General features: G+C 39.9%; 2 non-coding genes across 2 annotated transcripts; both read left to right on the forward strand.

Annotated features, from left to right (window-relative positions):
* Window positions 1-27,360: 27,360 nt before the first annotated feature.
* Window positions 27,361-27,467, forward strand: LOC138888904 (small nucleolar RNA R71). The gene has a single exon (XR_011406471.1). It is a non-coding gene; the product is annotated as a small nucleolar RNA R71 (small nucleolar RNA).
* A 9,143-nt stretch (window positions 27,468-36,610) lies between these two features.
* Window positions 36,611-36,717, forward strand: LOC138888892 (small nucleolar RNA R71). The gene has a single exon (XR_011406459.1). It is a non-coding gene; the product is annotated as a small nucleolar RNA R71 (small nucleolar RNA).
* The last annotated feature ends 35,372 nt before the right edge of the window (window positions 36,718-72,089 follow it).

The following is a 72,089-nucleotide window of genomic DNA, read 5'->3' on the forward strand; positions in this document are numbered from 1 at the left end:
CTTACTACCACTGAAGCTGAAGAAAGAGTGGAGATGCAGCTCATGGCACTCTACAAGCAACAGAACAAGAGTGTGGGGAAATCAAAATTAACCTCCCAACTTCCCCTACCAATCAAACCTCAGTCCCAAATTGAAAACACAAAAACTCCCATCTATGTAACAATTCAATCATTCTCTTGTATTCTAGAGTTAGATAAGAATTTAAAAACTCAAAAAAAAATTCCTTATGTATCCCCACTCCAGAATAGAATCTAAAGTCAAGTCCTTAAGAATCCTACTTGAAGGCTGCCCAAAGAAATTTGAGATACCTTAAGGGAACTCAGGATCTGGTCATGTGTTACCCTTCAGGTGACAGTTTTTAATCCTGTTGGGTATGATGATATTAACTCTGCAGGTTGTCTTTTGAAAAGAAAGAGCACTTCTGGAATGGTCCACTTGCCATGTTTGACGAGACCAATGTGCATAGGATTTTTCTACTCGTACTCAGTCAAATTCTAGTATAGTTTATAATATTGTCCCATAAAGATTGGTTAATCTAGGCTACAAACTTTTAATATTTTTACTACTATTTGAGAGAACCAAATTGATTAAAGGTGAGTTTTAAAACTTGTTAATTAATTAATTAAAGCAAAGCAAACAATTTCTGAAAGATTTATAATTTAAAAGGGTTGGGAATCGTTGAATTCACTTGATAATATTATTACAATAAAATCTCAATTTCTACATGTATTTCTCTAAAGAATAATTGCTTATTGCTAATACAATTACATTTGTTCACTAAGAAAAAGTCAATTAGTAGCACTCCGTGAGATTATGTAATTAATTGAGTTAAAACTAGTGACGATCAAACCGAAATATTTTTTTGCTTGAATTGTGCTAAAAGGTAGTAAAAACTTCGTGAGAATACTTTTACTAAAAATCAGTAATCTTGCCTACAACAATTCCTCCGTGAGAATTAAAACTGAGACAAACAAGATTACAGATTTGAAATAAGAGATTTACTAAAATTTATTCTCACTCTACTATTTTATTCATTGGTTATTATATATTAATTTTGCTCCGTGAGAATTAAAAAATTAATATAAGAATAACTGAAATAAAATATATAGAAGTGATAATAATGATTAGTTAGAAACCATTATTTCAGCACAGTATGAATTATACAATGAAAATTTCAAGCCAAGGATGTATTAAAACTGAAATAATATTATAAAAATATATATCAAGCTTCATCAACTATCCCAACAGAAGAGATTACTCCATTATGGAGTATTTAAATCTCACAACAAAAAGGAATTCTAGAATATTTCCAATTCTCTTAGAAAATCCAAAAACTAATAAGAATAAAATAAAATAGTTAAAGAAAGAAGTTAAGACCAAAGTTTAGATAAAAGTAGTTCTCCTCCTTCTCCCCTCTTCCGATGCCAAATTGCATTCTATTTATAGATAAATCTTGCAAGCATTAAATGATTAGACGTGTCCAAGGAATAAGCTTGGACACGTCTGAAGAGTGAGCTTGGATGTGTCCGAGGAGTGAGCTTGGATGTATCTGAAGACATGAGCTTGGACGTGTCTAAAGACATGAGCTTGGATACGTCTGAAGACATGAGCTTGGACACGTCCAAGATAGGATCTTGGATGTATCTGAACTTCAATTATAGGCTTCCGTTTCCCATCTCAATTCTTGTGCTTGCCATAGCAGACTTTCATCGAGTATTTTGTCTTTTCCTTCTGTTATTTTTAATCTTTTTTTTCTGCAAAAATAGTTAGAAACAGGCAAAATACTAAATATAAATTTAAGTATATTATTTAAAGCAGAATGTTAATAATATATAATAAGTAAATATTTTATATTCATCAAATTCCCCTATGCTTGAACCATTGCTCGTCCTCGAGGAGAATAACTTTATTAGTAATTATTGTTTCTTGTAAAGTAGAAAATTGAAAACATAAAAATTTACATAAAGTTCAACGCCAATAACATTTTCAAGTTCACCAAATCTTTACCTTGAATCTGCTTCTGCTTTTATTTAGCAAAAGAAATTTTGCATCTCGTATTCATGATGAACCTTTTGAGATTGATAACTTTATGATCACAACTTTTGAGTTTCTCAAATGTTTCCATAAGCTTGCCCTTCATGTCAGTCTCCACTAATATACGATCAACATTGATTTCTAAAATCTTCTTAGGACTTTTTTGGTTTTGTAATATTTGGCTTAATGCTAGTAAGGGTAAAGGATATATTTATAGTGACTTGATCTTTCCAGCTTTATCATAAGAGTTAATTTTTTTGTCAACCACGAATTTATTTCGCAAGCATTTATACATTTTTTTTTGTTTTTTGTATGGGACATTCATATATACATGAAGCACAGTTTTTCAGAATGCCTATTTTTTCATTTTTTTTCATAATTCTCCATCCCTTGCTTTGATAACCATTTCTACTCAACTATAGATAGCATGGAAAGAGTAAGAATATTACTTTTGTATTTTTCCTTACTATTCTTTTCATGACGGTGTAGCAAAAATATTGAAGGCTCAAATTTGGGTGCTAAAAGGATATATATGTACATTTTTTTTTCTTTTCGGAACAAAGAGGCTAAAAAAAAGTTAAGCAAAGAAAGCCTAAATTTTAAAAATTAATGTTGTCTGAAATTTCGCCTCGATAGACATTTGGGGCAAGTTCTAACTAAATTATATTGATTCTACCTGTTTGTGGTCATAATGCTTCTCAATTTCAACAATTTCTCATATTTGGAGATACTCATCCTTTGCCTTCATAAAAACAAAAATCACAAACTTGGAAGTTAGATGGCATAAATGAAGAAAATTATGTTCAACGGTATGTAAAATTTTATCTTAACACTTTAAAACCGTACAAGAGCAATACTTACGAATAAAGGATGATTATAAACTAAAGAAAATTAGTTATGCATAGATAAATATATTAGAAAATCCTTATATATATATATATATATATATATATATATATATATATATAGAGAGAGAGAGAGAGAGAGAGAGAGAGATTAAAAATAAGAATAAATAAAAAAAATAAAATCTTTTTGACTTTCAAATTTACAATTATAGGAGAAAGTTTGAAAGAAACTGTGACCATACATGTTCTAAGTGTAATAGACTGAACTAATTTAACACTTTAACAGTCATAAAGTGCTGGTTATGAATATAAACCAGAAAATTTACCTGTGCCAACATTCAAATTGATTTATTAAATGGCTAACCAACCAGTTACTTAGGCATACCGATCACCATGGAGTTACTCCTATGTAGGTGATATTGTTTTTTGTAGAGGCCTTCATGAGATGGTCCGGTTGTACAATAACCTGAATTTTGACCAGATTAATTGGTTAAGCATTTAATTACCCAAATTTGTATCGGAATTATGAGGCTCCATTGCTTCACCCTCAATGGCTACGGGTAAGGTATCATAGTTCTGAGTTTAACGTCGTCAGCTCGACTTATTAATTTTGAAATTCATCAGTCTATCAAAGTGACCGACTGATTTTGCTCAAAATGTCCTCCAAAGTACATTTTTTAGCATGTGTCCATTCACCTTAAACTTGTCTCCTCCATTATTTTGCTGAATTTCAATTGTACCATATGGAGTTACATCTGTAACATCGTAAGGACCTGTCCACCTGGATTTCAACTTTCCTGGGAATAGCCTGAGTCGACTATTGTAAAGAAGTACCTGATTTCCCACTTGAAAACTTTTCTGTCGGATCAAATTGTCATGCCAGATTTTTGTTTTTTCTTTGAAAATTCTTCCATTTTCATAAGGTACTAATCTTAGTTCTTCCAACTCATTAATCTGAAAAAATCTATTTTTACCAGCAGAGGCTAATTCAAAGTTTAGTGCTTTTAGTGCCCAAAAAGCTTTGTGTTCTAATTCAACTGGCAAATGAAAAGCTTTCCCAAAGGCTAATCTATATGGGGATGTTCCAATTGATGTTTTAAACGTCGTTTGGTATGCTTATAATGCATCATCTAATTTTAAAGCCCAGTCTTTTCTTGAGATTCCAACTGTTTTTTCGAGAATTCATTTTAACTCACGGCTGAAAACTTCAACTTCCCCTTGAGTTTGAGCATGATATGGTGTTCATTTTTTATAAGTCACACCATATTTTGTCAGCAAAACAGAAAATTGTCTATTCATAAAATGAGTCCCTTGGTCACTAATGATGACTCATGGTGTGCCAAATCTAGTAAAAATATTTTTCTTGAGAATATTGCAGACAGTTCGAGCATCATTTTTCCTAGTGGGAATGGCTTCAACCCATCTTGACACATAATCCACGTCCACAAGGATATATTCAAAAGAATGAGAAGAAGGAAAAAGACTCATGAAATCTATTCCCCAAACATAAAATATTTCACATACATGTATTGATTGTAATGGCATCTCATCTCTCTTAGTGATGTTACCTGTTCTCTGACACTTGTCACATTGTGTAGCATATGCTCAGGCATCTTTAAAGAGAGTCGGCCAGAAAAATCCGGCTTTCAAAACTTTAAAGGTTGTTCGATTTGATGCATAATGTCCTCCAATTGCTCCATCATGACAGTGATATAAAAACTTTACTCATCTCATCTTCAGGTACACATCTTTTAATGATATTATCTACGCAATTTTTAAACAAGTAAGGTTCATTCCACAAATAATACTTTGCATCAGATATAAGCTTTTTTCTTTGCTGGTAAGAGAGATCTCGGGGTGTCCACTTTCCAACCAAGTAGTTTGCAATATCTGCAAACCAGGGTGGTTGAGTCACAATTGAGTTAACTGAAAAAATGTGTTCATCAGGAAATTCTTCCTTTATTTAGCTAAACTCAAGGGGTGGGGGGGATTTTCCAATCTAGACAAATGGTCAGCTACTTGATTTTCTATTCCCTTTTTGTCTTTTATCTCAAGGTCAAATTCTTGTAGAAGTAAAATCAATCTTAACAATCTAGGTCGAGCATCTTTCTTTACTAAGAGTATTTAAAAGTTGCATGATCAGTAAAAACAATGACCTTGGTTCCTATCAAATAAGATCGAAACTTATCAAAAGCAAATACTACTACTAGTAGCTCTTTTTTTGTTGTGGCATAATTTAGTTGAGCCTCATCCGTTGTTCTACTAGCATAGTAAATGGGACGAAAGATCTCATCCTCTCTATGGCCTAAAACAGCTCCAATTGCTATATCACTAGCATCACACATGACCTCAAAAGGTTTATTCCAGTATGGGGACAAACCTATAGGGGCGGTTGATAACTTTTCCTTAAGGGTCTCTAATGCTTTCAAACAATCACTTGAAAAATCAAACTTAATATCTTTCATCAAAAGGTTAGTCAACGACTTTAAAATCTTTGAAAACTCTTTTATGAACCGTCTGTAAAATCCTGCATGACCTAGAAAGCTTCTGATGCCTTTAACAGTTATGGGAAGGGGTACTCCTGCTATAAGATTAATTTTAGCCTTATCAACTTCTATCCCTTTAGCAGTGATTTTATGTCCCAAAATAATTCCCTCAGCAAACATAAAATGATATTTTCCCAATTAAGAATCAAGTTTGTCTCTTCACATCTCTTAAGAACTAAGGTCAAGTGTTGAAGACAATCCTCAAATGTTTTGCCAAAGAGTGTAAAATCATCCATAAAAAATTCAAGAAAATTTTCAATTATGTCAGAAAAAATTGCTGACATGCAACGCTGAAATGTAGCAGGGGCGTTGCATAGACCAAATGGCATTCTCCTATAGGCATATGTTCCATGAGGACATGTGAAAGTTGTTTTGTCCTGATCTTCAGGTGCAATTGGTATTTGGTTATACCCTTAATAGCCATCAAGAAAATAGTAAAAACCATATCCTACAATTCTTTCTAACATTTGATCAATAAATGGTAAAGGAAAATGATCTTTCTAGTAGCATCATTGAGACGTCTGTAATCAAGACAAACTCTCCATCCTGTGATGGTCCTGGTAGGTATGAGTTCATTACATTCATTTTTTATAACAGTCATACCTCTTTTCTTTGGTACTACCTGAACTGGGCTTACCCAAGGGCTGTCTGAAATGGGATAGATAATACCTTCTGCCAAAAGCTTTACGATCTCCTTTTTTACTACTTCCTGCATTGCTGGATTCAATCTCCTTTGGGGATGGACTATTGTCATGTAGCTATCCTACATAAGGATTTTGTTCGTACAAACAGCTGGATTAATCCCTTTGATATCTTTTATAGTCCATCCCAAGGCTCCCTTGTGTGCCTTCAACATTTCAATCAGTTTTTCTTCTTGTCATGCATTAAGAGAAGATGAAATAATTACTGGAAATAATTCTTTCTCAAGGTAAACATATTTTAAATGAGATGGGAGAACTTTGAGTTCATTTTTTTTATTGGACTGTTCTGGTTGGATCTCCTCGTCTTCAGATATTGGAGGATAAGTTGCGTGCCTGCGTGATTGATTTTGGAGGTTCTTGGGTTGAATTTTTACCACTTACAGAGTTTTCCTACAACAACAACTATCGGTCCAGTATTCAGATGGCACCGTATGAGGCCTTATATGGGAGACGGTGTAGAACTCCAGTGGGTTGGTTTGAGCCCGGTGAGGCTAGGTTGTTGGGGACAGATTTGGTCCAGGAGGCCTTAGAAAAGGTGAAGGTAATTCAGGAAAGACTTCGCACAGCTCAGTCGCGTCAAAAGAGTTATGCGGACCGGAAGGTCCGAGATGTGTCATTTATGGAGGGCAAGAAGGTTTTGCTGAAGGTTTCGCCGATGAAGGGTGTTATGAGGTTCGGAAAGAAAGGGAAGTTGAGTCCGCGGTTTATTGGACCATTTGAGATACTTAGGAGGATTGGAGAGGTGGCTTACGAGCTTGCTTTGCCGCCTAGATTGTCGGGTGTTCATCCGGTATTCCATGTGTCCATGCTCCGGAAGTACATTGGGAACCCGTCTCATATTTTAGATTTCAGTACAGTACAATAAGATGAAAATTTGACTTATAATGTGGAGCCAGTGGCTATTTTGAGTCGACAGGTTTAAAAATTGAGATCAAAAGATATAGCATCAGTGAAATTACAGTGGAGAGGTCGACCCGTGGAGGAGGCTACTTGGGAGACCGAGTAGGAGATGCGGAGCAGGTACCCGCACCTATTTGAAACTCCAGGTATGTTTCTTAACTTGCTCGAGGACGAGCGTTTGTTTTAGTTAGGGAGAATGTAACGACCCGAACTGTGTTTCCTGTATTTTTGTCCCGTATTCCCCGTTAAATGCTTATTCATGTTTCAATTTGAGTGAATTCGGATCGAGTTTGGTATGAAATGGGACAATTAGTCTCTTTAAGAAAGAATTAGTTTGGAAAAGTCAATCGGACGTTGACTAGTGAGTTAGAGGGCTCGGAATTGAGTTCCGATGATTCGGTTAGTTTCGGGGGATGATTTAAGGCCTAGGAGCGCAATCAGAAATAATTTTGGAGGTCCGGTGAAGAAATTAGCTCATTTTGGCGATTTTCGGTTGATAGGTGAAATTTTGATTCGACGGTTGGAATATAATTCCGAGAATTTCTGTAACTTCATTATGCCATTTTGGATATGTGTGCAAAATTTCAAGTCATTCGGACATATTTTGGTCGAGTTTTTGATCGAATGCTCGTTTTGGAAGTTTTAAAGGAACTTAGACTTGAATTCGATGTAATTCGATAATTTTGGTGTTAGTCGAGGTGTTTTGATAATTGGAACAAGTTTGAATAATATTATAAGATGTATTGGTATTTTTGGTTGAGGTCCCGAGGACCTCGGGGTGATTTCGGATGGCTAATGGGAACTTTTGAAGTTGGGAAATTTCATAATAGACGAAATTGTAAATGAGTGTGCACAAGACCTCACTTTAAACGACTATATCTCCAGTTATATAAGGAGTTGTGTGAGGATCTACCTATCAAAGTAAATCCCTTTGTGTTTAGTTTCCAAATCAATAAACCGTTCGTAATTTGGAGTTGTATACAGAAAGTTATGATCATATTGCTGGGAATGTGTCAGTAGCGCGGCCTTAGCGCGGGAGCACGTAGCCAGCGCTAATTGAGTTTTCTTCTGCCTCACTAGCACGGGATTAGCGCGGGATTAGCGCGGGCGCACTAGTGTCAGGCCTCTAAATACACCTAAGGACGGGAAATGACGGACTTTGAGTCATTTCTCAAGCCTAGGGCTTCCCCAACACCCCCAATTCGACCAAGGCACCCAATTGCACTCCTAAGGTAAGATATTTGGAGTATTTTGAGTTGATTACTACTCCCAAACACTTATATTAACATGGATTGATCTTAAAAATCCTTAGATTTTCAAGAAATTCCTTCAAGAACTCAAAGGAGGGTTTTGCAAGATTTCTTCCAAAAGGTAATCCTACACCCTTAGACTCACATATATGAATATATTATGGGAATATGAGTATGAATCAAGTATTACAACTTATTGTATGGTGGTTGGAAGCCATAAATTCCCAATTTAAATACATGAACATGGTAGGGATTTAAAGGTGTTTATTTGATGAAATTTTTGTTGGTTTGGGTGTGAATGGTTGATCACACATGTGATGTTAGGAATATAAATTGTTAAAGAATAATAGTGGGATGAATTATTGGTTAATGGTGATAGTTGGAGGAACCAATGCTATAGTTAAGAGGTGTAAATATTTATGCCTACAAGATGTTTGATAATATGCCTAAACGGCATAATTTATGGGATCTAGTACTAATATTGGCCCTATTGAGTGTTGTATTGTAGATTGAAGTTACATAACTGTATGGGATCATTATAGTATCATTAAGGGGCGAATTTCAGATATATATAGTTAAAACCCCGTCTTTCAGAAATCGAACTTCATCGATGTTTGTGTGATTTTTGGCAGATTCGTCACACGAGGAGGCCAATTTGAGAGGCAAGGGCATAGCGATCTAGAGGTGAGTAATGATTTTAAATGATGCACTGAGGGTTTGAAACCCCGGATTGCACAACATACTGCTATGTTGAGAAGAGACACGCATTGTATGACGAGCGCGGGGTCATTTACTATTAGGGATTGTGACTTGGTCCATCCCAGTTGATATTTTTACCGCGTAATTGATAAAGATTTATTGTTTTCACTATGATTGGGGCTTATTGCCATATTTGGGCTTCGTGCCAATTATCTAAAATCTTTTGTGAATTTACATCACTATTTTCCTCACGAATTGAAATATTATTTGAACTCAGTCCAATTGAATTGTATTATTTTGTGAACTCACCTACATTTATACTCAACTCGAGATTTAATGATATTTATAATGCTGTTGAGCTGAGCACTATTGTTTTACTGATGCCCAAGAGGCTTATGATTATTTTCTGGACTGATTGAGGCCGAGGGCCATACGTGAGGATATGTTGAGTGATGTGAGGAGGCTTTCAGGCCTCGAGTGTTATATGAGGAGGCTTTCAGGCCTCGAGTGTTATATGAGGAGGCTTTTAGGCCTCGTGTGTGATGTGTGAAGGCTTTCAGGCCAATTGATATTGCGCTTGGGCTGTAGGAGCCCCTCTGGAGTCTGTACACACCCCTAGTGAGCGCAGGGTACCCAGGTGAGTTGGGAGTGGGCCCGAGAGGCCGTTGCTTGTGTGTGGTGAGTTGGGAGTGAGCCCGAGGGGCTGATGTTGTGTGTTGGTGAGTTGGGAGTGAGCTCGATGGGCTGATGTTGTTTGCTGGTGAGTTGGGAGTGAGCCCGAGGGGATGATACTATACTGAGATTTACATATTGAGCCCGAGGGGCAAGCTTTTGATTTATCCTTACTGTGGAAATTATTTGTCTTTACTGTTTTAAAAGAAGAATTATCTGATACCCACTGTTTTACTGTATAACTGATTTTACTGCTTGGGATAGCGCTATATTGTGCCGTTATGAGATTTCATGTTTTCAGTCGTTATTTATTTTTAATACTCACTGGGTCGGAGTACTCACATTACTCACTACACCATGTGTGCAGATACAGGCAGAGCTGAGTTTGCTCCTGAGCGCTGATTCTTTCCAGGACAGGCGATGACTAGGAGTAACGAGGTAGCTATTGACGTTCGCAACCCCGTTTTCTCCCTTATCTTTGTTATTTATGATAATTCCAGACTTTGTAAAATATTAGTAAACTCTGTAGTAGCTCATGACTTGTGACACCCCGATTTCGGGCTGAGTTGGGATGGTTTTCCTTGTTCTATCACGTTTATTTCGCATTTAAGATTATATTGCCCATGATTTAGACTTATTCCTGCTAAGTAATTATAAAGAGATGTACTGTTTTGTTGATTGGCTGGCCTTGTCCTCACGAGAGGCGCCATCACGACCGGGTTGGGATTTTGGGTCGTGACAAGTTGGTATCAGAGCCTAGGTTACTAGGTCTCGCGAGTCATGAGCTGGTTTAGTAGAGTCTCGCGGATCGGTACGGAGACGTCTGTATTTATCCTCGAGAGGCTGCAGAACCTTTAGGAAAAACTTCATATTCTTGAATTCTTATCGTGCGTCCTTGATTCAGCTTGAAAAAGTAACTTTTACAATTCCTTCCACGTATTCGTATACGCGAACGAATGCTCAGTATTAGATGTGTCTTGATGGCTTGTAATTCCCTGATCGAAGGGCGAGACGTGGTTGTTTTGAGTTTGATGTTAGGCCAGTCTGAAGGACTTGAGGCCGGATCTGTGCCAATGGCTTTAGCACCGAGGTGCTTATTGTGTGAGCAAGTATTTTTAACTTATATGTTCGGTATTGCCTCTATTAGTGGGAATCATGGTTGGATAGCTACGTGAGGAGTATGATAGTACTGCGATATGTATCTATATGACTTGGAAGTAACGAGGAAGGTCTACCTGATGATAGATGAACTATTGAGTGTATGATTTCCATTGTGATAGGATGTGTAGTCCCAAGTTATGGGTGCGCGAATGATCTTTTTATGTCTCCTATTTGAAGTGAAGTAAATTTCATGTTACGGTATGAGTTTAGACTCAGGAAGATTAAGTGATGGTGTAATGTGTATGGCAGTGGAAGGTATACAAAAATATTAACTAAAGGTAAAGCTAGTGGGTAATTGGCTTATGAGGGGAAGCTATTTGTCATACTAGTTAGATAAGTCAGGGAGCTGAGATCGCTTCTGTAAATGTATTATGACGAAATAGTTAAGTCAAGGAGACCACCTTGAAGGTCTAAAAAAACATTAAAGAAAGAATATGTTCTTACTCGGTTGAATAGCCCAATAATGGAGGATTGAAAGGTATTTTCTATGTGTTATGATTCATATAGGTGCAACACATGTCCATGTATCAATTTTGATAGTACAATACGTGTAATATTGATATTAATGTAATGATATACGTTGTGATGCTTTGTCAAGTTGTGGATGTGTTGTTAGCATGGTTTTGGTGATTCTCTGGCAGGTGGATAGGCCTAATTACAAAGGAGACTCTGCCAAAATTTTTGAAAAATTTGGTCCCATAGAGAGTAGGCTTAACTATTATGTGAGTGAATGCAAGAAAATGCGGAAGAGTTAAAATTTTAGATGAATTGTGTTTCCACAAGCTTATGAAGGAGTGAGTTTAATCTCACTATGGTATTATCTTAGTCTGCCACATAGATGCCTTTGTCCTTTTTGATCCAGGATCCACCTATTCTTTTGTGTCTTCATATTTTGCCCGTCATTTGAGTATGCCCCGGGAGTCTCTTAGTTTACCTGTTCATGTGTCTACCGCGGTGGGCGATACTATTGTTGTGGACCGTGTGTATCGGTCATGTGCTGTGATTATTGGGGGTCTGGAGACCCGAGTTGATCTACTTCTGTTGAGCATGGTAGATTTTGATACTATTCTGGGCATGGATTGGTTATCTCCATATCATGCTATTCTAGACTGTCATGCTAAGACAGTTACTTTGGCTATTACGGGTGTTCCGAGGATCGAGTTGCGTGGCATGACTGATTATGTCTCTAGCAGAGTAATTTCTTTCTTGAAAGCCCAACGTATGGTTGGGAAGGGTTATCTATCATATATGGCTTTTGTGCGGGATGTTGGAGCTGAGACTCCTAGTATTGATTTTGTCCCAGTTGTGAGGGACTTTCCTGATGTTTTTCCTGCAGACCTGCCGGGCATGCCGCCGAACAGGGATATTCATTTTGGCATTGACTTAGTGCCGGGCACTCAGCCCATTTCTATTCCGCCATATCGTATGGCACCAGCAGAGTTAAAAGAATTGAAGGAGCAGCTTCAGGAACTCCTAGATAAGGGGTTCATTCGGCCTAGCGTGTCCCCGTGGGGTGCACCTGTTTTATTTGTGAAGAAGAAAGGTGGCACAATGAGAATGTGCATTGATTATAGGCAGTTGAATAAGGTAACAGTGAAGAACAAGTATCCTTTGCCTCGCATTGATGACTTATTTGATCAGCTTCAGGGAGCGAGGGTATTTTCTAAGATTGATCTCCGTTCGGGCTATCACCAGTTGAAAATCAGGGGGTCGGATATTCCCAAGACTGCTTTCAGGACTAGATATGGTCATTATGAATTTTTGGTTATGTCTTTCGGGCTGACCAATGTCCCAGCAGCGTTCATGCATTTGATGAACAGTGTATTTCAGCCTTATCTGGATGCATTTGTTATTGTATTCATTGATGATATCCTGGTGTATTCGCGTAGCCAGGAGGAGCATGCCCAGCATTTGCGTGTAGTGTTGCAGAGATTGAGAGAGAAGAAGCTTTATGCAAAATTCTCCAAATGTGAATTTTGGCTAAGTTTTGTGGCATTTTTGGGACACATAGTGTCCAGCGAGGGTATACAGGTTGATCCAAGGAAGATAGAAGCAGTGCAGAGTTGGTCTAGACCGTCCTCAGTCACAGAGATTCGAAATTTACTTGGGCTAGCAGGCTATTATCGCCGATTTGTTCAGGGGTTTTCTTCTATTGCATCGCTTTTGACCAAGTTGACTCAGAAAGGTTCCCCATTTGTATGGTCCGGCGAGTGTGAGGAGAGCTTCCAGAAGCTCAAAGCACTTCTCACCACAACTCCAGTGTTGGTGTTACCATCAGCTACAGGTTCATACACGGTATATTGTGATGCTTCCAGAGTTGGGATTGGTTGTGTGCTAATGCAGGAGGGTATAGTTATTGCTTATGCTTCTCGTTAGTTGAAGCCCCATGAGAAGAACTACCCTGTTCATGATTTGGAGTTGGCTGCTATAGTTCATTCCTTAAAAATTTGGAGGCACTATTTATATGGCGTATCTTGCGAGGTATTCACTGATCATCGCAGTCTTCAACATTTATTTAAACAAAAAGATCTTAAATTGAGGCAGCGGAGATGGCTTGAGTTACTTAAAGACTATGATATTACCATTCTATGTCATCCGGGAAAGACCAATGTAGTGGTCGATGCGTTGAGCCGAAAGGCAGTCAATATGGGTAGTTTGGCTTACATCCCAGTTGGGGAGAGGCCTCTTATAGTTGATGTTCAGACGTTGGCCAATCAGTTGGTGCGGTTATATATTTCTGAGCCTAGCCAGGTATTGTCTAGTGTGGTTTCTCGATCTTCCTTATATGATCGCATCAGAGAGCACCAGTATGATGATCCGCATTTGCTTGTCCTTAAGGTGATGATGGCATATTAAGGATGCAAGGCCGTATTTGTGTGCCCGACGTTGATGGGCTTAGAGATTTGATTCTTGAGGAGGCCCACAGTTCGATGTATTTCATCCATCCGGGTGCTGCGAAGATGTATCAGGAATTGAGACAGCATTACTGGTGGAGGATAATGAGGAAAGACATTGTGGGATATGTGGCTCGGTGTCTCAACTATCAGCAGGTGAAATATGAGCATCAGAGACCGGGGGGTTTGCTTCAGCAGATGATTATTCCTGAGTGGAAATAAGAGAGAGTTACTGTGGATTTCGTGAGTGGCCTTCCTCGGACTTTGAAGAATTTTGATTCGATTTGGGTCGTTGTGGATAGGCTGACCAAGTCAGCGCATTTCATTCCGGTGTGTACCACATATTCTGTGGAGCAGCTGGCTAGGATCTTTATTTAGGAGATTGTGCGGTTTCATGGTGTTCCAGTTACTATTATTTCGGATAGAGGTACTCAGTTCACTTCTCAGTTTCGGAGGACTTTTCAGCACGAGTTGGGCACTCAGGTGGAGTTGAGTTCAGCATTTCATCCTCAGACGGACGGACAGTCCGAGCATACTATTCAGATATTGGAGGACATGTTGCGTGCCTGCGTGAATGATTTTGGAGGTTCTTGGGTTGAATTTTTACGACTTACAGAGTTTGCCTACAACAATAGCTATCAGTCCAGTATTCAGATGGCACCGTATGAGGCCTTATATGGGAGGCGGTGTAGAACTCCAGTGGGTTGGTTTGAGTCCGGTGAGGCTAGGTTGTTGGGGACAGATTTGGTCCAGGATGCCTTTGAAAAGGTGAAGGTAATTCAGGAAAGACTTTGCACAGCTCAGTCGCGTTAGAAGAGTTATGCGGACCGGAAGGTCCAAGATGTGTCATTTATGGAGGGCGAGAAGGTTTTGCTGAAGGTTTCGCCGATGAAGGGTGTTATGAGGTTCGGAAAGAAAGGGAAGTTGAGTCCGCGGTTTATTGGACCATTTGAGATACTTAGGAGGATTGGAGAGGTGGCTTACGAGCATGCTTTGCCGCCTACATTGTCGGGTGTTCATCCGGTATTCCATGTGTCCATGCTCCGGAAGTACATTGGGAACCCGTCTCATATTTTAGATTTTAGTACAGTACAGTTAGATGAAAATTTGCTTATAATGTGGAGCCAGTGGCTATTTTGAGTCGACAGGTTCAAAAATTGAGATCAAAAGATATAGCATCAGTGAAAGTACAGTGGAGAGGTCGGCCCGTGGAGGAGGCTACTTGGGAGACCGAGCAGGAGATGCGGAGCAGGTACCCGCACCTATTTGAAACTCCAGGTATGTTTCTTAACTCGCTCGAGGACGAGCGTTTGTTTTAGTTGGGGAGAATGTAACGACCCGAACCGTTGTTTCCTATATTTTCGTCCCGTATTCCCCGTTAAATGCTTATTCATGTTTCAATATGTGTACTTGGTGAATTTGAGTCAATTCGGATCGAGTTTGGTATGAAATGGGACAATTAGTCTCTTTAAGGAAGAATTAGTTTGGAAAAGTCAACCGGACGTTGACTTGTGAGTTAGAGGGCTCGGAATTGAATTCCGATGATTCGGTTAGTTTCGGGGGATGATTTAAGGCCTAGGAGCGCAATCGGAATTAATTTTGGAGGTCCGGTGAAGAAATTAGCTCATTTTGGCGAAGTTAGTATTTTGGCGATTTCCGGTTGATAGGTGAAATTTTGCTCCGACGGTCCGAATGGAATTCCGAGTATTTATGTAGCTTCGTTATGCCATTTTGGATATGTGTGCAAAATTTCAAGTCATTCGGACATATTTTGGTCGAGTTTTTGATCGAATGCTTGTTTTGGAAGTTTTAAAGGAACTTAGACTTGAATTCGATGTAATTCGATAATTTTGGTGTTAGTCGAGGTATTTTGATAATTGGAACAAGTTTGAATAATATTATAAGATGTATTGGTATTTTTGGTTGAGGTCCCGAGGACCTTGGGGTGATTTCGGATGGCTAATGGGAACTTTTGAAGTTGGGAAATTTCATAATAGACGAAATTGTAAATTAGTGTACACAAGACCTCACTTTAAACGACCATATCTCCAGTTATATAAGGAGTTGTGTGAGTATATACCTATCAAATTAAAGCCCTTTGAGTCTAGTTTCTGACGCAATAAACCGTTTATAATTTGGAGTTGTATACAGAAAGTTAAGATCATTTTACTGGGAACGTGTCAGTAGCGCGGCCTTAGCGCGGGAGAGCGTAGCCAGCGCTAATTGAGTTTTCTTCTGCCTCACTAGCGCGGGATTAGCGCGGGATTCGCGCGTGCGTGCTAGTGTCAGGCCTCTAAATACACTTAAGGACGGGAAATGACGGACTTTGAGTCATTTCTCAAGCCTAGGGCTTCCCCAACACCCCCAATTCGACCAAGGCACCCAATTGCACTCCTAAGGTAAGATTTTTGGAGTATTTTGAGTTGATTACTACTCCCAAACACTTATATTAACATGGATTGATCTTAAAAATCCTTAGATTTTCAAGAAATTCCTTCAAGAACTCAAAGGAGGGTTTTGCAAGATTTCTTCCAAAAGGTAATCCTACACCCTTAGACTCACATATATGAATATATTATGGGAATATGAGTATGAATCAAGTATTACAACTTATTGTATGGTGGTTGGAAGCCATAAATTCCCAATTTAAATACATGAACATGGTAGGGATTTAAAGGTGTTTATTTGATGGAATTTTTGTTGGTTTGGGTGTGAATGGTTGATCACACATGTGATGTTAGGAGTATAAATTGTTAAAGAATAATAGTGGGATGAATTGTTGGTTAATGGTGATAGTTGGAGGAACCAATGCTATAGTTAAGAGGTGTAAATATTTATGCCTATGTTGGTTAATGGTGATAGTTTGAAACCCCGGATTGTTGGTTAATGGTGATAGTTTGAAACCCCGGATTGCACAACATACTGCTATGTTGAGATGAGACACGCGTTGTATGACGAGCGCAGGGTCATTTACTATTGGGGATTGTGACTTGGTCCATCCCAGTTGATATTTTTACCGCGTAATTGATAAAGATTTATTGTTTTTCACTATGATTGGGGCTTATTGCCATATTTGGGCTTCGTGCCAATTATCTAAAATCTTTTGTGAATTTACATCACTATTTTCCTCACGAATTGAAATATTATTTGAACTCAGTCCAATTGAATTATATTATAATGTTGTTGAGCTGAGCACTATTGTTTTACTGATGCCCAAGAGGCTTATGATTATTTTCTGGACTGATTGAGGCCGAGGGCCATACGTGAGGATATTTTGAGTGATGTGAGGAGGCTTTCAGTCCTCGAGTGTTATATGAGGAGGCTTTCAGGCCTGAAGTGTTATATGAGGAGGCTTTCAGGCCTCGTGTGTGATGTGTGAAGGCTTTCAGACCTATTGATATTGCGCTTGGGCTGTAGGAGCCCCTCCGGAGTCTGTACACACCCCCAGTGAGCGCAGGGTACCCAGTTGAGTTAGGAGTGGGACCGAGAGGCCGTTGCTTGTGTGCGGTGAGTTGGGAGTGGGCCCGAGAGGCCGTTGCTTGTGTGTGGTGAGTTGGGAGTGAGCCCGAGGGGCTGATGTTGTGTGCTGGTGAGTTGGGAGTGAGCCCGAGGGGCTGATACTATACTGAGATTTACATATTGAGCCCGAGGGGCAAGCTTTTGATTTATCCTTACTGTGGAAATTATTTGTCTTTACTGTTTTAAAAGAAGAATTATCTGATACTCACTATTTTACTGTATAACTGATTTTACTGCTTGGGATAGCGCTATATTGTGCCGTTATGAGATTTCATGTTTTCAGTCGTTATTTATTTTTATTACTCACTGGGTCGGAGTACTCACATTACTCCCTGCACCATGTGTGCAGATACAGGCAGAGCTGAGTTCGCTCCTGAGCGCTGATTCTTTCCAGGCCAGGCGGTGACTAGGAGTAACGAGGTAGCTGTTGACGTCCGCAGCCCCATTTTCTCCCTTATCTTTGTTATTTATGATAATTCCAGACTTTGTAAAATATTAGTAAACTCTGTAGTAGCTCATGACTTGTGACACCCCGATTTCGGGCTGAGTTGGGATGGTTTTCCTTGTTCTATCACGTTTATTTCGCATTTAAGATTATATTGCCCATGATTTAGACTTATTCCTACTAAGTAATTATAAAGAGATATACTGTTTTGTTGATTGGTTGGCCTTGTCCTCACGAGAGGCGCCATCACGACCGGGTTGGGATTTTGGGTCGTGACAAGTTGGTATCAGAGCCTAGGTTACTAGGTCTCGCGAGTCATGAGCTGGTTTAGTAGAGTCTCACGGATCGGTACGGAGACGTCTGTATTTATCCTCGAGAGGCTGCAGAACCTTTAGGAAAAACTTCATATTCTTGAATTCTTATTGTGCGTCCTTGATTCAGCTTGAAAAAGTAACTTTTACAATTCCTTCCACGTATTCGTATGCGCGAACGAATGCTCAGTATAAGATATGTCTTGATGGCTTGTAATTCCCCGATCGAAGGGCGAGATGTGGTCGTTTTGAGTTTGATGTTAGGCCAGTCTGGAGGACTTGAGGCCGGATTTGTGCCAATGGCTTTAGCACCGAGGTGCTATTGTGTGAGCAAGTATTTTTAACTTATATGTTCGGTATTGCCTCTATTCGTGGGAATCACGGCTGGATAGCTACGTGAGGAGTATGATAGTACTGCGATATGTATCTATATGACTTGGAAGTGACGAGGAAGGTCTACTGGATGATAGATGAACTATTGAGTGTATGATTTCCATTGTGATGGGATGTGTAGTCCCAAGTTATAGGTGCGTGAAGGATCTTTTTATGTATCCTATTTGAAGTGAAGTAAATTTTATGTTACGGTATGAGTTTAGACTCAGGAAGATTAAGTGATGGTGTAATGTGTATGGCAGTGGAAGGTATAAAAAAATATTAACTAAAGGTAAAGCTAGTGGGTAAATGGCTTATGAGGGGAAGCTATTTGTCATACTAGTTAGATATGTCTGGGAGCTGAGATCGCTTCTGTTAAGTCAAGGAGACCACCTTGAAGGTCTAAAAAAACATTAAAGAAAGAATATGTTCTTACTCGATTGAATAGCCCAATAATGGAGGATTGAAAGGTATTTTCTATGTGTTATGATTCAAATAGGTGCAACACATGTCCATGTATCAAGTTTGATAGTATAATACATGTAATATTGATATTAATGTAATTGATATATGTTGTGATGCTTTGTCAAGTTGTGGATGTGTTGTTAGGATGATTTTGGTGATTCTCTGGCAGGTGGATAGGCCTAATTACAAAGGAGACTCTGCCGAAATTTTTGAAAAATTTGGGACTTAGTAAAAATTTGGTCCCCTAGAGAGTAGGCTTAACTATTATGTGAGTGAATGTAAGAAAATACGGAAGAGTTAAAATTTCAGATGAATTGTGTTTCCACAAGCTTATGAAGGAGTGAGTTTAATCTCACTATGGTATTATCTCAGTCTGCCACACAGATGCCTCTGTCTTATTTGATCCGGGATCCACCTATTCTTATGTGTCTTCATATTTTGCCCGTCATTTGAGTTTGCCCCGGGAGTCTCTTACTTTACCTGTTCATGTGTCTACCCCGGTGGGCGATACTATTATTGTGGACCGTGTGTATCAGTCATGTGCTGTGATTACTGGGGGTCTGGTGACCCGAGTTGATCTACTGCTGTTGAGCATGGTAGATTTTGATACTATTCTGGGCATGGATTGGTTATCTCCATATCATGCTATTCTAGACTGTCATGCTAAGACAGTTACTTTGGCTAATCTGGGTGTTCCGAGGATCGAGTGGCGTGGCATGACTGATTATGTCTCTAGCAGAGTAATTTCTTTCTTGAAAGCCCAGCGTATGGTTGGGAAGGGTTATCTATCATATCTGGCTTTTGTGCGGGATGTTGGAGCTGAGACTCCTAGTATTGATTCTGTCCCAGTTGTGAGGGACTTTCCTGATGTATTTCCTGCAGACCTGCCGGGCATGCCGCCGGACACGGATATTGATTTTGGCATTGACTTAGTGCCGGGCACTCAGCCCATTTCTATTCCGCCATATCGTATGGCACCAGCAGAGCTGAAAGAATTGAAGGAGCAGCTTCAGGAACTCCTAGATAAGGGGTTCATTCGGCCTAGCGTGTCCCCGTGGGGTGCACCTGTTTTATTTGTGAAGAAGAAAGATGGCACAATGAGAATGTGCATTGATTATAGGCAGTTGAATAAGGTAACAGTGAAGAACAAGTATCCTTTGCCTCGCATTGATGACTTATTTGATCAGCTTCAGGGAGCGAGGGTATTTTCTAAGATTGATCTCCGTTCGGGCTATCACCAGTTGAAAATCAGGGAGTCGGATATTCCCAAGACTGCTTTCTGGACTAGATATGGTCACTATGAATTTTTGGTTATGTCTTTCGGGCTGACCAATGCCCCAGCAACGTTCATGCATTTGATGAACAGTGTATTTCAGCCTTATCTAGATGCATTTATTATTGTATTCATTGATGATATCTTGGTGTATTCGCGTAGCCAGGAGGAGCATGCCCAACATTTGCGTGTAGTGTTGCAGAGATTGAGAGAGAAGAAGCTTTATGCAAAATTCTCCAAATGTGAATTTTGGCTAAGTTCTGTGGCATTTTTGGGACACATAGTGTCCAGCGAGGGTATACAGGTTGATCCAAGGAAGATAGAAGCAGTGCAGAGTTGGTCTAGACCGTCCTCAGTCATAGAGATTCGGCATTTTCTTGGGCTAGCAGGCTATTATCGCCGATTTGTTTAGGGGTTTTCTTCTATTGCATCGCTTTTGACCAAGTTGACTCAGAAAGGTGCCCCATTTATATGGTCCAGAGAGTGTGAGGAGAGCTTCCAGAAGCTCAAAGCACTTCTGACCATAGCTCCAGTGTTGGTGTTACCATCAGCTACAAGTTCATACACGGTATATTGTGATGCTTCCAGAGTTGGGATTGGTTGGTGCTAATGCAGGAGGGTAGAGTTATTGCTTATGCTTCTCATCAGTTGAAGCCCCATGAGAAGAACTACCCTGTTCATGATTTGGAGTTGGCTGCTATAGTTCATTCCTTAAAAATTTGGAGGCACTATTTATATGGCGTATCTTGCGAGGTATTCACTGATCATCGCAGTCTTCAACATTTATTTAAACCAAAAGATCTTAAATTGAGGCAGTGGAGATGGCTTGAGATACTTAAAGACTATGATATTACCATTCTATATCATCTGGGAAAGACCAATGTAGTGGTCGATGCGTTGAGCCGAAAGGCAGTCAATATGGGTAGTTTGGATTACATCCCAGTTGGGGAGAGGCCTCTTATAGTTGATGTTCAGACGTTGGCCAATCAGTTGGTGCGGTTATATATTTCTGAGCCTAGCCAGGTGTTGGCTAGTGTGGTTTCTCGATCTTCCTTATATGATCGCATCAGAAAGCACCAATATGATGATCCGCATTTGCTTGTCTTTAAGGATAGAGTTCATCATGATAATGCCAAAGATGTGACTATAGGTGATGATGGCGTATTGATGATGCAGGGCCGTATTTGTGTGCTCGACGTTGATGGGCTTAGAGATTTGATTCTTGAGGTGGCCCACAGTTCGCGGTATTCCATCCATCCGGGTGCTGCGAAGATGTATCAGTACTTGAAACAACATTACTGGTGGAGGAGAATGAGGAAAGACATTGTCGGATATTATGAGCATCAGAGACCGGGCGATTTGCTTCAGCAGATGATTATTCCTGAGTGGAAATGGGAGAGAGTTACTATGGATTTCGTGAGTGGCCTTCCTCGGACTTTGAAGAATTTTGATTCGATTTGGGTCGTTGTGGATAGGCTGACCAAGTCAGCGCATTTCATTCCGGTGTGTACCACATATTCTGCGGAGCGGCTGGCTAGGATCTTTATTCAGGAGATTGTGCGGTTGCATGGTGTTCCAGTTACTATTATTTCGGATAGAGGTACTCAGTTCACTTCTCAGTTTTGGAGGACTTTTCAGCACGAGTTGGGCACTCAGGTGGAGTTGAGTTCAGCATTTCATCCTCAGACGGACGGACAGTCCGAGCGTACTATTCAGATATTGGAGGATATGTTGCGTGCCTGCGTGATTGATTTTGGAGGTTCTTGGGTTGAATTTTTACCACTTACAGAGTTTGCCTACAACAATAGCTATCAGTCCAGTATTCAGATGGCACCGTATGAGGCCTTATATGGGAGGCGGTGTAGAACTCCAGTGGGTTGGTTTGAGCCCGGTGAGGCTAGGTTGTTGGGGACAGATTTGGTCCAGGATGCCTTAGAAAAGGTGAAGGTGATTCAGGAAAGACTTCGCACAGCTCAGTCGCGTTAGAAGAGTTATGCGGACCGGAAGGTCCGAGATGTGTCATTTATGGAGGGCGAGAAGGTTTTGCTGAAGGTTTCGCCGATGAAGGGTGTTATGAGGTTCGGAAAGAAAGGGAAGTTGAGTCTGCGGTTTATTGGACCATTTGAGATACTTAGGAGGATTGGAGAGGTGGCTTACGAGCTTGCTTTGCCGCCCAGATTGTCGGGTGTTCATCCGGTATTCCATGTGTCCATGCTCTGGAAGTACATTGGGAACCCGTCTCATATTTTAGATTTCAGCACAGTACAGTTAGATGAAAATTTGACTTATAATGTGGAGCCAGTGGCTATTTTGAGTCGACAGGTTCAAAAACTGAGATCAAAAGATATAGCAACAGTGAAAGTACAGTGGAGAGGTCGGCCCATGGAGGAGGCTACTTGGGAGACCGAGCAGGAGATGCGGAGCAGGTACCCGCACCTACTTGAAACTCCAGGTATGTTTCTTAACTCGCTCGAGGACGAGTGTTTGTTTTAGTTGGGGAGAATGTAACGACCCGAATTGTTGTTTCCTGTATTTTCGTCCCGTATTCTCCGTTAAATGCTTATTCATGTTTCAATATGTGTACTTGGTGAATTTGAGTCAATTCGGATCGAGTTTTGTATGACATGGGACAATTAGTCTCTTTAAGGAAGAATTAGTTTGGAAAAGTCAACCGGACGTTGACTTGTGAGTTAGAGGGCTCGGAATTGAATTCCGATGATTCAGTTAGTTTTGGGGGATGATTTAAGGCATAGGAGCGCAATCGAAATTAATTTGGGAGGTCCGGTGAAGAAATTAGCTCATTTTGTCGAAGTTAGTATTTTGGCGATTTCCGGTTGATAGGTGAAATTTTGATCCGATGGTCGGAATGGAATTCCGAGAATTTCTGTAGCTTCGTTATGCCATTTTGGATATTTGTGCAAAATTTCAAGTCATTCGGACATATTTTGGTCGAGTTTTTGATCGAATGCTCGTTTTGGAAGTTTTGAAAGAACTTAGACTTGAATTCGATGTAATTCGATAATTTTGGTGTTAGTCAAGGTGTTTTGATAATTGGAACAAGTTTGAATAATATTATAAGATGTATTGGTATTTTTGGTTGAGGTCCCGAGGACCTCGGGGTGATTTCGGATGGCTAATGGGAACTTTTGAAGTTGGGAAATTTCATAATAGACGAAATTGTAAATGAGTGTGCCCAAGACCTCACTTTAAACGACCATATCTCCAGTTATGTAAGGATTTGTGTGATTATCTACCTATCAAATTAAGGCCCTTTGAGTCTAGTTTCCAACGCAATAATCCGTTCACAATTTGGAGTTGTATACAGAAAGTTATGTTCATTTTACTGGGCACGTGTCAGTAGCGCGGCCTTAGTGCGGGAGTGCGTAGCCAGCGCTAATTGAGTTTTCTTCTGCCTCACTAGCGCGGGATTAGCGCGGGATTCGCGCGTGCGTGCTAGTGTCAGGCCTCTAAATACACCTAAGGACGGGAAATGACGGACTTTGAGTCATTTCTCAAGCCTAGGGCTTCCCCAACACCCCCAATTCGACCAAGGCACCCAATTGCACTCCTAAGGTAAGATTTTTGGAGTATTTTGAGTTGATTACTACTCCCAAACACTTATATTAACATGGATTGATCTTAAAAATCCTTAGATTTTCAAGAAATTCCTTCAAGAACTCAAAGGAGGGTTTTGCAAGATTTCTTCCAAAAGGTAATCCTACACCCTTAGACTCACATATATGAATATATTATGGGAATATGAGTATGAATCAAGTATTACAACTTATTGTATGGTGGTTGGAAGCCATAAATTCCCAATTTAAATACATGAACATGGTAGGGATTTAAAGGTGTTTATTTGATGGAATTTTTGTTGGTTTGGGTGTGAATGGTTGATCACACATGTGATGTTAGGAGTATAAATTGTTAAAGAATAATAGTGGGATGAATTGTTGGTTAATGGTGATAGTTGGAGGAACCAATGCTATAGTTAAGAGGTGTAAATATTTATGCCTACAAGATGTTTGATAATATGCCTAAATGGCATAATTTATGGGATCTAGTACTAATATTGGCCCTATTGAGTGTTGTATTGTAGATTGAAGTTACATAACTGTATGGGATCATTATAGTATCATTAAGGGGCGAATTTCAGATATGTATGGTTAAAACCCCGTCTTTTAGAAATCGAACTTCATCGATGTTTGTGTGATTTTTGGCAGATTCGTCACATGAGGAGGCCAATTTGAGAGTCAAGGGCATAGCGAGCTAGAGGTGAGTAATGATTTTAAATGATGCACTGAGGGTTTGAAACCCCGGATTGCACAACATACTACTATGTTGAGATGAGACACGCGTTGTATGACGAGCGCAGAGTCATTTACTATTAGGGATTGTGACTTGGTCCATCCCAGTTGATATTTTTACCGCGTAATTGATAAAGATTTATTGTTTTTCACTATGATTGGGGCTTATTGCCATATTTGGGCTTCGTGCCAATTATCTGAAATCTTTTGTGAATTTACATCACTATTTTCCTCACAAATTGAAATATTATTTGAACTCAGTCCAATTGAATTGTATTATTTTGTGAACTCAGCTACATTTATACTCAACTCGAGATCTAATGATATTTATAATGCTGTTGAGCTTAGCACTATTGTTTTACTGATGCCCAAGAGGCTTATGATTATTTTCTGGACTGATTGAGGCCGAGGGCCATACGTGAGGATATGTTGAGTGATGTGAGGAGGCTTTCAGGCCTCGAGTGTTATATGAGGAGGCTTTCAGGCCTCGTGTGTGATGTGTGAAGGCTTTCAGGCCTATTGATATTGCGCTTGGGCTGTAGGAGCCCCTCCGGAGTCTGTACACACCCCCAGTGAGCGCAGGGTACCCAGGTGAGTTGGGAGTGGGCCCGAGAGGCCGTTGCTTGTGTGTGGTGAGTTGGGAGTGAGCCCGAGGGGCTGATGTTGTGTGCTGGTGAGTTGGGAGTGAGCCCGAGGGGCTGATACTATACTGAGATTTACATATTGAGCCCGAGGGGCAAGCTTTTGATTTATCCTTACTGTGGAAATTATTTGTCTTTACTGTTTTAAAAGAAGAATTATCTGATACTCACTGTTTTACTGTATAACTGATTTTACTGCTTGGGATAGCGCTATATTGTGCCGTTATGAGATTTCATATTTTCAGTCGTTATTTATTTTTATTACTCACTGGGTCGGAGTACTCACATTACTCCCTGCACCATGTGTGCAGATACAGGCAGAGCTGAGTTTGCTCCTGAGCGCTGATTCTTTCCAGGCCAGGCGGTGAATAGGAGTAATGAGGTAGCTGTTGACGTCCGCAGCCCCGTTTTCTCCCTTATCTTTGTTATTTATGATAATTCCATACTTTGTAAAATATTAGTAAACTCTGTAGTAGCTCATGACTTGTGACACCCCGATTTCGGGCTGAGTTGGGATGGTTTTCCTTGTTCTATCACGTTTATTTCGCATTTAAGATTATATTGCCCATGATTTAGACTTATTCCTGCTAAGTAATTATAAAGAGATGTACTGTTTTGTTGATTGGCTGGCCTTGTCCTCACGAGAGGCGCCATCACGACCGGGTTAGGATTTTGGGTCGTGACAATATGTAAGATAATTAAGCATGTCAATCGAAAAATACGACGATGACATCTCATCTCCTGAAAATCTTAATATCTTTTGCATATCAAAAATGACTCTTTCTTCATCAACTCTCAAAATTAGTTGTCCTTGATGGACATCTATGATTACTCTACCTGTGGAAAGAAATGGTCTACCCAAAATGATTGGTTCATCGGGTCATTCCTTCATTTCAAGTACTATAAAATCTACTGGGAAAACAAACTTATCTACTCTTACGAGCACATTTTCAATTATTCCCTTAGGTTTCTTAGTACTTTGATCTGCAAACTGAAGAGAAACACATATGTCTTTCATTTCACCAAGATTCAATTTTCTAAAGATAGAAAATGGCATCAAATTTATTGAAGCTCCAAAATCACAGAGTGCTTTTTCAAAATAAACTCATCCCAAAGTGCATGAAATTGTAAAACTGTCTGGGTCACCAAGTTTTTAGGGTAGCTTATTTTGAAGTATAACATTGTATTTTTCAATAAGCATTACCACATAAACTTCTTCCAATTTTCTTTTGCTTGACAAAAGTTCTTTTAAAAATTTGGCATATGAAGGCATTTTCAATAAAGCATCAGTGAACGGAATATTGATGAGAACATGTTTTAAAATATCCAAAATTTTTGCAAATTGACTATCAAGCTTTTCTCTTTTCATTTTTTGTGGAAAAGGAATTGTCACAGGGAGAGGAGTTAATTTTTTAATATTTTTTTCTTCTTTTTTCTTGAATTCTTTCTTTTCAGATGGTTCAGTGGTATTTCAACATTCTTACCGTTGTTTACCTATTGTTCTGATTGGTCTGCATAGGGTTCATCAAGCTCCTTACCTACTGACCAGAAGGTGATGGCCTTAAGATGCTCTTTTGGATTTTTCTCTGTATTGCTTGGTAAGAGACCCTGAATCTTTTTAGAAACAAGAGCTGCCAATTGGCTCAATTATAATTTTAGATTTTTGAGGGATGAATTTTGGCTCTCCATCTTTTCATCAGTGACTTTAATGTACTTATACAAAAGATCATCAAGACTTGAATGAGCTTGTTGAGGCCTTTGCTGATATGGAGTTGCTTGCTGATAATGTCTGGAGTTTAATTGACCATGGTTTGGATTATGGTATCCGGGTGGACCCTTTATTTGTTGTTTCTGGAAGCTTTGAGAGTTCTCTGCACCATTTGGATTGCTCCATTGAAATTCTGGACGCTTTTGTGCCATTAGACTCCCAAAAGGGTACAGTTTATAACTGATAGAATGGACATGTTTGTCATTATGATTGTTTTCTTGACATTCATGGTTCAGATGGTTTCCTCCACACATGTCACAAGCCTCAGATTGACTTGGTTGTTGTGTATTTACCTGAAAAGTTTCAAACTTTTGTGCCAAAAAAATAATTTGTTGCGTTAGTGTATTTAAAGCATCAACCTGATTTACCGTAACGGCCTTCTTGATGATTACACGCTCAGATGGCCTTTGGATGGCATTCTCAAAAATCTCGTTCAACAATTGCAATGCTTTCTCCGTGGTTTTTCCCATTACAGAACCTCCTGCAGCTGCATCAATCACATTCTAGAAGAGGATTTTAACCCATGATAAAAAATATACAACTGCATATGTTCAGGAATGTCATGGTGTGGGCATTTTCTTAACATTGCTTTTAATGTTTCCCAAGCTTGATAAACTTACTCAGTGTCAGTCTGCAAGAAATTAGAGATGTCTTGTCTTAACTTTGTCGTTTTAGCAAGGGAAAAATATTTGTTTAAAAATTTCTGAGTCATTTGATCCCATGTGGTAATGGAACATTGTGGCAAACTTCGCAACCAAGTCTTGGTATCTCCTTTTAAAGAGAAAGGAAATAGCCTTAACTTGATAGCTTGAGGAGGTACTCCATTATACTTAGCTGTTTCAACAAGTAACAAAAAGTCAATTAAATGACTGTGTTGATCTTCACATGCATTTCCATTGAAGATGCAAGACTGTTGAATCGTTTGAATCAGGCCTGTCCTAATTTCAAAGTTGTTGGCTGCCACTGGAGGTTTTCTGACACTAGATTCACAATTGAAGCAGTCAGGTCTAGCATAATCCCTTGGGATTCTGTTAGCTGGCCTTGGTGCTACTTCTTCAAACTGATCCTCCACATGGACTGGTAGTTGAATGTCTTCTACTTCTTGATTCTACATACCTTCACAAGCTATGCTTTGGAAAAATAATGTTTGTCCTTTCCTGCGCAATCGAAGAGATCTTTCAATTTCAGGATCGTAATTGACCAACTCTTTTATAGAAAAACGGGTCATAAACTACTCAAAATTCTAAAAAAAACTGAACTTAACTCCTAAAGTGGTAGTAGTAGTACTTAGAAGAAAGTAATTAAAAGAAAGTGATGAATAACAAGGATAACAAAGATGATAAAAATAATAAGCGATTAAATAAAAATAGTAGTATGATAATGTTATTGTTATTATTATTATTATTATTATTATTATTAGTATATGATAATAGTAATTATATTAGTACTAATTAGCAATAGATGTTATGTAAAAACAAAATGGTAAATGAAATCAGTAAGTAGTAACAATAACTAATGATAGAAAATAATAATATAATACTAATATAGAATATAGTTACATGCAATACTAGTATTAATAATAGTAATTGCTATGCTATAATGATGATAAGAAGGATACATGATAATAACACTTCTATAAGATGTTAGTACTTGTAATAGTAGTAATATTTAGTAAATATTAATAGCAAAGATAATAATACTAATAGTAAGTTCCCAAATTAGTAACAAAATATTTAGTTTGAAGTAGACTTGTGCCAATCCCCGGCAGCGGCGCCACATATTTGACGAGACCAATGTGCATAGGATTTTTCTGCTCGTACTCAGTCAAATTCTAGTATAGTTTATGATATCGTCCCACAGAGATTGGTTAATCTAGGCTACAGACTTTTAATATTTTTACTACTATTTGAGAGAACCAAATTGATTAAAGGTGAGTTTTAAAACTTGTTAATTAATTAAAGCAAAGCAAACAATTTTTGAAAGATTTATAATTTAAAAGAGTTGGGAATCGTTGAATTCACTTGATAATATTATTACAATAAAATCTCAATTTCTACATGTATTTCTCTAAAGAACAAATGCTTATTGCTAATACAATTATATTTGTTCACTAAGAAAAAGTCAATTAATAGCACTACGTGGGGTTATGTAATTAATTGAGTTAAAACTAGTGACGATCAATCCGAAATATTTTCTTGCTTGAATTGTGCTAAAAGGTAGTAAAAACTTCGTGAGAATATGTTTACTAAAAATCAGTAATCTTGCCTACAACAATTCCTCCGTGAGAATTAAAACTGATACAAACAAGATTACATATTTGAAATAAGAGTTTTACGAAAAATTATTCTCACTCTACTATTTTATTCATTGGTTATTATATATTAATTTTGCTCCGTGAGAATTACAAAATTAATATAAGAATAACTTAAATAAAATATATAGAAGTGATAATAATGATTAGTTAGAAACCATTATTTCAGCACAGTATGAATTATACAAAGAAAATTTCAAGCCAAGGATGTATTAAAACTGAAATAATATTATAAAAATATATATCAAGCTTCATCAACTATCCCAACAAAAAAGATTACTCCATTAAGGAGTATTTAAATCTCATAACAAAAGGAATTCTAGAATATTTTCAATACTCTTAGAAAATCCAAAAACTAATAAGAATAAAATAAAATAGTTAAAGAAAGAAGTTAAGACCAAATGTGAATTTTGGCTAAGTTATGTGGCATTTTTGGGACACATAGTGTCCAGCGAGGGTATACAGGTTGATCCAAGGAAGATAGAAGCAGTGCAGAGTTGGTCTAGACCGTCCTCAGTCACAGAGATTCGGCATTTTCTTGGGCTAGCAGGCTATTATCGCCGATTTGTTCAGGGGTTTTTTCTATTGCATCGCTTTTGACCAAGTTGACTCAGAAAGGTTCCCCATTTGTATGGTCCGGAGAGTGTGAGGAGAGCTTCCAGAAGCTCAAAGCACTTTTGACCACAGCTCCAGTGTTGGTGTTACCATCAGCTACAAGTTCATACACGGTATATTGTGATGCTTCCAGAGTTGGGATTGGTTGTGTGCTAATGCAGAGGGGTAGAGTTATTGCTTATGCTTCTCATCAGTTGAAGCCCCATGAGAAGAACTACCCTGTTCATGATTTGGAGTTGGCTGCTATAGTTCATTCCTTAAAAATTTGGAGGCACTATTTATATGGCGTATCTTGCGAGGTATTCACTGATCATCGCAGTCTTCAACATTTATTTAAACAAAAAGATCTTAAATTGAGGCAGCGGAGATGGCTTGAGTTACTTAAAGACTATGATATTACCATTCTATATCATCTGGGAAAGACCAATGTAGTGGTCGATGCGTTGAGCCGAAAGGCAGTCAATATGGGTAGTTTGGCTTACATCCCAGTTGGGGAGAGGCCTCTTATAGTTCATGTTCAGACGTTGGCCAATCAGTTGGTGCGGTTATATATTTCTGAGCCTAGCCAGGTGTTGGCTAGTGTGGTTTCTTGATCTTCCTTATATGATCGCATCAGAAGCACCAATATGATGATCCGCATTTGCTTGTCTTTAAGGATAGAGTTCATCATGATAATGCCAAAGAAGTGACTATAGGTGATGATGGCGTATTGATGATGCAGGGCCGTATTTGTGTGCTCGACGTTGATGGGCTTAGAGATTTGATTCTTGAGGTGGCCCACAGTTCGCGGTATTCCATCCATCCGGGTGCTGCGAAGATGTATCAGTACTTGAGACAGCATTACTGGTGGAGGAGAATGAGGAAAGACATTGTCGGATATGTGGCTCGGTGTCTCAACCGTCAGCAGGTGAAATATGAGCATCAGAGACCGGGCGATTTGCTTCAGCAGATGATTATTCCTGAGTAGAAATGGGAGAGAGTTACTATGGATTTCGCGAGTGGCCTTCCTCGGACTTTGAAGAATTTTGATTCGATTTGGGTCGTTGTGGATAGGCTGACCAAGTCAGCGCATTTCATTACGGTGTGTACCACATATTCTGTGGAGCGGCTGGCTAGGATCTTTATTTAGGAGATTGTGCGGTTGCATGGTGTTCCAGTTACTATTATTTCGGATAGAGGTACTCAGTTCACTTCTCAGTTTCGGAGTACTTTTCAGCACGAGTTGGGCACTCAGGTGGAGTTGAGTTCAGCATTTCATCCTCAGACGGACGGACAGTCCGAGCGTACTATTCAGTTATTGGAGGATATGTTGCGTGCCTGCGTCATTGATTTTGGAGGTTCTTGGGTTGAATTTTTACCACTTACAGAGTTTGCCTACAACAATAGCTATCAGTCCAGTATTCAGATGGCACCGTATGAGGCCTTATATGGGAGGCGGTGTAGAACTCCAGTGGGTTGGTTTGAGCCAGGTGAGGCTAGGTTGTTGGGGACAGATTTGGTCCAGGATGCCTTAGAAAAGGTGAAGGTAATTCTGGAAAGACTTCGCACAGCTCAGTCGCGTTAGAAGAGTTATGCTGACCGGAAGGTCCGAGATGTGTCATTTATGGAGGGCGAGAAGGTTTTGCTGAAGGTTTCGCCGATGAAGGGTGTTATGAGGTTCGGAATGAAAGGGAAGTTGAGTCTGCGGTTTATTGGACCATTTGAGATACTTAGGAGGATTGGAGAGGTGACTTACGAGCTTGCTTTGCCGCCCAGATTGTCGGGTGTTCATCCGGTATTCCATGTGTCCATGCTCTGGAAGTACATTGGGAACCCGTCTCATATTTTAGATTTCAGCACAGTACAGTTAGATGAAAATTTGACTTATAATGTGGAGCCAGTGGCTATTTTGAGTCGACAGGTTCAAAAACTGAGATCAAAAGATATAGCAACAGTGAAAGTACAGTGGAGAGGTCGGCCCATGGAGGAGGCTACTTGGGAGACCGAGCAGGAGATGCGGAGCAGGTACCCGCACCTACTTGAAACTCCAGGTATGTTTCTTAACTCGCTCGAGGACGAGTGTTTGTTTTAGTTGGGGAGAATGTAACGACCCGAACCGTTGTTTCCTGTATTTTCGTCCCGTATTCTCCGTTAAATGCTTATTCATGTTTCAATATGTGTACTTGGTGAATTTGAGTCAATTCGGATCGAGTTTTGTATGACATGGGACAATTAGTCTCTTTAAGGAAGAATTAGTTTGGAAAAGTCAACCGGACGTTGACTTGTGAGTTAGAGGGCTCAGAATTGAATTCCGATGATTCAGTTAGTTTCGGGGGATGATTTAAGGCCTAGGAGCGCAATCGGAATAATTTTGGAGGTCCGGTGAAGAAATTAGCTCATTTTGTCGAAGTTAGTATTTTGGCGATTTCCGGTTGATAGGTGAAATTTGATCCGATGGTCGGAATGGAATTCCGAGAATTTTTGTAGCTTCGTTATGCCATTTTGGATATTTGTACTAAATTTCAAGTCATTCGGACATATTTTGGTCGAGTTTTTGATCGAATGCTCGTTTTGGAAGTTTTAAAGGAACTTAGACTTGAATTCGATGTAATTCGATAATTTTGGTATTAGTCAAGGTGTTTTGATAATTGGAACAAGTTTGAATAATATTATAAGATGTATTGGTATTTTTGGTTGAGGTCCCGAGGACCTCGGGTTGATTTCGGATGGCTAATGGGAACTTTTGAAGTTGAGAAATTTCATAATAGACGAAATTGTAAATGAGTGTGCACAAGACCTCACTTTAAACGACCATATCTCCAGTTATGTAAGGATTTGTGTGATTATCTACCTATCAAATTAAAGCTCTTTGAGTATAGTTTCCAACGCAATAATCCGTTCACAATTTGGAGTTGTATACAGAAAGTTATGTTCATTTTACTGGGCACGTCTCAGTAGCGCGGCCTTAGCGCGGGAGCGCGTAGCCAGCGCTAGTTGAGTTTTCTTCTGCCTCACTAGCGCGGGATTAGCGCGGGATTCGCGCGTGCGTGCTAGTGTCAGGCCTCTAAATACACCTAAGGACAGGAAATGAAGGACTTTGAGTCATTTTTCAAGCCTAGGGCTTCCCCAACACCCCCAATTCGACCAAGGCACCCAATTGCACTCCTAAGGTAAGATTTTTGGAGTATTTTGAGTTGATTACTACTCCCAAACACTTATATTAACATGGATTGATCTTAAAAATCCTTAGATTTTCAAGAAATTCCTTCAAGAACTCAAAGGAGGGTTTTGCAAGATTTCTTCCAAAAGGTAATCCTACACCCTTAGACTCACATATATGAATATATTATGGGAATATGAGTATGAATCAAGTATTACAACTTATTGTATGGTGGTTGGAAGCCATAAATTCCCAATTTAAATACATGAACATGGTAGGGATTTAAAGGTGTTTATTTGATGGAATTTTTGTTGGTTTGGGTGTGAATGGTTGATCACACATGTGATGTTAGGAGTATAAATTGTTAAAGAATAATAGTGGGATGAATTGTTGGTTAATGGTGATAGTTGGAGGAACCAATGCTATAGTTAAGAGGTGTAAATATTTATGCCTACAAGATGTTTGATAATATGCCTAAATGGCATAATTTATGGGATCTAGTACTAATATTGGCCCTATTGAGTGTTGTATTGTAGATTGAAGTTACATAACTGTATGGGATCATTATAGTATCATTAAGGGGCGAATTTCAGATATGTATGGTTAAAACCCCGTCTTTTAGAAATCGAACTTCATCGATGTTTGTGTGATTTTTGGCAGATTCGTCACACGAGGAGGCCAATTTGAGAGGCAAGGGCATAGCGAGCTAGAGGTGAGTAATGATTTTAAATGATGCACTGAGGGTTTGAAACCCCGGATTGCACAACATACTGCTATGTTGAGATGAGACACGCGTTGTATGACGAGCGCGGGGTCATTTACTATTGGGGATTGTGACTTGGTCCATCCCAGTTGATATTTTTACCGCGTAATTGATAAAGATTTATTGTTTTTCACTATGATTGGGGCTTATTGCCATATTTGGGCTTCGTGCCAATTATCTAAAATCTTTTGTGAATTTACATCACTATTTTCCTCACGAATTGAAATATTATTTGAACTCAGTCCAATTGAATTGTATTATTTTGTGAACTCAGCTACATTTATACTCAACTCGAGATCTAATGATATTTATAATGCTGTTGAGCTTAGCACTATTGTTTTACTGATGCCCAAGAGGCTTATGATTATTTTCTGGACTAATTGAGGCCAAGGGCCATACGTGAGGATATGTTGAGTGATGTGAGGAGGCTTTCAGGCCTTGAGTGTTATATGTGGAGGCTTTCAGGCCTCGAGTGTTATATGAGGAGGCTTTCAGGCCTCGTGTGTGATGGGTGAAGGCTTTCAGGCCTATTGATATTGTGCTTGGGCTGTAGGAGCCCCTCCGGAGTCTGTACACACCCCCAGTGAGCGCAGGGTACCCAGGTGAGTTGGGAGTGGGCCCGAGAGGCCGTTGCTTGTGTGTGGTGAGTTGGGAGTGAGCCCGAGGGGCTGATGTTGTGTGCTGGTGAGTTGGGAGTGAGCCCGAGGGGCTGATACTATACTGAGATTTACATATTGAGCCCGAGGGGCAAGCTTTTGATTTATCCTTACTGTGGAAATTATTTGTCTTTACTGTTTTAAAAGAAGAATTATCTGATACTCACTATTTTACTGTATAACTGATTTTACTGCTTGGGATAGCGCTATATTGTGCCGTTATGAGATTTCATATTTTCAGTCGTTATTTATTTTTATTACTCACTGGGTCGGAGTACTCACATTACTCCCTGCACCATGTGTGCAGATACAGGCAGAGCTGAGTTTGCTCCTGAGCGCTGATTCTTTCCAGGCCAGGCAGTGAATAGGAGTAATGAGGTAGCTGTTGACGTCTGCCGCCCCGTTTTCTCCCTTATCTTTGTTATTTATGATAATTCCAGACTTTGTAAAATATTAGTAAACTCTGTAGTAGCTCGTGACTTGTGACACCCCGATTTCGAGCTGAGCTGGGATGGTTTTCCTTGTTCTATCACATTTATTTCACATTTAAGATTATATTGCCCATGATTTAGACTTATTCCTGCTAAGTAATTATAAAGAGATGTACTGTTTTGTTGATTGGCTGGCCTTGTCCTCACGAGAGGTGCCATCACGACCGGGTTAGGATTTTGGGTCGTGACAATATGTAAGATAATTAAGCATGTCAATCGAAAAATACGACGATGACATCTCATCTCCTGAAAATCTTAATATCTTTTGCATATCAAAAATGACTCTTTCTTCATCAACTCTCAAAATTAGTTGTCCTTGATGGACATCTATGATTACTCTACCTGTGGAAAGAAATGGTCTACCCAAAATGATTGGTTCATCGGGTCATTCCTTCATTTCAAGTACTATAAAATCTACAGGGAAAACAAACTTATATACTCTTACGAGCACATTTTCAATTATTCTGTTAGGTTTCTTAGTACTTTGATCTGCAAACTGAAGAGAAACACATATGTCTTTCATTTCACCAAGATTCAATTTTCTAAAGATAGAAAATGGCATAAAATTTATTGAAGCTCCAGAATCACAGAGTGCTTTTTCAAAATAAACTCATCCCAAAGTGCATGAAATTGTAAAACTGTCTGGGTCACCAAGTTTTTAGGGTAGCTTATTTTGAAGTATAACATTGTATTTTTCAATAAGCATTACCACATAAACTTCTTCCAATTTTCTTTTGCTTGACAAAAGTTCTTTTAAAAATTTGGCATATGAAGGCATTTTCAATAAAGCATCAGTGAACGGAATATTGATGAGAACATGTTTTAAAATATCCAAAAATTTTGCAAATTGACTATCAAGCTTTTCTCTTTTCATTTTTTTGTGGAAAAGGAATTGTCACAGGGAGAGGAGTTAATTTTTTAATATTTTTTTCTTCTTTTTTCTTGACTTCTTTCTTTTCAGATGGTTCAGTGGTATTTCAACATTCTTACCGTTGTTTACCTATTGTTCTGATTGGTCTGCATAGGGTTCATCAAGCTCCTTACCAGCTGACCAGAAGGTGATGGCCTTAAGATACTCTTTTGGATTTTTCTCTGTATTGCTTGGTAAGAGACCCTGAATCTTTTTAGAAACAAGAGCTGCCAATTGGCTCAATTATAATTCTAGATTTTTGAGGGATGAATTTTGGCTCTCCATCTTTTCATCAGTGACTTTAATGTACTTATACAAAAGATCATCAAGACTTGAATGAGCTTGTTGAGGCCTTTGCTGATATGGAGTTGCTTGCTGATAATGTCTGGAGTTTAATTGACCATGGTTTGGATTATGGTATCCGGGTGGACCCTTTATTTGTTGTTTCTGGAAGCTTTGAGAGTTCTCTGCACCATTTGGATTGCTCCATTGAAATTCTGGACGCTTTTGTGCCATTAGACTCCCAAAAGGGTACGGTTTATAACCGATAGAATGGACATGTTTGTCATTATGATTGTTTTCTTGACATTCATGGTTCAGATTGTTTCCTCCAGACATGTCATAAGCCTCAGATTGACTTGGTTGTTGTGTATTTACCTGAAAAGTTTCAAACTTTTGTGCCAAAAAAATAATTTGTTGCGTTAGTGTATTTAAAGCATCAACCTGATTTACCGTAACGGCCTTCTTGATGATTACACGCTCAGATGGCCTTTGGATGGCATTCTCAAAAATCTCGTTCAACAATTGCAATGCTTTCTCCGTGGTTTTTCCCATTACAGAACCTCCTGCAGCTGCATCAATCACATTTCTAGAAGAGGATTTTAACCCATGATAAAAAATATACAACTGCATATGTTCAGGAATGTCATGGTGTGGGCATTTTCTTAACATTGCTTTTAATCTTTCCCAAGCTTGATAAACTGACTCAGTGTCAGTCTGCAAGAAATTAGAGATGTCTTGTCTTAACTTTGTCGTTTTAGCAAGGGAAAAATATTTGTTTAAAAATTTCTGAGTCATTTGATCCCATGTGGTAATGGAACCTTGTGGCAAACTTCGCAACCAAGTCTTGGTATCTCCTTTTAAAGAGAAAGGAAATAGCCTTAACTTGATAGCTTGAGGAGGTACTCCATTATACTTAGCTGTTTCAACAAGTTCCAAAAAGTCAATTAAATGACTGTGTTGATCTTCACATGCATTTCCATTGAAGATGCAAGACTGTTGAATCGTTTGAATCAGGTCTGTCCTAATTTCAAAGTTGTTGGCTGCCACTGGAGGTTTTCTAACACTAGATTCACAATTGAAGCAGTCAGGTCTAGCATAATCCCTTGGGATTCTGTTTGCTGGCCTTGGTGCTACTTCTTCAAACTGATCCTCCACATGGACTAGTAGTTGAATGTCTTCTACTTCTTGATTCTACATACCTTCACAAGCTATGCTTTGGAAAAATAATGTTTGTCCTTTCCTGCGCAATCGAAGAGATCTTTCAATTTCAGGATAGTAATTGACCAACTCTTTTATAGAAGAACGGGTCATAAACTACTGAAAATTCTAAAAAAAACTGAACTTAACTCCTAAAGTGGTAGTAGTAGTACTTAGAAGAAAGTAATTAAAAGAAAGTGATGAATAACAAGGATAACAAAGATGATAAAAATAATAAGCGATTAAATAAAAATAGTAGTATGATAATGTTATTGTTATTATTATTATTATTATTATTATTATTATTAGTATATGATAATAGTAATTATATTAGCACTAATTAGCAATAGATGTTATGAAGAAACAAAATGGTAAATGAAATCAGTAAGTAGTAACAATAACTAATGATAGAAAATAATAATATAATACTAATATAGAATATAGTTACATGTAGTACTAGTATTAATAATAGTAATTGCTATGCTATAATGATGATAAGAAGGATACATGATAATAACACTTCTATAAGATGTTAGTACTTGTAATAGTAGTAATATTTAGTAAATATTAATAGCAAAGATAATAATACTAATAGTAAGTTCCCAAATTAGTAACAAAATATTTAGTTTGAAGTAGACTTGTGCCAATCCCCGGCAGCGGCGCCAAATATTTGACGAGACCAATGTGCATAGGATTTTTCTGCTCGTACTCAGTCAAATTCTAGTATAGTTTATGATATCGTCCCACAGAGATTGGTTAATCTAGGCTACAGACTTTTAATATTTTTACTACTATTTGAGAGAACCAAATTGATTAAAGGTGAGTTTTAAAATTTGTTAATTAATTAAAGCAAAGCAAACAATTTTTGAAAGATTTATAATTTAAAAGAGTTGGGAATCGTTGAATTCACTTGATAATATTATTACAATAAAATCTCAATTTCTACATGTATTTCTCTAAAGAACAATTGCTTATTGCTAATACAATTATATTTGTTCACTAAGAAAAAGTCAATTAATAGCACTACGTGGGGTTATGTAATTAATTGAATTAAAACTAGTGACGACCAAACCGAAATATTTTCTTGCTTGAATTGTGCTAAAAGGTAGTAAAAACTTCGTGAGAATATGTTTACTAAAAATCAGTAATCTTGCCTACAACAATTCCTCCGTGAGAATTAAAACTGATACAAACAAGATTACATATTTGAAATAAGAGTTTTACGAAAAATTATTCTCACTCTACTATTTTATTCATTGGTTATTATATATTAATTTTGCTCCGTGAGAATTACAAAATTAATATAAGAATTACTTAAATAAAATATATAGAAGTGATAATAATGATTAGTTAGAAACCATTATTTCAGCACAGTATGAATTATACAAAGAAAATTTCAAGCCAAGGATGTATTAAAACTGAAATAATATTATAAAAATATATATCAAGCTTCATCAACTATCCCAACAAAAGACATTACTCCATTAAGGAGTATTTAAATCTCATAACAAAAGGAATTCTAGAATATTTTCAATACTCTTAGAAAATCCAAAAACTAATAAGAATAAAATAAAATAGTTAAAGAAAGAAGTTAAGACCATAGTTTGGATAAAAGTAGTTCTCCTCCTTCTCCCCTCTTCCGATGCCAAATTGCATTCTATTTATAGATAAATCTTGCAAGCATTAAATGATTAGACGTGTCCAAGGAATAAGCTTGGACAAGTCTGAAGAGTGAGCTTGGATGTGTCCGAGGAGTGAGCTTGGATGTGTCTGAAGACATGAGCTTGGATGTGTCTGAAGACATGAGCTTGGACACGTCCAAGATAGGAGCTTGGATGCATCTGAACTTCAATTATAGGCTTCCATTTCCCATCACAATTCTTGTGCTTGCCATAGCAGACTTTCATCGAGTATTTTGTCTTTTCCTTCTGTTATTTTTTATCTTTTTTTTTCTGCGAAAATACTTAGAAAGAGGCAAAATACTAATTATAAATTTAAGTATATTATTTAAAGTAGAATATTAATAGTATATAATAAGTAAATATTTTATATTCATCAATGTTCATGCCTCATCCTTTGGGAGACAAAGAAACAAAACTCAATGGCCACGTCAACAACTGAAGAAGAATGTGTAGCGGAAGCATCCTGATGTACTCAAACCCTATGAATTGAGCAACAACTAGAAGACCATGGGGTATCCTCTAAACTGATGGTATGTCTTCTCCAAGCAGTTCAATACAATAGGACCAACCTCATTGAGGGTTGACATTATCTTCTGAGGGTCAATATGAAGAAAGGGTTGATCTGTAGGAAGTCTTGCAGAACAGGAGACCAAATTCCTGATATCTTCATCAAAGCCTTGAGTAGAGAATATTCAGGAACAAACAAGGTAAAGATGAGGTCATGAGAGTCTAATGTAGAACCTGATTCTTCATCAGTTGGCTTTGCAAGACACCGTCAGGTAAAGTTAGCTAAAGTGTTTTCTAACCAAGCCTAACTCACATCAATAGCATTGTAGGTAAACACGCATGGCGATCATAGAAGCTAAAGGTACAATATGAACTGCGAGAGAGGAGCTGCTAAAACCTTTTTCAAAAAAAAATTTGTTTGCCATTAAGTTCTTGTACCCCAAGTTAGTAGTAATGTGCTTAATTTGTATTCCTTCTAAAAAAAACAAAAAAAAACAAATTAACTCAACTGCCACATTATCCGCCTTTTCAAAGTTTGCATTCCTATCTTGTCTTTCAAATCCCTTCACCCCCTCTGCACGGTAACGCTTTCCCACAAACCTACCGCCGTCTTCAAAACTATTCAGAACCTATTTCTCTCTCTCCTCTCATCATTAGCCCTTCTTCCAATAAAACCTTCTTTCTCTCTTACAGCAAGCCATGAACCTTCATCTCTTCTGTGTAGCTGTAATCCTTTCTTCATCTCTTGCTCTCACTCTACTTGTCATCTAAGTACTCCTATAATGGCAATTGAACAATCGCTTCCTTCTCCTACCGATAACACCACTCCCACTTCCTTATCATCCTTGAAAGCATTCCCAGAGCTTCACTATTTTACTCCTTCTACTACTTTACCTACTCATAGCGCCTCCTCCTTTCCTACGGTTTTCCCTTTTCTGATAAACCTTGTTCTCTCTCATTTTGAAAACCTTATGTGTAGCCATTCCTCTAATATCATCAACGCACACTCAGGACTTAGTGACTCCTCAGAGTCACCAGAAAAGGAAACAACACATAGGATCATGGCTATCGTTGCTGAGAGTCTGATGAGTGAAGTAGCATATCTCTTATCAGGGTGTCAGGGGGAAGAAAATTCATTCCTGGGAGATGTACGAACCACAGTACTCTTTGAGTCTTTGGCTCATGAGACGTTCTCAGAAAAACCTTCTGAAGAACCTGATTCTCTTCCATGCAAACCCACTCCTACACCTCCTGATCATTCTAAGCTCGTAGAATCCTCCTCCAAGTCACCCACTATCAGGTCACATCAGCAAGAAAGTTTTGAGTCCACATTGCAGAAAAGTAAGAGGAGTGTCAAGAAAAGGAAAAAGAGGATAATGAATCAAAGGGAATTTGTCACTAACAAAAGTGTTCCAGTAGATGGGATTGACAAAAATGTTCCAAGGGAACCTGGTTCCCTGGTACAACAATCTTTGAAAGCACAAAAGTCTGTAGATAAAGCTTCTGATGAAACTATTGAGCAACAAAAAGGGTCATCTGTGAGGGGAAGAAGCAAGTCTAAAAGGAGTCAAATTGAGCAAGCTACGTCTGAAGATGATACTGTGGGGATAGTAAGCTGGAAAGGAAAGTCTGTTGAAGGGTCTAGCAAAAGGAAAGAGGAAACTGGTACAGCACCTGGTATACTGAGGATCATGCCCTGTGATAGTGGTCTCTGGCAGCAGAGATTATGAACTCAGAAAGTTTTGTGGGGTCGTACATTTGATCTAGTAATTTCAGAGAGGGCCGATATGAGACAAATTCTGGAGATTGTGGAATTTCAAAAATGGGAACACCTATTTGAAGTGAGCATTCCTCTGGTGTACGAAGATGCAGTATAAACTTTTTACGCATCTCTCTTTACTGTTGAGGGGGATCACATTTGTGCGCTAGTAAATGGAGTAGACAGTGTACTTGACGCCTCAACATTGAAAGGTTCTCAGAATTACATGTGAAGCGACGTTCTCAGTCAAGGGTGTCTGTGGTATAAACTTCCGGAGAGCCATCATGAAGGAGCAAGCAATTCAGCAGGGGGAACAGGTGCATAAGAAGGTTTTGCTTCCTGAGTATCAGCTTCTCTTTGAACTAGTCAATAAGGTGCTCTTACCTCGTTCTGAGAGGCGATCTATTGCTACAAAATTGGATATGGTCTTAATGGAAGCGTTTGATGAGTTTGTCCCAATCAATCTGCCAGCAATTATGATAGATCATATGCCAAAGGTGGCAAACTTTAAAGGTGGGAATCATGGGCTTTCATATGGCTTTCTTCTCACTTAGGTGTTCAGATTCTACAAGGTCCCCTTGGGGAATCCCAAAGTAGGCACACGCAAGCAAACCTTCTCTAAGACCACTTTAGAAGAATGTGAGTGTATAGAAAGAGTTGGTGGAAGCATCTCGACCATTTCTTAGCTGATCAACGCTCAAAATGTAGCTTCTGAAGAGATTAGAAGGCTGAGGGCTCGAAATGCCATATTGGAGACTCAGCTCAGTCAGGCAGTTCAAGGACCTGATTCTATTAATGAAGAAGTTGCACGACTGACAAAGGAAAATGATAGACTTCGGGCATAATTACTTGGAGAACAATTGTCTGCAAATGCTCTACTGGACCTGTTTCTCAAAACCATTATTGTCTCCTCTTCCAAGCCTCCTTCTTCTAGTGTCCCATAGGATCCTCTTAGTGACCAGCTATTTTTGCTCTAATCTTTTGTGGCTGCTATTTTATTTTTGTTTGCTTTTGTTTTTGCGATGACATGCTGGAATTCACCATTATTGCACCTGTGTTGCCAGTCCATTGTAAACATTAATAAAATAGCTCCCCTTTTTGCTTGTACAATACTGTGTTCCTCTGACTTCTCTTTTTTATCATGTGGTGTGCACATATGTGGCATGAGCTAGCTGTTATAGACTTCTTTATGCTAAATACCTGCTTGTTCTCATTTTAATGAAGCCAAAAGGGGGAAGAATATAAGATTTAGGGGGGAAGAAATTCAGGTGGAAGAATGTAGAAAAAAAATCTAAGCTTACAGGGGAATATTTTTTTTTAAAAAAATGAGAGATTTGAGATTAAGGGGGAACCTTGTGTTGTTTCTGGTATCTTATCTGGTTATTTCTACTCTACATAAATACTATCCATGCCTAAGTTTGTCATCATCAAAAAGGGGGAAATTGATGGGTTTTCAATGTCTTTGTCTGATGCTTCTTACGTTTTGATGATCTAGCAAACTTGTTGTAAAGACCAGATAGAAAACCTGGCCCACATGGCGTACATTTCAACTGACCTGGTCCAAGTCTGAAAATCATCAAATAAATGAACGACCACAGGGAGGAACACAACAAGGACCTGGTGACCTTGTCCCTTAGGGTTCTCCAACACAAGTGCAAGTCAGTGACTGTCCACAATCATTATAAAGAGAAACACAAGAGGGACCTGGTCCCTTAGGGTTCTCTGACAGAAGTACAGGTCAATTGTACACCTGGAACGTAGCAGTAGAAAGTGACCATCTCGCCACTGTTACAGAAGAGGAACACAACTAGGACCTGGTCCGATAGTGTTCTCTAACAGAAGTACAAGTTGACTATCCAGTTGGAACACAACTGCACCGAAGTAGATGTGCAGGTAGTACAACAGTCACTTCACATAGGGAAGAAGCGTGTAACAAGAATTGACACCACTATTATTGTGATGTATTTTGTGATATAACAACCTGGTGCAAGGCACAACTTCCTTTGTGCATTCAGTGATATTTTCTCAAGCATAACAGTGTTTATCCGTCATTAAAGTCACTGGTGTGTTGAGAACAAGAAGACAACTCCACTAAGGATCAGTCTATTATTGAGTTTATGTATATCCGTAGTTGAATTGTAATATTGTCATTTGTTCTTCATTGTATTTTCTAGTTTGCTTTCTTAGAAGCTTTGTCTTAGGAAAAAAACCAAAAAATCGTAAACTTCCGAGTTTATGTTGTGACTAGGAATAGTCATAAGTTTAAACCCTTTATAACTAGTGTTAACAGCCAATTTTTCCCCTATATTTTTTTTATGTAAAATACCTTTCAAAATAGCATATATAAGCATATATAAGCATATATGAGTATTTTCCAAGGCAACATTATTTTTTTAATTTTTCAAAGATTTTTAAATCAATTTACTGCCCTATTTTATCAAGAAAACCCAATAATTATCTCCAAAATTATCATTTTGGTGATTCATTTATTGGTGTCTCATGTTTATATTAAAATATAGCTAAGGTATTTTTTACACATTTTTACAAAATTATTTAGTATAGAATTGCATAATTACAATAATAACCTTTTTAGGTTTAAATTCGTTTCATATGCATAAAATGAGATTTTATATTTTTTAATTGATAATTATGTATTATTGTCACGATCTAATTCCCCGAACCCGGTCGTGATGGCGCTTCTCGTGAAGACAAAGCAAGTCAGACCAAAAAAGATCACCTCTTTTAAACAGTTAAATACCATAAGTAGTTCTAAAACGTGATATAATAATCATAATTTGCGGAATTAACTATAACAACAGTAGAAACCATCCCGACACAGCCCAAACCGGGGTGTCACAAGTCATGAGCAACTAATAGTTCTGGATACCAGTCTACTAGATATGAAATCCGTTACAGAAGTTCAAGAACACGAAAATAGTAAGATAAGGGGGGCACGGGGGCTGCGGACGCCAACAGCTACCTCGTAGTCTCCGAAAACACTGCCTGAACTGGGAGGATCAACACTTAGGATCGGACTCTGCGACGCCTGATCTGCACACACGGTGTAGGGAGTAATATGAGTACTCCGACTTAGTAAGTAATAATCATAAATAATGGCTGAAAGCAAGAAAATACTTAAAGGCACAAAGCAATTCTATATCAAGAAGTAATATAACTTAAGGCAGTAAATCCATGAAGAAATCAAATGAAGTTCCTTTAAACCAAGTAAAACCGGTAATTTAGCAGGTGAATAACAAGTAGAAATCCGCCCCTCGGGCACAGTAACAATCACTCAGAACATGATCAGCCCCTCAGGCTCACACTCAAATCATGATGGGTACCCGCGCTCACTGTGGGGGTGCAGACTTCGGAGGGGCCACTTACGGCCCAAGCGCAATATCAAGCCATCTCGTGGCAATAAAAAGTATCTCAGACCCTCGGCCTCATATCACTCAACATATTCTCACATATGGCCCTCGGCCTCACCCAGTCCAAAAATCATCACAAGCCCCTCGGGCATTAGTAAAACAGTAGTTCTCAGCCCAAAACATCATTTAGAAATATCATTTAAGTTCAAATACGAATAAAAGTGGCTGAGTTTGTAAAGCAGGAAAAATCAACAGGACTGAGTTCAAGTAATAAGTCAAACAGTGAGGAATAAGTGATAAAAATCCCCAGAGGGTTCAAATAGTTAGCATGAAGCCCAAATATGCCAATCAGCCCAAATCATGAGGACAACAAATAAGTTTCGGTCAAATATGCGGTAAAATCATCAATCGGGACGGACCAAGTCACAATCCCCAGTAGTAAAAGACCTCATGCTCATCACCCAACGCGTGTCTCACCTCAATACAACACTACGATGTGCAATGTGGGGTTTCAAACCCTCAGGACATCATTTACAACCATTACTCACCTCGAACCAGCTAATTCTCTAGCTCGCGACGCCTTTGCCCCTCGAATTGGCCTCTATGCGCGTCGAATCTATCCAAAATCAGAACGAATACGTCACAATATGCTAAGGGAACTAAGTCCAAGTGAAACCAATCGAATTATCACAAAATTCCAGAAATTGGTCAAACCCGACCCCCGGGCCCACATCTCGGAATTTGACAAAATTCACAAACTAGAATCCTTATACTCTTACGAGTCAATCCATACGAAAATTATCCAATTCCAATACCATTTGGCCCTTCAAATCATCATTTTATATTTTTTAAAGATTTCACAATTTTCTTCCCAAATTCCATCCCAAATCATGAATTAAATGATGAATTCAATGATAGATTCATGTACTCTAGCCAAATCTGAGTTAGAATCACTTACCCCGATGAATTTCTTGAAAAACCTTCAACAAATTGCCAAAATCCGAGCTCTCTAGGTCAAAATATCAAATAAAACCCAAAATCTCGTATTTATAGAGTACCCCACATATTTCCACCTCCGCGGGCCGCACAAAATCGATCGTAGTCCGCACAAAACCAGTGCGGTCCGCACAAAAACGACTGCGACCACACAAGCTTTCCTATGCAGTGAGAGACTTTAGTATTTTAGCCATAACTTTCGCTACAAATGTTCAAATTGTGATATCTTTACCTTTCTGGAAACTAGACATGAAGTGCTACAACTTTCGTTTCAAATCATCTCAAAATTCCTTGTAGATCAAAAGATATGAGCTTCCGAAGTAGGACCAGCAGAATCTTTTTCACCGCGGCCGCACACCATTTTGTGCGGACCGCACAACACCTACCGCGGTCGTTCTTCATTTTGTGCGTTCCGCACAACATATACCGCGGCCGCACTTCTTTTTGTGCGGACCACACGGTTGAGTTCCGAGGTCTGCAACCCTTTTGGACGTGCTACAGTTATGATTTTCGGCCTAAAACATCCCGGAACACCCGGAACTTCAAACCAATTGTACCAACACATCCTATGACATCGTTCAAACTTGTTCAAAACTTTTGAATGCTCACAACAATATCAATTACCAATTTAACATAGGATTCAAGCCTAAGAACTCCAAGAACTCTTAAATTATGCTTTCAATCAAAAAGCCTATCAAACCTCGTCCGAATGACTTAAAATTTTGCACACACATCCCAAATGACACAACGAAGCTACTGTCACTCTCGGAATTCCATTCTGACCCTTATATCAAAATCTTGCCTATCAACCGGAACCGCCAAAATATCAACTTCGCCAATTTAAACCTAAATCTTACTCTACAACTCCAAAACCCATTCCGATCGTGCTCCTAAGTCACAAATCACCTCCCGATGCTAACGGAACCATCAGAACTCACTTCCGAGCTTTCTAACATATAAGTCAACATCCGGTTGACTTTTCCAACTTAAGCCTTCTTAAAAGAGACTAAGTGTCTCATTTCTTACCAAATCCTCTTTGAACTCGAACTAATCAACCCGATCACATAATACACAGATAACGAAGCGTAAAGCTAAAATAGTGGAAAACGGAGCGGTAACTCATGAGACGACTGGCCGGGTCGTCACATCTCCCCAACTTAAACAAACGTTCGTCCTCGAATGAGTCAAGAAACATACCTATAGCCTCAAACAGGTGAGGATATTTGCTCTGCATCTACCGCTCGGTCTCCCAGGTAGCCTCCTCCACGGGCCGACCTCTCCACTGCACTTTCACTGAAGCTATATCCTTTGACCTCAACTTTCGAACCTGACGACCCAAAATTGCTACTGGCTCCACATCATAGGTCAAATCATCATCCAACTGAACTGTGTTGAATTCCAAAACATGAGACGGATCCCCAATATACTTCTGGAGCATTGAAACATGAAATACCAGATGCACACTCGATAGGATGGCAAAGCAAGCTCATAAGCCACCTCCCCAACTCCGAAGCACCTTAAAAGGCCCAATGAACCGCAGACTTAACTTTCCTTTCTTCCCAAATCTCATAACACCCTTCATGGGCAAAACATTCATCAAGACCTTCTCACCAACCATGTAGGACACATCTCGAACCTTCCGGTCCGCATAACTCTTCTATCGTGACTGCGTTGTACGAACCCTCTCCTGAATTCCTTCACCTTCTCTAAGGCATCCTGAACCAATCTGTCCCCAATAGCCTAGCCTCGCCGGGTTCGAACTAACCAACTGGAGATCTACACCGCCTCCCATACAAAGCCTCATATGGAGACATCTGAATACTCGACTGGTAGCTGTTGTTGTAAGCAAACTCTGCAAGCGGTAGAAACTTATCCCATGAACCTCCGAAATCAATAACACAAGCATGCAATATGTCCTCCAATATCTGAATAGTACGCTCGGACTGCCCGTCCGTCTAAGGATGAAAAGTTGTGCTCAACTCCACCTGAGTACCCAACTCTCGCTGAACAGACTTCCAAAACTGGGAAGTAAACTGAGTGCCCCGATCTGAAATGATGGAAACTGGGACACCATGCAATCGAACAATCTCCCGAATATATATCTCTGCCAACCGCTCTGAAGAATAAGTAGTACAAATAGGAATGAAGTGCGCGGACTTGGTCAGCCGGTCCATAATCACCCAAATAGCATCAAACTTCTTCAAAGCCCGTGGAAGTCCAACAACAAAGTCCATAGTGATCCTCTCCCACTTTCACTCAGGAATAACCATCTGCTAAAGTAAGCCACCCGGTCTCTGATGCTCATATTTCACCTGCTAACAATTGAGACACCGAGCTACAAATCTCACAATATCTTTCTTCATTCTTCTCCATCAATAGTGTTGCCTCAAATCCTGGTACACCTTCGCGGCACCCGGATGAATAGAATACCGCGAGCTATGGGCCTCCTCCAGAATCAACTCTCTCAGCCCATCCACATTGGGCACACAAATCCGGCCCTGCATCCTCAACACCCAGCATCGTCGATGGTCACATCTCTGGCATCATCATGCTGAACTCTGTCCTTAAGGACAAGCAAATGCGAGTCATCATACTGGCGCTCTTTGATGCGATCAAATAAGGAAGACCAAGAAACCAAGCAAGCCAACACTCGACTGGGCTCCGAAATATCCAACCATACGAACCGATTGGCCAAGGCCTGAACATCAATTGCAAGGGGTCTTTCCCCAACTGGAATATATGCCAAACTCCCCATACTCACTGCCTTTCGGCTCAAAGCATCGGCCACCACATTGGCCTTTCCCGGATGGTATAATATAGTGATATCATATTCCTTAAGCAACTCCAATCATATCCGCTGCCTCAAATTAAGATCCTTTTGTTTGAACAAATGCTGAAGACTACGATGATTAGTGAACACCTCACAAGATATGCCATACAAGTAATGCCTCCAAATTTTCAATGCATGAACTATGGCAGCCAACTCCAAATCATGAACGGGGTAGTTCTTCTCATGGGGCTTCAACTGACGAGAAGCATACGCAATAACTCTACCCTCCTGCATCAATACACAACCAGTCCCAACTCTCGAAGTATCACAATGCACGGTATATGAACCTAAAGCTGATGGCAAGACCAATACTAGAGCTGTGGTCAAAGCCGTCTTGAGCTTCTGAAAGCTCTCCTCACACTCGTCCGACCACACGAATGAAACACCCTTCTGAGTCAATTTGGTCAAGGGCGATGCGATATATGAGAATCCCTGAACAAACCGGCGATAATAGCTTGCCAACCCAATAAAGCTACAAATCTCTATGGTTGAAGATGGTCTAGGCCAACTCTGAACCGCCTCAATCTTATTTGGATCAACCTGAATACCCTCGCTGGACAACACGTGCCCCAAGAAAGCCACTTAATTGAGCCAAAACTCACACTTGGAAAACTTTTCATTAAGCTTCTCTCCCTCAATCTCTGCAATACAACTCACAAATGCTCCGCGTGCTCATCCTGACTACGCGAGTACACTAGGATATCATCAATGAATACTATAACGAAAAAATCAAGATAAGGCCGGAACACATTGTTCATCAAATGCATGAATGCTGCTAGGGCATTAAGACATCACAAGGAACTCATAATGACCATATCTGGTCCTGAAAGCAGTCTTATGAATATCTGACTCCCTGATTTTCAACTGGTGATAGCCCAAACGGAGATCAATCTTGGAGAACACTCTCGCTCCCTGAAGCTGGTCAAATAAATCATCAATGCGAGGCAAGGGATACTTGTTCTTAATTGTTACCTTGTTCAATTGCCTATAATCCATGCATATTCTCATTGTGCCATCCTTCTTCTTCAAAAACAAAATCGGCGTACCCCAAGGTGACACACTAGGCCGAATGAACCCCTTATCTAGGAATTCTTGAAGTTGTTCCTTCAATTCTTTCAACTCCGATGGTGCCATACGATACGGAAGAATATAAATAGGCTGAGTGCCCGGCACCAGGTCAATACCAAAATCAATATCCCTGTCCGGTGGCATGCCCGGTAGGTCTGCAGGAAAAACATCGGGAAAATCCCTCACAACTGGGACAAAATCAATACTAGGAGTCTCAGCTCCAACATCCCTCACAAACGCTAGATATGAAAGGCAACCTTCCCCAACCATACGCGTGTCTTCAAGAAAGAGATCACTCTACTAGGAAAATAATCAGTCACACCACGCCACTCGATCTGCGGTACACCTGGCATATCCAAAGTGACGGTCTTAACATGACAGTCTAGAATAGCACGACACAGAGATAACCAATCCATGCCCAAAATGACATCTAAATCCACCATGCTCAATAGTAATAGATCCACTCGGGTCTCCAGACCCCCAATAGTCACCACACATGACCAGTACACACGGTCTAGAACAAACAGTATCGCCCATCGGGGTAGATACATGAACAGGTAAAGCAAGAAACTCACGGGGCATACCTAAATAACGAGCAAAATATGATGACACATAAGAAAAGGTGGAACCGGGATCAAATAATACATAGGCATCTCTGTGGCAGACTGAAACAATACCTGTGATAACAGCATCTGAAGCAATAGCATTGGGTCTGCCTGGGAGTGCATAGAAACGAGACTGACCGCCCCTGATCGACCTCCCCCTCTAGGGAGACCCCTGGCTGCCTGACCTCCACCCCTAGCTGGATGGGCAGGTGGTGAACTAACTGGAGAAGAAGTCGAGGGCTGACCCCTGTGCTGGGACGAACTAGCAACACGATGAGGACTGAAGGGAACCCCTCGCACCGAAGTGACTAGCTGACGCACTCGGAATAGAAGAACCCTGAGCTGATGGGGCACGAGATGAATTCTGAGCTGGGAGGGTGCTGAGTGATGACTGGCCCTGCTGAGTACAGCGATAACCATGACCCGAAGATGCCCTACGATAACCTAGGCGAGCTGACTGAGCAGGCCTGAAAGAACAACCTCTACCATGCTGGAACTATCCCCTCGAAGGAGCACCACTGTAACTGCTAGATACTCGAGGCCTCTTGGCCTCCCTCTCCTCCCGATCCTGACGGCGAACCATATCAATCTCGCGAGCGATATCAACTACCTCCTCGAATGTAGCACCCAACACTCTCTCTCTAGTCATCATAATATGGAGATGGTAGTTAAGGCTATCAACAAATATCCTGATCCTCTCACGATCTGTCGGAACCATCTAGATGGCATGACGAGCCAACTCAGAAAACCTCAACTCATACTGTGACACAGTCATATCCCCCTATCTCAACCACTCAAACTGTCTACACAGCTCCTCTCTGTAAGACTGTGGCACATACTTCTCCAGGAAGAGAATGGAGAACTCATGCCAAGTAAGGGGCGCTGCTCCAATCGGCCTACACCTCTCATATGCCTCCCACCAAGTGAAGGCAGCCCCAAAAAACTGAAACGTACTAAATGCCACACCACTAGACTTAAGAATCCCTGCTATACGGAGCATCCGCTGTCACTTATCCAAGAAACCCTAGGCATACTCACACTCTACTCCGCTAAATGTCGGAGGTTGGAGTCTACCAAACCTCTCAAGACGACGCTGCTCATCATCCGACATAACTGACACAATAAACTCCTGAGCTGGTGCAACCGGCTGGGCTAGAGGTGCCCCCGTCGTCTGAAGTCCCTGCACTACCTACTCAGGTGTGCGAGCAGCAGAGGTCTGATTGCCTCTCCCGGCTTATGAAGTAGCTGCTGCTGTAGTGGCTGAAACTTCCTAAGCCAGGCCAGTGTAAACTGATAAGATCTGTGCCAAGGCCTCCAGAAGACTCGGAATCCTGATGGGCACAGCTTGTGCCTGAACTGGTGCTGCTGGAGCATCCATAGCTGGAGTCTTATCTGGAGCTAGGGCAGCTGGTGGATCTACAGGGGCTGCCCTCACTGCTCTACCTCTGCCGCGACCACGACTGCGTCCACGTCCTCTGGTGGTCTCAACTGGTGGCACTGGTGGTCATCTACCACGTCCGGTAGCTCGCATCCTCACCATATGTGAGAGAATGGAATAATAGAAGTTTAGTACTTGGACCAACAAGTTCGCACGACAAGAATTTCAAGAATATGAAGTTTTTCCTAAAGGTTCTGTAGCCTCTTGAGGATAAATATAGACGTCTCCATACCGATTCACGAGACTCTACTAAACCTGCTCATGACTTGTGAGACCTAAGTAACCTAGGCTCTAATACCAACTTGTCACGACCCAATTCCCCGAGCCCGGTCATGATGGCGCCTCTCGTGCAGATAAGGCCAGCCAGACCAAAACAGACCACCTTTTTTAAACAATTAAATACCATAAATAGTTCTAAAACGTGATATAATAACCATAATTTGTGGAATTAACGATAACAACAATAGAAACCATCCTGAGACCGCCCAAACCGGGGTGTCACAAGTCATGAGCAACTAATAGTTTCGGATAACAGTCTACTAGATACTAAATCCGTTACATAAGTTCAAGAACATGAAAATAGTAAGATAAGGGAGGTACAGGGGCTGCGGACGCCAGCAGCTACCTCGTAGTCTCTGAAAACACAACTTGGAATAGGAGGATCAGCACTCAAGAGCGGACTCTGCGACACCTGAATCTGCACACACGGTGTAGGGAGTAATGTGAGTACTCCGAATCAGTGAGTAATAATCATAAATAATGGCTGAAAGCAAGAAAACACGTAAAGGCACAAAACAATTCTGTATCAAGCAGTAAAATCACTTAAGGAAGTAAATCCATGAAGAAATCAAATGAAGTTCCTTTAAACCAAGTAAAATAGGTAAATTAGCAGGTGAATAACAAGTAGAAATCCGCCCCTCGGGCACAGTAACAATCACTCAGAACAATATCAGCCCCTCGGGCTCACTCTTAGTATAGTATCAGCCCCTCGGGCTCACTCTCAAATCATGATAGGTACCCGTGCTCAATGTGGGGATGCAGACTCCGGAGGGGTCCCTTACGGCCCAAGCGCAATATCAAGCCATCTCGTGGCAATAAAAAGTATCTCAGGCCCTCGGCCTCATATCACTCAACATATTCTCACATATGGCCCTCGGCCTCACCCAGTCCAAAAATCATCACAAGCCCCTCGGGCATTAGTAAAACAGTAGTTCTCAGCCCAAAACATCATTTAGAAATATCATTTAAGTTCAAATACGAATAAAAGTGGCTGAGTTTGTAAAGCAGGAAAAATCAACAGGACTGAGTTCAAGTAATAAGTCAAACAGTGAGGAATAAGTGATAAAAATCCCCAGAGGGTTCAAATAGTTAGCATGAAGCCCAAATATGCCAATCAGCCCAAATCATGAGGACAACAAATAAGTTTCAGTCAAATATGCGGTAAAATCATCAATCGGGACGGACCAAGTCACAATCCCCAGTAGTAAAAGACCTCATGCTCATCACCTAACGCGTGTCTCACCTCAATACAACACTACGATGTGCAATGTGGGGTTTCAAACCCTCAGGACCCCCGGGCCCACATCTCGGAATTTGACAAAATTCACAAACTAGAATCCTTATACTCTCACGAGTCTATCCATACGAAAATTATCCAATTTCGATACCATTTGGTCCTTCAAATCATCATTTTATATTTTTGAATAATTTCACTATTTTCTTCCCAAATTACATCCCAAATCACGAATTAAATGATGAATTCAATGATAGATTCATATACTCTAGTCAAATCTGAGTTAGAATCACTTACCCCGATGAATTTCTTGAAAAACCTTCGAAAAATTGCCAAAATCCGAGTTCTCTAGGTCAAAATATCAAATAAAACCCAAAACCTCGTATTTATAGAGTACCCCACAGATTTCCACCACCACGGGCCGCACAAAATTGACTGCGGTTCGCAAAAAACCAGTGCGGTCCGCACAAAAAGGACTGCGGCCGCACAAGCTTTCCTCTGCAGTGACAAGTTTTAGTATTTTGGCCATAACTTTCGCTGTAGCTGTCTAAATTGCAATATATTTACCTTTCTTGAAACTAGACACGAAGGGCTACAACTTTCGTTTATGAATCATCTCAAAATTCATTGTAGATCAAAAGATATGAGCATCCGAATTAGGACAAGCAGAATGTTCTTCACCGCGGCCGCACACCATTTTGTGCGGTCCGCACAACACCTACTATGGCCGCACTTCATTTTGTGCGGTCCGCACAACACATACTATGGCCGCACTTCTTTTTGTGCAGACTGCGCGGGTGAGTTCCGAGGCCTGCAACCCTTCTGGACCTGCTACAGCTATGATTTTCGGCCAAAAACATCCCGGAACTCCCAGAACTTCAAACCAATCGTACCAACACATCCCATGACATCGTTCAAACTTGTTCAAAACTTTGGAATGCTCACAACAACATCAATAACCAATTTAACATAGGATTCAAGCCTAAGAACTCTTAAATTATGCTTTCGATCAAAACGTCTATCAAATCTCGTCTGAATGACCTAAAATTTTGCACGCACATCCCAAATGACACAAAAAATCTATTTTCACTCTCAGAATTCGATTCCGACCCTTATATCAAAATCTCGCCCATCAACCGGAACCGCCAAAATATCAACTTCGCCAATTTAAGCCTAAATCTTCTCTACAACTCGAAAACCCATTCCGATTGCGCTCCTAAGTCACAAATCACCTCCCGAAGCTAACCAAACCATCGGAACTCACTTCCGAGCCTTCTAACATATAAGTCAACATCCGGTTGATTTTTCCAACTTAAGCCTTCTTAAAAGAGACTAAGTGTCTCATTTCTTACCAAATCCTCTCCGAACTCGAACTAATCAACCCGATCATATAAAACACGGATAACGAAGCGTAAAGAAGATAAAATAGGGGAAAACGGAGCGGTAACTCATGAGACGACTGGCCGGGTCGTCACACTTATAATAATAGCCCCAAAGATCTGAATCCCAAATTGGACCTCAATTTCAGCCCAATTTGAGATTACCCGACCCAGGCCCCAATTACCCCTACCCAACCCAGAACCTTGTTAAATCCTGGCCGTTGCCAAAAAGATCAACGGCCCTCATCCGTCCTTACCATTTTAACCGACCCCCCAATACCCCTCTCATTCCTCACTCGTCTCTATCTCTCTACCTCTAGTTCTCTCTAGATCCTTCCCCCTCCCCTCCTCTCCGATGAGTTCTGTTCACCTTCTCCAGCCACTTTCTAACATGAATCCATGGTGGTTTCACCACCATAAAGGCACCTATGGCTCCTCAAATTAAGTTACTGAAGCTGCGTGACTCGACCACAAAGAGTTGAGTTTAGACCTTTGTCGACTCAAGTTCACGGCCATCTCCGGCCCTGTTCCGGCAAGCTATGTCTATTTCGAAGCTTGGTCTCGACTCCTCTTACTTAGATCCAAGCCTTTCTCATCGTTTGGGTTCCTCTAAAATCCCTAGTTTTGAGATTTTTATGATCTCTCTAGATATGTTCTAGATTTATGCTTTCTCTAAGTTTTTAAACGATTTTCTAGATTTTATTTCAAAAATTATACTTTCTAAATCATCTCTTTTTCCGATCTAGGGTTTTTCTGAAATATTTAGATGTTTTCTCAGATTTTCTCTTTCTTTTGCGTGTTTCTTCTACTGTATTTTCCTCTACTATGTTCTTGTGTGTTTCTTCTACTGTATTTTCCCCTACTATGTTCTTGAGTGTTTCTTAGTAAGTTCCTTATACTACGTTCTAGTTAAGCTTCTTCTAATACTTCTTAACATGCTTCTCCTGCTGTTCTTATCAATATCTCCAGTATCTTTCGTATTAGTTTCTTCTACCATGTTTTCTTTGAGCTCTTCTGCTGTGTTTCGCATGTTACTCTTCTATCATGTTTCTCATGAGTTTCTGTTGCTTTCTGATGATAGAAACCCTAGAATTTGGGGGTTTCTTCCAAGTTGGGAAGACATTGGCTATGTGATTTGCCTGAACTGGTTTTATTTCAAAAAACCCTAACTCTTTCGTACCTATTTCGAGTCTCTGAATTGAGTTTTGACATCCTTGTTTTTCATATGATTCTGACTTTTTCTAAACTCTTCTAAGTTCCTTTACATTGGATCTTTTGTATGCTACTAGATGCTACTTCTCTTCTACATTGCTAACCTATGTGACAATCATGCCTCTGTAGTCTATTATCTACTGATTTTGTAATGACACTAAATCCTCTTTCAACTTAACATGTTCGTATGCTCTTTATATGTGATGAACTTCCTTCTAAAATAGCATTCAAATTTGTGATTAGTTCAGACTTCCTTCTGAATAGGTCTGATTGATTTCTTTCCATTGTTTGCTGATTTTCCTGTGATTCGACTTAAGTTAAAACCTTTCTCAGCTTTTCTGACTTGGTTCATTCATGGACCAATAATTACAAAATCTCTAACTCTTGATTTACTCGCTACTAATTGATTTTCTTACCTTATTTATACAACTGTATTTTTCAAAGTTCTGTCCTTAAATAACTTTTTATGTATTTGCCCCTAATTGCATGCTTTGCACAAGATATTTATTTGACTTCTTCCCTTAAATAGTTTTCCTGTTTTTCCTAAATTAAAGGAAGTCTTGTGTGGTTGATTCCTAATTGATGATCAGTTCCTTAACTGCTTTCTTACCTTATTCTGCTTGATTTTCACACTATAAATGCACGACTCTTTCACACACATCGAGGACTCATTCACAGTCTTTCTAAACTCACATTTATACACAACAATATTCTCTTCCTGTATGTATTGTGGCCTGTTTGCAAGACCTACTGCTTTTTTCAATTTGTCTCTTTGAAACTTGTATGTTCGGATTTAATCTTTCTCACCACAACAATGTGTATTTACTGCTTTTGTATCCATGTTCATCTGCTATTTCTATATATCTCAGCGCTTAAATTGGAATACTGATTTCCTTATGTGTGTTTTGTTATGAACCCCCATTCCCCGATCACCCTTATGTGTTTTGAGTTGTGACTTAAGGCATGGAAATGTAAGTTGTTGCCTATGAATTAAGTTTGAACCACTGGGGTCTTGACCTTTAAGCAAACAGACTGGAGGGTGTGCCAGCATCTTCCATTGCTAGGTATGCCCTTCAGCCTGCTTTTCTTTTTCCTCATGCAACATCTTCATTCCCCTATACCCTTATGTGTACTGATTTAAGTTGCTTCCCATTTCCCTTTCCCCTTTCAGAATCCTACTTCTGCACTTGCACTATCTTTTAAGTCCCTAAGTTCTGCCCCCTTTTGCGATCCTTGCCTTAGGACCTTGAGTTCCCTCTGAATTTGGACACCTGAGGGATGGCCCTTCCATACTGCACTATGTCCTAATCTGGGAGAAAGGCTTTGAAATATGACCTTTTGGAGAAAGGCTTTGAAATATGACCTTTTTGGAGTTGGTATACTTCATACTTCAGACAGGAAGTCTGAATCAGGATCTCCTTGGTTGTACTTTCTAATTTTCGATGTATTTTTTTAATTTACTTTTTTGGGTTGTAATAACTTTGTGGTAAACTCTCGCGGATGGCTAGTGAAAAGGGAGTGGTAACTATGTATGCAGAAAGGGGTAGATAACCTGCCTATAGGAGTTTATGAATTCCTGCATTCTCATATAAATACCATGTCTATAGGAATCTTGCATTCCCATATAGAGACCATGCCTATAGGTTATTTCTGAATTTCTGCACTCTCATATAAACACCATGTCTATAGGAATCTTGCATTCCCATATAGATACCATGCCTATAGGTTATTTCTGAATTTCTACACTCTCATGTAGATACCATATCTATAGGAATCTATGATTTCTACACTTCCATATAGATACCATGTCTATAGGATTTCTACATTCTCATATTATATAACTTGCCTATAGGAATTTCTGTACTCTCATGTAGATACCATGTCTATAATTACTCGAAATCTGAATTCTACATATGCATGTAGAAAATATGCCTATAGGATTTTCTGAATCTTGCATATCCATTTCTTATTAGGCAAACATGTTTATAGGTCTTAATAACCAACTGCAATTAGATATCATGTTCATATAGTACAGTACCTAGATATCATGTTTGTAGGATTTCTGCATTTCACTATGTCTATGAAGGTGTTCTAAAATCGACAAATGCATAGAAAGCATGCCTGTAGGAGATTTAATCGACTCGGAATTGCCTCACTCGTTTATAAGCCTAAAATCAACAGTAATAATGCATTACCAACTGCAGAACTAGCGATCTTTTGCTAAAAACTCGCCTTTCTTTCTTTAGTATGTAATCAATTCACTTCATTGTTTCTAGAATCAGTAGATATCATGCCTATAGGTCTTCGTCCAGCACTTAGGCAAGCCATATGGTGAACATTTATAAACTGAATTAGATTTTATATGCTACAACCAGTAGGCAGGCCTAATTCGGGCTTCTTATCTGAACTATGTAATAAATCAGTCTGCCTCGACCCTTTAATCAGACCTTAAATAGAACATGCAAGTCATGCTACATTATGTGCTTTCTTTGGTTCAAAGGAGGTCTGTTTGAGCCCTTTTATTTGTTTATATGCTTCCCCAAACTTGCTATATGTGTTTTGTTTGTCGCCTTAGTATTTTACCTTTTGAAACCATAAATAAGCCCAATACTTCCTCCCTCTAATATTAGTAGTCCCGAGTGCCTCTGGGGCTGATAGGATTGGGGCGGTAATAGCATGCAATAAGTAAATGAGACCATTCCGCGCTTTGATACTTTAACGGGGTGGGAAAAGGTGGATATGGATATGATGACCACGCGATAACATCACGTGTAGCCCCTCACTGAGGAGTGATTACCGAATGTTGTGTGGGGTGATCCATATTATTAATAAACCTAGGACCCCCCTTCCCTTTGTTTTCTTTGTTTCTTTTAAATCTTTTTTAAACCATTTCTTTTAAGAAAATCAAGTCTTTTAGTTTCTTTTTCTTACTATTGTTTATTTGTAACCATTACATGAAAATCCCCTCTTATTTGAAGTTTTATTTGCCTATATGTTATTTGCACCTAAATTCACAACAATAATCTGGCCGGGAACCACACTAGTGGATCCTGAGGGGTGCCTAAGACCTTCCCTTGGGATAATTTTAAGCCCTTACCCAATCTCTGGTTACTCAAAACAAACCCTTTTAGTATCCTAATGCACTTTAATCAATAAGTGGTGACTCTTCTATGCAAACCTAATTCCCAAAAGGAAACGAGTTATCCTCCCAAATGTTATAAACTCGATTACACGAGAAAAACGGGGTGCGACAGCATGACAACTCTGCTGGGGAATTTTAGGCTTTTACCATTTCAGACAATTATTGTGAATTTACGCTTCTTTATGCACAATTATTTGTTTGTTTCTTTTAAACATTTAATTTCGTTTTTGATTGCAAAACTGACTTGTCTTTTTGTTTCTTCCCTTTATTACTTTCCTTTACTGCTTCCCTTTACTACCGCTTTAAGTTATGAAAAACTGTTGTATTTATTGCTTTCCTAACATGCAAATACGTGACAATCTGCTTTAATTATTGCATAATCATGCCCAATATCATATTCCACTCGTGCCAAACAAATACCATAGCAACGCTTATAATGAGTAGTTGCGCTCTTCCGATATTATCACCCCCTAAATCCGGAAAAGGCGTATTTGCGGTAAAACTAGTCGATCAACAGTGTAGTCGACGGTTCCGTGCCTTTCCCCCTTGAGTTGTCCACTCAAGGGTACCAGTCTAAAACCCAATAGAAAACCTTACTCTGTTTAATTGTGCATGCATCATGGTCAAACCTAGCCGAGTCAATTATGTTGTCCGCATAATGACTCTTTAAGATAGCCTTGTCCAAAGTCCACTGGGTTTCCCTAAAACCCAAATAGACATCACCACGTTCTGTGCATTTATTTGGAGAACTAAATGATTCATGCTAATTGTTGATGTTAAATAGTCGAATATGGTGGGGGTAAGGGCCTAACACTTTTGTCTTGCAGAAATATGAGGCACGAAGTCCCTAGATTCGGCATGGTCACCAAAATCCACCCAAAATTGCTAAGCTGGTGGGAGGATCTTCATTCCAGTGATCAGACTCTTGTCCAGAAATACCTAGGAAATCTACCTTCTCTATTGGAAATACAACCTAACAACAAGATCATAGAAGCTTCTACTCTGTTTTGGAATTGTGATAGGTCTGTATTTCGCTTCGGGGACATTGAGATGACACCCCTGCTGGAGGAAATAGGAGGATTAGCTGGTATACCATGGGAAACTCTGGGTTTGTTAATGCCGAAAGATCGCAAGGGTAGAGGTTTCCTCAAAATGATGGGTCTAAAGAAGAATCCAGACTTGACATGCTTGAAAGAGTCGTATATTCCCTTTGATTATTTGTACGAGAGGTTCGGTTGTCGACACCCCCCTTTTTATCTAAATGTGGGGTCAGAAATAGGGTATACGACATTGGGAAGGACAACTCTATTCCCTTTCGAGAATTGGGTTTCGGAATTTGAAGAGTCGCCACCTAATGATTATAGTGCATTATGACACTTTTTTTAGAAGAGTTTGAGTTTGAAAACCAGAGTTCGGGTAAGGGCTAGAAATTATCTCGAGGGGAAGGTGTTAGGCATCCCTCAAGATCCACTAGTGTGGTTCCCGACCATGTTACAATTGTGACTTTACAAGTAAACAATCAAGGCTCAAATAAGGATTCGCATATAACATTGCAATCAGGTTGAAAACTTTTGAAGGTAAGTAGAGAGGGCAGAAATTTTAAAAAAGAGATTTGAATAATTTTACAAGAAAAGATGAAAGCAAATAAAGGGAGGGGGGTCCTAGGTTTACAATTAATATGGATGACATCAATGCAATATCCAGTAATCACTCCTCAGAAGAGGGGTCACACGTGATATTGGAGCACCGGTCATCATATCCATATTCTACCCTTCCCACCCCATTAAGGTATTAAAGCGCAGAAAGTTTCGTTACTTATTGCATGCTAGTACCCGTCTCACTCCTATCAATTCCGGGGGCATTTAGGACTACTAATCCTAAATGGAGAGGGATTTAGGGTCTTTTGAGAGTTTCAAAGGACAAAATACTAAGGCGTCAATCAAAATGCATAATACAAGTAAAAGTGGAGGTAGATAAGCAAGTAAGGCTCAAGTAAACCTCCTTAAATCAGATAAGCCACAAAGTTTAGCATGTCTCACCTGTACTGATTTGGTCTTTAAAATTAAAGTGATAAACGGATTGATTTAACTCATATTTTTAGACAGGAAGTCTGCATGAGGCTTACTCGAATGCAGTCATCAAAGACTGAACCACTTTAATTAGTCAATTTTACCTTAAATGTGGGACAGAACTACTGATTGTAAACGAGTTACAGAATAAGATAAGTTTTAGAAAAGATTGTAGACTTAATTCAAAGAAAATGGTTTAAAACGAGTTTCAGAAAACATACTTGTTTAAGAAAACGAATTACCAAGTTTTAACAAAAGAACTGAATTGCAGACTAATTCAAAAGGTTTATCAGATAAGTATAAAGAAGTGAATTCAGATTGATTTGAAAAATGTTTGTCAAATTATCAGGAAAGCAGTAAGTTTCTAGAAAATATGCACTGATTTTGAGAATATTTATCAAGAAGAAAAAAAATGCACTGGTTTGGTTGCAAGAAAAGTTTTAAGAGTTCAGAAAACGTGCAGAAAGTCGCTTGTTTTAGCAAAAGGGGCAGTACTGTTTTAGACGAGTGAAACAATTCCGATTTGAATTTCCTATAGGCATGATCTCGATAAGTTACTGATTTTAATACCTTTCAAACGTTAACAACTTTACAAACATGATATCTATATGCTGGCTTATCGTTAAACCTAACGGTTTGCCTAATGTCATTATAAATGCAGAAATGCAAATCCCTATAGGCATGGTATCTATATGCATAGTTGCAGAAATCAGAAAGTTAGATCCTATAAGCATGGTTTCTACTTGTGAGATTGCATAGATCAAAAACTTAAATCTTATAGGCATGATCTCTACCCCTTTGTGCATAAAAGGGAATCCACTCCCCTTTTCACTAAATCCCCATGAGTTTATACAAATTATTACAGGCCAATGAAAAATAAGACAGAAATTAAAAGTACATCAGAATCATCAGCTACACCCGAGCAGCCTAATTCAGACTTAGTGTCTAACAATATGAAAATGAACCACTTCTGAAATCCTGATTTCCAAAGCCTTCTCTTATCTGGGGTGTTTCAGAGATCCAAAGAGTCTCAGGAACTCCAGGCAGTGCTTACACCCCAAATATATTGCAGATTTAGATTATAGTGCAGTGTGGAAATGCCAGCTCTCAAATGTCCAAGTTCAGAGGGAACTCAAGGTCCCAAAGCAAGGCTCGAGAGAGATGGGCAGAACTTAAGATTCTAGGAATAGGTGTAAGTGCACAAGGGGGGAAGGGAATAAAAGAGAGACAGGGCAAGCTAGTGGTCATGCCCAGCAATCGGGATGTTGGCATACCCCTGACCAGCCTGCTGGTCAAGCATTGAGAGTTAGGATCCATTGTGGTTCAAGCCAAGGCCTAGACACTAATTAGGATACTGTCAGGCCAAGAACTTAACTCGGCACATAGAAGGGGATAGGGGTAGAGGATTCATAACAGAAATAGAAGCAAGGAAGAAAAAAAATATTTAACACAAATTACTTAACATAGGTAGTAGAGTAAACAACAATCTGAAGGTGTGAAGTAAACACATAGGGTGTGAGGCAGAATATTTAAACAAAGGACATACCAGTTTCAAAGAAAATAAGTAAGCAAAAGTAGCCTTGAGAAAACCAAGTTGTAAACAGCAGTTCCAAAAGATCTCAATCAAAGCCGAATTTAAAACAGTATTGCGAGAAAGTGTTTTTGTTCGTGTGTATTTCAATGTGTGTCTGTGTGTTTCTGATTTCTGAGCATTGATTCATGATAGAAAGAGGGAGGACTAGGTCTTTATATAGTTTTTTTGAAAGCAAGTAAGGCAGGCAAAGAGTGCACAAACATAGAAACCAATCAATTAGTATCAATTAAGACAACTAGACTCATTTAATTAAGGGGTCAAGGTCAAACGACTAATCAAGATGGAACAAGGAGGAAAAGAAAATCAATTTACTAAGGCTTGATTAAGGTAAGGAAACCATATAGTGCACAAATAAGGTCAAGTACATAGTTGGTATTTAAGAAAAGATGGAATAGTGGTGTCCTTTATAAAGTAAAAATAAGGTATCAGTTTGAAAATCAGTCAAAATGATCCCGGATCCAATTGTAATCATAAAGAACCTCAGGTAAATAAGGAAAGAATAATTCAAACGTTGGTACAGAATCACAGAAGAGATACACAAGACCAAGTATTTAAGGAAATCATCATAAGCCTAGGATTTTACACGCAAAAGGATCAAAATAAACAGCTAGTAAGGTAAAAGGGATTTAATCGAAAGAAATCAGGGATGAATCACTAGCATGATTAAAGGGATTTCAAAATCAATTCTGGGTGAAATATTTGAAAAGGAAGTTTTTTCCTCATATATAAAGCATACAGTCCAAACAAATGAAAAGCTTAACCATGAAAATTTCAGAATCACAGGCAAGTAGGATTCCGAATTCAGTTCCAGGCTCACAGCGAGTCTGAAACCTAGGGTTCCAAAGTGAAACCCTAGTGCCATCTACTCGAAGGGAAACCCCCAAATTTTAGGGTTTCAAATAGAAACAGAGGTGAGAAATCGTTCAAAGTCATTGAGAGAGGAAGACATACACAAACAGAAGCAAGACAAACTACGAGTTTTAAGACAAAAGTTAGGCAAGAACATGATAAGCAGGAATATCAACGAAACATAGTAAAGTGAAAAAAAATCAAAGCATGAACTTAAACATACATAGCAAAGAGTGAGAAGCAATGACCTAAGTTAGCATGTGAACAAAGAACAGAAAAGAACCTTGCAAAATCAGTAAGGAAATAAGAGAACAATCTTGAACATAATAAGTAATAAACAGGCGAGCATAAACACACATATGAGAGAGCAAAAGAGTCAGAAAACCTTTAAAGAAGTTTTTCCAGAAACCCTAAAATTGGATTCGAACAAATTTTTGAAAAGAAAAATTTGGGGAAAAGCCCTAAAACGTCTATTAAAGACCCAACATGTCACAGATCTGAGAGAGATAGACGAGTACAGAACCTTAGAAGGCTTAAAAATAGCATAGAAGGCCCTAAGATGAGAAGGTCTTGAGGAAAGTCGGATCTTTAGTTGGAGAGACTCATATTGCTTCGAACATGCCGAAAAATAGCCAGAGAGGCCATGGATCTTGCAGATCTGAGACAAATCTAAAGGAGACCATGGAATTCAGGCCTCTAATCTTAAAATAGCTTAAGTTAGTGGTGAGGGAGAGTGAGCACATGCCACCTATGGCATGGGCTGCCATGGATTTCGGTGGAAATGAGACGGAGATTGGTGGAATAGGGTTAGGCTTTCGGAGGGCCAGAGAGGTTTTGGGAGATGAAGGGAGTTTGGAGGCGGCTGTCTTTGGGTAAATGAACTAGGGTTAGGGGGTTCGGGATTAAAAAAGGAAATGATACGTTATGGCCGTTGATCAAAAATGATCAACGGCCAGAATTTAAAAGAAAAACCGGACGTGTTTAGCAATTGGGTCAAGGGTTCGGGTAAAAAAATGAAATTGGGTCGTTTAATTGGGTGGTATTAGGGTTTAATTTTGGGCTAAAATTGAAATGACAATGGCTATGTGTTAAATAACCAATTTCTCCCTTTTTATTTTATATAAAATAATTAAAAAGATTTTTAAAACAGATTAAAAGCATTGAACTAATTAATAAGGTATAAGTATTAATTTAAAAATACTGGAAATAATTTAATAATAATGAAATGTTGTTAATTGTAAAATAGGCTATAATTGCAATTACATGCAATTTAGCTTTTAAATATCAAATAAATTTGTAAAAATATGAAAAAATCACCTTAATTATAGTTTGGTGTAAATAGGAGAAATAAATAAATCATTCACCAATATGATAATTTTTGGAATAATTATTGAATTTTGCACTGCTAAAATAGACAATAAATTGATTTTGAAAGTCTTTAGAAATTTGGGAAAAATACCAAAACACTTGGGCATGCTTATGTATGCACATATATATTATTTTGAAAGTATTTTGAGTGTAAAAAATACTTAGGGAAAAATTGGGTATCAACAGCTGCCCCTCTTTACCCGGGAAGGATGAAAGAGTTGTCGGGTAAAGATACGATGGCCAATTTTGCCCGAAAAGAAATGATTTGAAATGTTTTGACCGAGCTCTGGTTCCTGAGCTGCCTACATATCCCTGGTCTTACAGGAATCAGGCCACATGTAGTTCAGGATCCATTGATGGGATATGCCGATGGAGATTTTGAAAAGAACGGACATGATGTTTGGTTGAGAAAAGTGGTTGAAGTCTGATAGGCTGCGGGAACATGGAGCAGGATCGCTCCTGCTGAGGCGGCTGTTGATAGCCGGTGCACCTGCAAATGAATAATACCAAAATACATTGTGCATAAATTTAAACGTGATGCAAGTTCCCATCGGACCATGAATGTTGTCTTTGGACGGTTAGGATGACGTCCTCAGACCATGACGTTCTGGGCCATGAAGCGTATAATAAAGGATTCACAGGCTATGAAATGATGTTCTCGGGCTATGAGAATGATGCCTCCGAACCATGATCCCTTTGAATAATGATATGCAAAAGGTAAAATAGGGGTCCTCAGGCCATGGCATGGCGTTCTCGAGCTATGCAAATGGTACCTCTAAACAATGATGCCTTTGGACAATTTGGAAATCTTTCAGCCCATGAAATGCAGAAGGTGGCGATCTTTTAGCCCATGAAATGTAGGATTTGGCGATATTTCAGCCGATGCGAGACATAAAAGGTGGCGATATTTCAGCCATGCGAGAGAGATAAGGTGGCGATCTTTCAGCCGATGCAAGAAAATAAAGTGGCGATATTTTAGCCATGCAGGATGGAGACAGAGCTTAGTCTCGGAAGGCAGAAAGGTAGCCTTGTGCAATGCAAGAAATGCAGATGGAGGTAGAGCTTAACCTCGGAAGGCAGAAAGGTAGCTTTATGCAAAATGCAGATGGAGACAGAGCTTAGTCTCGAAAGGCAGAAAGGTAGCCTTATGCAACGCAGGAAATGCAGATGGAGGTAGAGCTTAACCTCGGAAGGCAGAAAGGTAGCCTTATGCAATGCAGGAAATACAAATGGAGGTAGAGCTTAACCTCGGAAGGCGGAAAGGTAGCCTTATGCAAAATGCAGATGGAGATAGAGCTTAGTCTCGAAAGGCAGAAAGGTAGCCTTATGCAACGCAGAAAATGCAGATGGAGGTAGAGCATAACCTCGAAAGGCAGAAAGGTAGCCTTATGCAAAATGCAGATGGAGACAGGGCTTAGTCTCGGAAGGCATAAAGGTGGCCTTATGCAATGCAGAGAAATGCAGGAGGGAGATAATGCTTAGTCTCGGAAGGCAGAAAGGTAGCCTTATGCAGAATGCAGATGGAGACAGAGCTTAGTCTCGAAAGGCAGAAAGGTAGCCTTATGCAGTGCAAGAATGTAAAAGGATGATTAGTAGTAAGATCTCTTAGCTGATAGCCGATTACGACAATATGACTGCTGGGGAGATTGGATAGCAATTGCAGGCAAGTGATGATTCCGAGAAGTTGCATTCTTGGGAAAGTATGCATACATAAATATACCTGACGATATTGCAAGTCGAGTGCCTGCATCCAAAGAAAATCGTGAGTTTTGTGAGGGGAAAGGTTAGTTCGTCTTCCCCGGGCTCTTGACGTTGTGTGTCATTTGGGTAGCGTCGCTAAATAACAGCAATTCGGATAATAATTATGCATGCTTTAGCAAATATATAATCGAAAATAGTTTTCTTTAGATGAACCAACGACTGCGACGTGGTTCAAGACATTGCAACCTCTTTCGCTCCTGAATTTTGAGGGTCCTCCTCAAAATTTTGCCCCAGTTTGTTGAGCGGACATTTCTGATGGTTGTGATGAATGACTAAAAAAAATCATCTTCGGAATTTTGAGGGTCCTCCTCAAAATTCTACCTTAGTTTACTTGTCTGGCGCTTCTAGCGATGCATGGACTGAAATTAACTTCGGAATTTTAAGGGTCCTCCTCAAAATTCTGCCCCAGCTCCAATAGCGTGAAAAAATGGAATTTTTATTTAATTATGACCCAACCCATAGGGCTTCCTACGTATCCCCTCTTAAATGGGAATCAGGTCAGGCATAGTTCAAATTACATCATTAAGGGAATCATAAGCGGTTACACATAATATCGTTTCACTACATCTGAATTGATTGGCTTCGGCCAGACTTCTCCATCTATCTCTGCAAGAATAAGGGCTCCTCCAGTTAGAACCCGGTGAACCATGTACGGACCCTGCCAATTGGGAGAGAACTTCCCCTTGGCTTCATCTTGATGTGGGAATATTTTCTTCAACACCAGCTGCCCCGGTGTAAACTTCCTTGGCTTAACTCTTTTGTTGAAGGCTCTGGACATTCTGTTCTGATACAACTGACCGTGGCAAACTACATTCATCCTTTTCCCATCTATAAGGGCTAATGGCTCGTAGCGACCTCTTACCCATTCTGCATCATCCAACTCTACTTCTTGTATGATCCTTAAGGAGGGAATTTCTACCTCGACGGGGATGACCGCCTCTATACCATAAACCAGCATGTAGGGAGTTGCTCCGGTCGATGTGCGGATTGTATTGTGGTATCCCAACAAGGCGAATGATAACTTCTCATGCCATTGTTTGTGCCTTTCGACCATCTTCCTTAGTATCTTCTTGATATTCTTGTTGGCTGCTTCCACAGCTCCATTCATCTGAGGCCTGTAGGTTGTAGAGTTTTTGTGTTTGATCTTGAAAATTTCACATATTGCTTTCATCAAGTCGCTGTTGAGATTGGAACCATTATCGGTGATGATTGATTCTGGAACTCCGAATCGACAAACAATGCGGTCGCGCATGAAACCCGCCACAACCTTCTTAGTGACCGCCTTATATGATGCTGCTTCGACCCATTTGGTAAAATAATCGATTGCCACTAAGATGAACATGTGCCCATTTGATGCGGCAAGCTCGATAGGTCCGATAACATCCATTCCCCAAGCGGCGAATGGCCACAGTGAGCTTGTTGTAGTAAGCTCACTTGGAGGCACCTTTATCATATCTGCATGTATCTGACAGCCATGGCATTTGCGAACATACTGGATACAGTCTGTTTTCATAGTCATCCAAAAATACCCTGCTCGGAGTATCTTCTTTGCTAAGACAAAACCATTCATGTGCGGCCCGCAGGTCCCTACATGCACTTCGTCCAATAGTCTGGATGCTTCTTTTGCTTCGACACACCTTAGTAAACCCAAATCGGGAGTCCTCCTATACAGGATTCCTCCACTGTGAAAGAAGTTGCTAGATAGCCTACGAAGTGTGCGCTTCTGAGTAGCGTTGGCAAGTCCTGGATATTCCCCTGTTGTCAAGTACTCCTTGATGTCATGGAACCATGGTTTTCCATCCGCTTCTTCCTCAACGTGGGCACAATAAGCTGGCTGATCATGAATCTTTACTGGGATGGGATCAATGAAATTTGTATCTGGATGTTGGATCATGGACGATAAAGTAGCTAATGAATCAGCAAACTCGTTCTGGACTCTAGGGACGTGCTGAAATTCTGTCTTTATGAACCTTTTCCTCAACTCCTATATATGATGCAAGTAGGGAAGTATCTTAGAGTTCTTGGTTGCCCACTCTTCTCGAACCTGATGTATGAGCAAGTCTGAATCCCCGATCACTAGCAACTCCTGAACGTTCATGTCAATGGCCATTTTGAGCCCCAAGATGCAGGCTTCATATTCGGCCATATTATTGGTGCAAGGGAACCTGAGCTTGGTGGATACCGGGTAGTGCTGGCCAGTTTCTGATACTAGGACTACTCCTATGCCAACTCCTTTGAAATTTGTAGCTCCGTCGAAAAACAATCTCCAACCATCATAGGATTCTGCAATATCTTCTCCTATGAAAGATACTTCTTTATCGGGAAAATACATTTTTAGGGGCTCGTATTCCCCGTCTACGGGATTCTCTGCGAGATGATCCGCCAAGGCTTGCCCTTTGATTGCTTTCTGGGTCACGTAAACAATGTAGAATTCACTTAGCAGGATTTGCCACTTGGCGAGCTTGCTAGTGGGCATGGGTTTCTGGAAGATATACTTTAGAGGGTCCATTCTGGATATGAGATAAGTAGTGTAAGCACAGAAGTAATGGCTCAACTTCTGCGCGACCCAAGTCAGAGTACAACAAGTGCGTTCTAAAAGAGAATATCGGGCCTCATACGGTGTGAACTTCTTACTGAGATAGTAGATGGCTTGCTCATTTCTCCCTGTTTCATCATGTTGTCCCAGAACACAACCGAATGCTCTATCCAATACCGCAAGGTAAAGCAATAGGGGTCTTCCTAGCTCAGGCAGAACCAAGACCGGCAGTGTTGAAAGGTATTCCTTAATTCTGTCAAAATCTTTCTGACAATCATTAGTCCATTTGACGGCGGCGTCCTTCTTCAACATTTTGAAGATAGGTTCACAAATGACCGTGGATTGAGCTATGAATCGGCTGATATAGTTAAGTCTTCCTAGGAAACTCATCATGTCCTTCTTGTTCTTTGGCGGCGGCAATTCTTGGATAGCTTTGACCTTTGATGGATCCAATTCTATTCCTTGACGACTTACGATGAAGCCCAATAATTTTCCAGCAGGAACCCCGAGTGCACACTTGGCGGGATTCAGTTTCAGATTGTACCTCCTTAGTCTGTTGAAGAACTTTCTTAGATCTTCCATGTGATCCCTGGCTTTCTTGGATTTGATGATGACGTCATCCACATATACCTCAATCTCCTTTTGTATCATGTCATGAAAGATGGTAGTCATGGCTCTCATGTAGGTGGCACCAGCGTTCTTCAAATCGAATGGCATCATTTTGTAACAGTACATTCCCCACAACGTGATGAAAGCCGTTTTCTCTGCATCTTCCTCATTCATCCATATCTGATGATACCCAGCAAAACAGTCAACAAAAGACTGCAACTCATGCTTGGCGCAGTTGTCGATAAGAATGTGGATGTTAGGTAAGGGGAAGTCGTCTTTGGGACTGGCCCAATTAAGATCCCGGTAGTCAACACAAACTATAACTTTCCCATCCTTTTTTGGTACTGGCACGATGTTGGCTAACCATTTTGGATACTCTACTACCCTGAGAACCTTGGCTTTGACTTGCTTGGTAACCTCTTCTTTGATTTTCAAACTCATGTCGGATTTGAATTTCCTGAGCTTCTGCTTTACCGGCGGGCATGTTGGATCTGTTGGCAGTTTGTGAGCTACAATGGATGTGCTAAGACCACTCATATCATCATATGACCAGGCGAATATGTCTTCATATTCCTTTAGGAACTCCATGTACTCTTTCTTTTCTGATAGTGACAGGTGAACACTGATGCGTGTTTCTTTGACATTCTCTGCATCTCCCAGATTAACGACCTCAGTTTCATCCAAGTTAGACTTAGGCCTATTTTCAAAATTCTCAACTCCTCTAACGACCTCTCCTAGTATATCATCCTCTTCTGAGTTCGTATCTGTTTGTTACGTTGTCTCGTTGCAAGTCATAATCGTTGGTTCATCGTCAAGGCAAGTAATAGTAATGCTGTGTAAAATAAAGTGAATGATAGAAAAATAATAAGAGCGAGATATATAATAAACTGAAATTCTTCGATTAAATTCGCAATTGTTTTGAGTATCAGAGCTCTTTTCAGAATTAAAGACAATGCGAAAATAAAATTAGCTAGTAAACAAGTAAAATGTGATGCATGGTTCTTTTGTTTAGCCTTGCTACCCCGAAGCTTTCCGGGTCCTGGTGGTTCTGATTGACCAATTGCTGAGGCGCTCTCCTCGGTTCCCAAGTTGTATAGAAGGGCCTTCCTCCCCTTCCTTCTCGAAAATAACACAACAGTCCATATTATCATCCTCCAGGAACAGATTCTTCACGGCTGCCAATGCTTCATCTTCCTCCGACCCATATATAGTATCTGCCGGCTGGAAAGTCTACTCCAAGTGAGGTATCGGATTCTCCAGTGGCTAGTAGGGACCACGCCATGGTGACGACCAGTGATTGAACTCCTCCCAAGTGTACTCATACCCCAAACCAAATGTAGTGCCATGTTTCTTCAGCTTGATGGGTTTGGCGATTCCCTGGAGGTTTTTGCCTAGTCCCTTTCCAGTTTCGTATCCACACCAATTCAGGATACTTTCAATCTTGTTATCCCACCATTTATCTTTGTCTACAACGTTGACTCTTTCAATGTGGTGGTATGTTTCTCTGCCTATTCTCCTTCTACCTCCAATCATCGGGATGGTCTGGAGACTATATATGGGGTTACTACCATCGCCATGAATGATCACCTCTTGGTGATTCCATTCGAACTTCACTGCCTGATGCAGGGTCGATGCTACAGCTCCAGCGACATGGATCCATGGTCGTCCCAACAACAAATTGTAGGATGCTGGGACATCTATCACTTGAAAGTCAACGTCGAACCAGGTTGGCCCCATTTGCAAGCATAGGCTGATCTCTCCGGTAGTAGACCTTTGGGACCTATCGAAGGCTTTGACATTGATGGCCCCATCTTTGATCTCGTGCAGGCTCTTTCCCAATGTTCTGAGAGTTATCAACGGACAGATGTTGAGGCTGGAGCCTCCATCGATCAAGACTCTAGTGACGAAGTAATCCTTGCATTGCACGATGATGTGTAGGGCCATGTTGTGACTCAGTCCTTCCGGCGGCAGCTCATCTTCGTAGAAGGTGATTTTGTGGCTTTCCAGTATTTGTCCTACCATATTTGCCATTTCGCCCCCAGTTATGTTGCTGGGCACATCAGCTTCGCTCAATATCTTCATCAAGGAATTTTTGTGTGCGTCCGAGCTCTGTAGAAGAGCTAGGATGGAGATCTGTGCTGGTGTTTTGTTCAACTGCTCAACGACCGAATACTCCTTAGCTTGTATTTTCCTCCAAAGATCATCGGGACCAGTTTCAGTAGTCCGTCCCGAGACTTGCTTACTGGACTCAGCTAGGTGCTCTGGAGTGTAAACCCTGCCTGGTCTGGTCATACCCTGCGCAGCAATTGCTTCTCCCATCTTGGTCATTCCTTTTCTCAGCTGTGTAATCCCATGGTATGGCATTTGAGTGGAACGGTATTATGTCTGACATTGCTATAGGAATGGGTACCCTCTGTGGTAACACAACAACTTCAAAGAGTATAGGTGCCTTTGGAACCCCAAACTCAACCTCAATTGGCCCGTCCACCTTCACAGAAGAAGGTGCTTCAAATTCGAGAGGAATAAACATGTTTACTTCATCGCCCCTGGAGGGTTGGTTCTGCACAACAATCGGGTTAAATGTGACTGCTGGTTTCTTTGGCTCATCATCCTCAGCAATCAGTCCTATCGATCCCT

This window comes from Nicotiana sylvestris, chromosome 3 (assembly GCF_000393655.2).
Source record: "Nicotiana sylvestris chromosome 3, ASM39365v2, whole genome shotgun sequence".
NCBI lineage: Eukaryota > Viridiplantae > Streptophyta > Magnoliopsida > Solanales > Solanaceae > Nicotiana > Nicotiana sylvestris.